Below are 72,089 nucleotides of genomic sequence, written 5' to 3'. Positions count from 1 at the left end.
ACATTAATCCAATAACTTATTATTTTTTCAATCTGACTGCTTCTCTTCATCTCCTCTGCCACTACTTCAATCCAAGGCACCATCATCATTCATCTGGACCAGAGCATATACTTTTGACCTGGTCTCTCCAAACTCATTCTTGCCACTGTCCAAATCATTCTCCATATTGCTATAGAATGAACTTTTAAAAATGCAAACTTAATTATATTTCCTTATTGCTTGAAGCTCTTCAGTTGCTCTCCTCTGTTCTTAGGATAATGTCTAAATTTATTAACCTGCCTTTATATATCTTCTTACTTCTCTAGCATTATCTCTTGAACATTGCTTTATTTATATCTCGTAGTCTGCCCTCTAGTCATATCTAATTTCTTCCAGTTTCTTAATGGGTCAACTCTCTTCCACCTCTGGAATTTACTCCTGCCATTGCCTTTGCTTCAAGTACTTTTCTCCTACTTTTTCCTTGAGTTAATCATTTCACAACTCCACAGAGTTTTCTCATAGGCTTTTCCTGAAAACTGGGCTAGGCTATTCTCCCTTAGGCCCACATTTTTAACATTTTTGCCCCATGAGAGCAGCCATTGTATTATTATCCTTTCTTACTAACTATATATCTTCCTAATATCATTAAAATTACATACAAGTAAAATTTTGCTGAAGATCATTCAAAAGTGGTTGTAGTACTATATTAACAGGGAACTGCCAGAATTTCAAGCCAGATTCAGGAGAAGAAGTGGAATGAGGAATATCATTGCCGACATCAGATCGATCTTGGCTGAAAGCAGAGAATACCAGAAATATGTTTACCTGTGTTTTATTGACTATGCAAAGAAATTCGACTGTGTTGATCATAAAAAATTATGGATAACACTGCAAAGAATGGGAGTTCCTAAATAATTATGTTGTGCTCATGAGGAACCTGTACATAGACCAAGAGGCAGTCGTTGGAACAGAATAAGGGGATACTGCATGGTTTAAAGTCTGGAAAGATGTGCATCAGGGTTATATCCTTTTACCATACTTATTCAGTCTGTATGCTGAGCAAGTAATCCAAGAAGGTGGATTACATGAAGAAGAATGCAGCATCAGGATTGGAGAAAGACTCATTAACAATCTCTGACATTCAGATGACACAACTTTGCTTGCTGAAAGTGAAGAGAACTTGAAGCACTTACGGATGAAGATCAAAGGCTACAGTCCTCAGTATAGATTACACCTCAACATAAAACAAAAATCTTCACAACTGGACCAATAAGCAACAACATGATAAACGGGGAAACAATTGAAGTTGTCAAAGATTTCATTTTACTTGGTTCAACAATCAACACCCATGGAAGCGTTAGTCAAGAAATCAAACGATATACTGCACAGGGCAAATATGCTGCAAAAGACCTCTTTCAAGTGTTAAAAAGCAATGATGTCACTTTGAGGACTAAGGTGTGTCTGACTGAAGCCATGATTTTCAATTGCCTCATATGAATGTGAAAGCTGGACAATGAATACAGAATATGGAAGAAGAATTGATGCCTTTGAATTATGGTGTTGGTGAAGAATACTGAACGGACTGCCAAAGAACAAACAAATTTGTCTTGGAAGAAGTACAGCCAGAATGTTCCTTTGAAGCAAAGATGATGGAGAAGGACATCATGCTTGGTAAAGTAGAGGGTCAGAGAAAAAGAAGACCTTCAATGAGATGGGTTGACATAGTGGCTGGGACAATGGACTCAAGCATAAAAATGATTGTGAGGATGGCACAGGAGTGGGTAGTGCTTCGTTCTGTTGTACACAGAGTTCCTTTGAGTTGGACCAACTTGATGACACCAGTAACAACTAAAATATATCTTCCAAACTTAATTGTAAGCTTCATGTGGGAAGGGTTCCTTTCTGCCTTGTGTACTGTATATTCCCTGAACTTTAGTATAGGGTTTGTGAATAGTAAGAATTTATATCTAAACCTCAGATTCCTCACTTGTAAATGAGAACTGTGTGAGTATTCAAATAACGTAATGTACAACACTATAGGGTCGCTATGAGTCTAAATCGGCTCCACGGCTCTGGGCTTATAACACTATAATACCGGTGTAAATGTCAGTATTCCCCCCATTTCACATAAAGAGAAATGGAGGCTCACAGAGGTAAAAAAAAAAAAAAAAAACTGTCACATATTTGCCAATCCCTTGCTATGTGATGTTGTTGGAGTCAGTTTAGTATTCTTGAGATTCAGTATCATCATCTATGCAGTATATATATATATATATATATATATATATAAAAAGGTAGGGATAATAAATTTTACCTTGGAATAGCTGACAGAGTTTGAGATGCAAAAAGTAAATGTTAGAACAGTGTGGGCAAACAACATTCCATATGCAAATAAAGCCCACTGCCTGCTTTGGTATGTCCATAAGCTAAGACTGATTTTTAAATTTCAAAATAGTTGAAACAAACACTGTTTCATGACATGTGAAAATTATATGAAATTTAAATTTCACTCTTCATAAACAAAGTTACTTTTTTTTCATAATTTTTATTGAGCTTTAAGTGAATGTTTACAACTCAAGTCAGTCTGTCACATATAAGCTTATATACATCTTATTCCATACTCCCACTTACACTTCCCCTAATGAGTCAGCCCTTCCAGTCTATCCTTTCGTGACAATTTTGCCAGTTTCTAACAATCTCTACCCTCCTATCTCTCCTCCAGACAGGAGATGCCAACACAGTCTCAAGTGTCCATCTGATACAAGTAGCTCACTCTTCATCAGCATCTCTCTCCAACCCATTGTCCAGTCCCTTCCATGTCTGATGAGTTGTCTTCGGGAATGGTTCCCGTCCTGGGCCAACAGAAGGTTTGGGGACCATGACTGCCAGTACTCCTCTAGTCTCAGTCAGACCATTGAGTCTGGTCTTTTTATGGGAATTTGGGGTCTGTATCCCACTGATCTCCTGCTCCCTCAGGGGTTCTCTGTTGTGCTCCCTGTCAGGGCAGTCATTGGTTGTGGCCGGGCACCATCTAGTTCTTCTGGTCTCAGGATGAGTTAAGACTCTGGTTCATGTGGCCCTTTCTGTCTCTTGGGCTCTTAGTTGTCGTGCGACCTTGGTGTTCTTGTTCTTCATTCTCCTTTTATCCAGGTGGGTTGAGACCAATTGATGCATCTAGATGGCTGCTTGTTAGCATTTAAGACCCCAGACACCACATTTCAAAGTGAGATGCAGAATGTTTTCGTAACAGTATTATTCTGCCAATTGACTTAGAAGTCCCCTTAAGCCATAATTCCCAAACCCCCGCCCTTGCTCCGCTGACCTTTGGAGCATTCATTTTATCCCGTAAACTCCTTTGCTTTTGGTCCAGTCCATCTGAGCTGACCTTTGGTGTATTGAGTATTGTCCTTCCCTTCTCCTAAAATAGTTCTTATCCACTAACTAACCAGGAAATAACACTCTCCCACCCTCCCTCCCCCCGAACCACAAAAGTATGTGTTCTTCTCAATTTATACTATTTCCCAAGATCTTATAATAGTGGTCTTATACAATATTTGTCCTTTTCCTCTGACTAATTTGACTCAGCATAATGCCTTCCAGGTTCCTCCATGTTATGAAATGTATCACAGATTCGTCACTGCTCTTTATCGTTGCGTAGTATTCCATTGTGTGAATATACCACAATTCATTTAACCATTCGTCCATTGATGGACACCTTGGTTGCTTCCAGCTTTTTGCTATTGTAAACAGAGCTGCAATAAACATGGGTGTGCATATATGTGTTCGTGTGAAGGCTCCTATTTCTCTAGGGTATATTCCAAGGAGTGGGATTTCTGGGTTGTATGGTAGTTCTATTTCTAACTCTTTAAGAAAATGCCAGATAGATTTCCAAAGTGGTTGTACTATTTCACAATCCCACCAGCAGTGTATAAGAGTTCCAATCTCTCCGCAGCCTCTCCAACATCTATTATTTTGTGTTTTTTGGATTAATGCCAGCCTTTTTGGAGTGAGATGGAATATCATCGTAGTTTTAATTTGCATTTCTCTAATGGCTAATGATCGAGAGCATTTTCTCATGTATCTGTTGGCTGCCTGAATATCTTCTTTAGTGAAGTGTGTGTTCATATCCTTTGCCCACTTCTTGATTGGGTTGTTTGTGTTTTTGTGGTTGAGTTTTAACAGAATCATAGAGATTTTAGAGATCAGGCGCTGGTCTGAGATGTCATAACTGAAAATTCTTTCCCAATCTGTAGGTGGTCTTTTTACTCTTTTGGTGAAGTCTTTAGATGAGCATAGGTGTTTGATTTTTAGTAGCTCCCAGTAACCTGGTTTCTCTTCGTCATTTTTGGTAGTGTTTTGTATTCTGTTTATGCCTTGAATTAGGGCTCCTAACGTTGTCCCTATTTTTTCTTCCATGATCTTTGTCGTTTTAGTCTTTATGTTTAGGTCTTTGACCCACTTGGAGTTAGTTTTTGTGCATGGCGTGAGGTATGGGTCCTGTTTCATTTTTTTGCAAATGGATATCCAGTTATGCCAGCACCATTTGTTAAAAAAGCTATCTTTTCCCCAATTAACTGACACTGGGCCTTTGTCAAGTATCAGCTGTTCATATGTGGATGGATTTATATCTGGGTTCCCAACTCTGTTCCATTGGTCTCTGTGGCTGTTGTTGTACCACTACCAGGCTGTTTTGACTACTGTGGCTGTATAATAGGTTCTAAAATCAGGTAGAGTGAGGCCTCCCACTTTCTTCTTCTTTTTCAGTAATGCTTTACTTATCCGAGGCTTCTTTCCCTTCCATATGAAGTTGGTGATTTGTTTCTCCATCACATTAAAAAATGACATTGGAATTTGGATCGGAAGTGCATTATATGTATAGATGGCTTTTGGTAGAATAGACATTTTTACTATGTTAAGTCTTCTTATCCATGAGCAAGGTATGTTTTTCCACTTAAGTAGGTCCTTTTAAGTTTCTTGTAGTAGTACTTTGTAGTTTTCTTTGTATAGGTCTTTTACATCTTTGGTAAGATTTATTCCTAAGTACTTTAGCTTCTTGGGGGCTACTGTGAATGGTATTGCTTTGGTTGTTTCCTCTTTGATGTTCTTTTTGTTGATGTAGAGGAATCCAAGTGATTTTTGTATGTTTATCTTATAACCTCAGACTCTGCCAAACTCTTCTATTAGATTCAGTAGTTTTCTGGAGGATTCCGTAGGGTTTTCTGTGTATAAGATCATGTCATCTGCAAATAGAGATAATTTTACTTCCTCCTTGCCAATCCGGATACCCTTTATTTCTTTATCTAGCCTAAGTGCTCTGGCTGGGACCTCTAGCACAATGTTGAATAACAGCAGTGATAAAGGGCATCCTTGTCTGATTCCCGTTCTCAAGGGAAATGCTTTCAGGCTCTCTCCATTTAGAGTGATGTTGGCTGTTGGCTTTGTATAGATGCCCTTTATTATGTTGAGGAATTTTCCTTCAATTCCTATTTTGCTGAGAGTTTTTATGATAAATGGGTGTTGGGCTTTGTCAAATGCCTTTTCTGCATCAATTGATAAGATCATGTGGTTCTTGTCTTTTGTTTCATTTATATGGTGGATTACATTAATGGCTTTTCTAATATTAAACCAACCTTGCACCTTGCATACCTGGTATAAATCCCACTTGGTCGTGGTGGATTATTTTTTTGATATGTTGTTGAATTCTGTTGGCTAGAATTTTGTTGAGGGTTTTTGCATCTATGTTCATGAGGGATATAGGTCTGTAATTTTCTTTTTTTGTGGTGTCTTTACCTGGTTTTAGTATCAGGGATATGGTGGCTTCATAGAATGAGTTGGGTAGTATTCCGTCATTTCCTATGCTTTGTAATACCTTTAGTATTAGTGGTGCTAACTCTTTTCTGAAAGTTTGATAGAACTCTGCAGTGAAGCCGTCCGGGCCAGGGCTTTTTTTTTGTTGGGAGTTTTTTGATTACAGTTTCAATCTCTTTTTTTGTTATGGGTCTATTTAGTTGTTCTACTTCTGATTGTGTTAGTTTAGGTAGGTAGTGTTTTTCTAGGAATTCATCCATTTCTTCGAGGTTTGCAAATTTGTTAGAACACAATTTTTCATAATAATCTGATATGATTCTTTTAATTTTAGGTGGGTCTGTTGTGATGTGGCCCATCTCGTTTCTTATTCGGGTTATTTGTTTCCTTTCCTGTATTTCTTTACTCAGTCTGGCCAATGGTTTATCAATTTTGTTAATTTTTTCAAAGAACCAGCTTTTGGCTTTGTTAATTCTTTCAATTGTTTTTCTGTTCTCTAATTCATTTACTTCAGCTCTAATTTTTATTATTTGTTTCCTTCTGGTGCCTGATGCATTCTTTTGTTGTTCACTTTCTATTTGTTCAAGTAGTAGGGACAGTTCTCTGCTTTTGGCTCTTCTTTTTGTATGTGTGCATTTATCGATATGAATTGACCTCTGAGCACTGTTTTTGCTGTGTCCCAGAGGTTTTGATAGGAAATGTTTGCATTCTCGTTGCATTCTATGAATTTCTTTATTGCCTCCTTAATGTATTCTATAATCCAGACTTTTTTCAGGAGGGTATTGTTCAGTTTCCAAGTATTTGATTTCTTTTCCCTAATTATTCTGTTATTGATTTCAACTTTTATGGCCATATGGTCTGAGAAGATGCTTTGCAATATTTTGATGTTTTGGATTCTGCAAAGGTTTGTTTTATGACCTACTATGTCGTCTATTCTGGAGAATGTTCCATGTGCGCTAGAAAAAAAAGTATACTTTGCAGCAGTTGGGTGGAGTGTTCTGTATAAGTCAATGAGGTCAAGTTGGTTGATTGTAGCAATTAGGTCTTCCATGTCTCTATTGAGCTTCTTACTGGATGTCCTGTCCTTCTCTGAAAGTGGTGTGTTGAAGTCTCCTACTATAATTGTGGAGGTGTCTATCTCACTTTTCAGTTCTGTTAAAGTTTGTTTTGTGTATCTTGTAGCCCTGTCATTGGGTGCATAAATATTTAATATTGTTATATCTTCCTGGTCAATTGTCCCTTTAATCCTTATGTAGTCTCCTTCTTTATCCTTTGTGGTGGGTTTAACTTTAAAGTCTATTTTGTTAGAAATTAATATTGCTACTCCTGCTCTTTTTTGCTTGTTGTTTGCTTGATATATTTTTTTCCATCCTTTGAGTTTTAGTTTGTTCGTGTCTCTAAGTCTAAGGTGTGTCTCTTGTAGGAAGCATGAAACGGATCGTGTTTCTTTATCCAGTCTGAGACTCTCTGTCTCTTTATTGGTGCATTTAGTCCATTTACATTCAGCGTAATTATAGATAAGTAGGTGCTTAGTGCTGTCATTTTGATGCCTTTTTATGTGTGTTCTTGACAATTTCATTTTTTCACTTACTTTTTTCTCTTGAGACGTTTTTCTTTGTAAATTGTGTGTTCCTCATTTTCATAGTATTTGAGTTTATGTTTGCTGAGTTGTTATGTTTCTCTTGGTTTTTGTTTTGAGTTAGGGAGTTGTTATACCTCTTTGTGGTTACCTTAATATTACCTCTATTTTTCTAAGTAAAAACCTAACTTGTATTTTCCTATATTGCCTTGTTTCTCTCTCCATTTGGCAGTTCTATGCCACCTGTATTTAGTCCCTCTTTTTGATTATTGTGATCTTTTACATAATGACTTCAATGATTCCGTTTTGAGCGTTTTTTCTTTTGAAATTAATCTTAATTTGTTTTTGCGATTTCCCTATTTGATTTGGTATCAGGATGTTCTGTTTTGTGACCTTGTGTTGCCCTGGCATCTGTTGTTATTGGTTTTCTGACCAAACAATTTCCTTTAGTATTTCTTGTAGCTTTGGTTTGGTTTTTGCAAATTCTCTAAGCTTGTGTTTATCTGTAAATATCTTAATTTCGCCTTCATATTTGAGAGAGAGTTTTGCTGGATATATGATCCTTGGCTGGCAGTTTTTCTCCTTCAGTGCTCTATATATGTCATCCCATTGCCTTCTTGACTGCATGGTTTCTGCTGAGTAGTCTGAACTTATTCATTCTCCTTTGTAGGAGACCTTTCTTTTATCCTTGGCTGCTTTTAAAATTTTCTGTTTATCTTTGGTTTTGGCCAGTATGATGATAATATGTCTTGGTGATTTTCCTTTTGGATCAATCTTAAATGGGGTTCGATGAGCATCCTGGATAGATATCCTTTCGTCTTTCATGATGTCAGGGAAGTTTGCTGCCAACAGATCTTCAACTATTCTCTCTGTGTTTTCTGTTATTCCTCCCTGTTCTGGGACTCCAATCACATGCAAGTTATTCTTCTTGATAGAGTCCCACATGATTCTTAGGGTTTATTCATTTTTTTTAATTCTTTTATCTGATTTTTTTCCAGCTATATTGGTGTCAATTCCCTGGTCCTCCAGATTTCCCACTCTGCATTCCAGTTGCTCGAGTCTGCTCCTCTGACTTCCTATTGCGTTGTCTAATTCTGTAATTTTATTGTTAATCTTTTGGATTTCTGAATGCTCTCTATGGATTCTTGCAACTTATTAATTTTTCCACTATGTTCTTGAATAACCTTTTTGAGTTCTTCAACTGCTTTATCAATTGTGTTCCTTGGCTTTTTGTGTAGATTGCCTTATTTCATTTCTGAGGTCATCCCTGATGTCTTGAAGCATTCTGTAAACCAGTTTTTTATATTTTGCATCTGGCAATTCCAGGATTGTATCTTCATTTGGGAAAGATTTGGTTCTTTAGTTTGGGGAGTTGTAGAAGCAATCATGGTCTGCTTCTTTATGTGGTTTGATATCGACTGCCGTCTCCGAGCCATCACTAAGATATTGTAGTCATTTATTCTGTATTTGCTCACTGAGTCTTATCGTTTTGTTTTCTTTCAATATACGTAGATGGGCTACTAGATTGCGCTGTCTTGATTGTTGTAGCCCTTGACTCACTTATGTCCTATTACTAGCTGGTTTGGGCTGTTACCAGATATATAAGCCCAAGAGTCCATTCACTATTTTTGAGTAGAATCTGATTTTGGGTCATCAAGTGTGTGATGCTGACTGTCACCTATCTACCTAGAGAAGTAGTGGTGATAGTTGTGTGCACCAGATTCTAGTAGCAGCAGGGGTTCACACTCTACGGGGGGCAGGCTTCCCCCATGTGCCAGTGAGGTAGGTTTGTCTGTATTCCTAAAGCACTTTGGTGGGTGGGTTCTGCAGCTGTACCTTAGGCCCCCAATGCAAGTACCTCTACAGATTGGTAGGTGTCACCCTCCTTAGACCCCTAAGGCAGGAGGCTAGGTGGTCTGGGGGGAGTTTCAGCCCTCAGTTCCCTGTTGTGGGTCAGTGAGGGCTCTGTTGAATACGCAGAGGTACCAGACCTGGGAAACTTGTCTTTCCAGCAATCTGCTAAAACAATTACAGTCAGATCCTTATCAGAAATGCCTTTGCATTATAATAGCCATCTTGTTCCCTCTAGGGATGAAAGCCCAAGACTGTGGATCACATATGCTTGGCCGGAGCTGGTTCTGTGTTTTCAATCCAATTGGGGAAGGGTTTTTGGTTCCTGGTTTTTTTTGTAGCTGCTTCTCTCAGGCCAGGAGAATGGGTTAAGAAAAGACCAAAAAAAAAAAAAAAAAAGAGAAAGAAAAATCACAGAGCAGTTTACTCTCTGGCTCAGGAAACTCCAATGTTAATGAAGTCGCCTGGGAAGGGGAGGGGAGGGTTCAGATAAATAGGAGAGAGTAGCACCCCAGAATATAGACAAAGTTACTTATCTTGCTTGGGATGACTGTTTTATCTCAGATTCCCGAGGGGTGCGTTGACTGTGTGCGCTGGCTGGGTAGAGATTGCCCCCGAGGGTCAGACCTGCGTCCCGTGCTTGTGCTGTCTCAGAAGCCACGGTTAGTTCCTCCGCTTCCGGTCCAAAGCCCAGCGCCAAGGTTCCCCGGCTGAGACACTGCACTCCCGGTTCCAAAACCAGTCGCTGCCTCCCGGTGACTTTTCCTGTCAGCCGCGTCGCTGCACTGCCTGCACGCACTGGCTGGGCTTCCCCTGAGGTCAGTTCAGGGGGTTAGTGCTGTGCCCCGTGTTTGCGCTGTATCAGGATGCCGTGCTCAGCTCCCCTGCGTCCAGTCCGAAGCCCAGCGCCAAGGCTTCCTGACTGGGATCCTGGCTCCAGGCTCTGAAAATAGTTGCTGCTTCTCCGTGGTTGTTCGTTCTCAGTCTCTGTCACTCAGGTCAACTCTTTAGATCTGTGTTTGATGGTCAGGGTTCGTAGATTGTCATGTATGTGATCGATTCACTTGTTTTTCCAAGTCTTTGTTGCAAGAGGGATCCGAGGTAGCTTCTACCTAGTCAGCCATCTTGGCCCCCCAAGTTCACAAAGTTACATTTTAACAGTCATATTCATTTATGTATTGCCTTTTGATTTTGTGCCAGCAGAGTTGAGTAGCTACAACACAGACCTTATGGCCCATAAAGCCAAAATATTTACCCTCTGGCTCTGGTCTAGAACAATGTCTGTCATCACTCAATAAATTATACTCATTAATTTTACTATTTTTTTAATAATAAAAATGATCACAAATGGCCTTTTGGTTAATATGAATTGTAGCTCATTTATCAGTAAAATATCTGGCTCATAAAAATTATGTCAATTTTTTTTAATTCTAAATAATACATTATATCTATATAGTCAAGTAATCAGATGATTTTGCTTTCAGCAAGATAAAACACTTCAAGTACAGAAAATTGCATAAAATCCTTTTTATGAGTACCCTGGAGATTAGAGTCAAAACTTTTGTTTTTATACTTATCTCACTCTCCACTTCTGTACAGTAAAGCTACTTAAAAGAATTCATAAATATCTGTCACTTGAAGATACTCCTCCAAATTCAAGAACCTGAAAAAAAGATAGCTAAGCACCAAAAAATTAACTTGAGTATCCAAGATTTCTGGAGAAGACTAGACTGAACTCAGATTGGTTTTGCCTGGTGAGCACTCTCTCAGACATTAAGTTTTTCAACCCAAGGAGCTTTAATTAATGCCCTTTTTGCTGAGGTATTCATGTGTTCTAGAACTTAGTTTGGTGAACAACTGTAAATTTAAAATGTTCAGTCATTTAAGATTCTGGTACAAAATCTGACCATATGGGACACCGATTTCCCCTTTTCTTATGCAGTGTATCTCTTCCTACTCAGGTATTGTTTTTTTTTTTGTAACCGCCAACCCTACTTTGTCATCTGTTTCCCCAACTTCATTATTCTTTTTGTATATTTGGAGCCCAAAGTCTATTTAAAATGCAAGGTTATGTATATAAACAAGCTCTACTGACTTTCTTTGCCTGGTTATGTTCTTAGACATTGTCCTATAATCTTCCTTGTATCAATGTTTTTAGGTTACTGATTGACCTTGTTTTGAGCATAATGTTGAACTCATTGTTGGGGACTAGTATTGAAAGGCAGCTGAGGTGAAGAGACAATTTTGACTCAGATCAAACAGACCAAGACTCAAAACTTAGCTTGCCTCTTAACTGGTTGCATGACCTTGGACAAGTCACTTGGACAAGTTTCTTATATCTGCTTCTCAGATTCCTCATTTGTAAATGAAAACTGTTGTGAAAACTGAAATAATATAGTAGAAAAAATACCTAGTATAGTTCCTGGCTCACAGTAGACCCTGAATCAGTATTAGTTTCCTTCCTCTCTTCTCATTCTCTTCTAATTGGCCTCTGGTGGGAAAAGCCCTCAGATACGTTCAGGAAAATACATGTCTGGGTATCAGGAATCCTGAAGCGGATTTAAGAAGTGAAACCATGGAGTACAGAGCTTATGCATCACAGAAAAGTTGAGCTGAGAGCCAAAATCCTTTCTTATAAATCATCATCATATCATCAACCAAGCAATTTTAATACATTATCTTATTTAATCCTCCAAACAACTATATGAAATAGGTAAAGAGTAGAAAGAGCTTTCCTAGATTAGAGTCACACACAGGAAGAAATGGAACTGACATGTTAAAGTGTGGAATTTGACATCAGATCCTGCTCCCTAAACTACTACACAAAACTTCCTTTTATGCGTCTCTGTGAGACAATGAAACACCAGGGCACCTGTAAATGGTGCTCTGTCAAAAAGATTCGGTCAATACATGTTGGACTAGAGCACACCTTGTATCTAAATTAGGGATTTAATACATTGATTAAGGAAATTCCAAAAATAATAATCACAATGATAAGACCTTTCTTCCAAATGGCACGTTGAGCTTTTAAAAGCTGCTTTTACTCGTTTTCCTTTGAGTCTAAGAATAACTCCATCAGGTGGAAGGTATGCGTAGGTGCAAAAAGAGCCCAGTAGGGGAAGGTAGAAGACCCTGTCTCAAGTTTGGAGTCTTCTATTTGCTGTCATTTATACTCAATAGGCCTCATTTCTCTCTTCTGCAAAATAAGGATAAAATCAACCTTAAAGCCTGGCAGAGTTGATATGTCATTTCATGGTTCTGTCTCCTTCCTCCTTTCTAGCCTCTCTCCCACCTCTCCTTTGCTCCAGCCACACCCAACAAAGTTCTCCAGACTAGTGTGGTTCATGAGCAGATGCCTCTGAAAATGATGTTTCCCCTGTGAGATGCCTTTCCAACCAGACTCCGACTTATTTTTCACTTATTGAGGCAAATATTTCCTGATCCAGAAGGTAGTTTTAGCACTAATCTTCACAAAGAACATTTGTATATCAGAAAGTATATAGAAAGCATTCAAAAATAGAACTTTTGGGGTCGGAGCCAAGATGGCGGACTAGGCAGACGCTACCTCGGATCCCTCTTACAACAAAGACACGGAAAAACAAGTGAATTGATCACATACATAACAATCTACGAACCCTGAACAACAAACACAGATTTAGAGATGGAGAACGAACTAATACGGGGAAGCAGCGATTGTTTCCAGAGCCTGGAGCCAGCATACCAGTCAGGTACGGCACAAGCACAGAGAGCGGCTCCACCCCCCTGAACTAACCCCGGGAGGGGGACCAGCCAGTTCCACGGGCGGCGTGGGACGCAGCCGGTAGGAGAAGTCCCTGGGAGGCAGCGACTGGTATTGGAGCGGGGAGAACAGCGTCCCAGCCGGGACACTCGGTCACGGCACAAGCACGGGGACCTGCTCCACCCATCTGAACTAACCCCGGGAGCAGGCCCAACTGGTTCTCGAGGGCGGCATGGCCACGCGGCTGGAGGGACGAGAAGTCCCCGGGAGGCAGCGACTGATTTTGGAGTCGAGAGTGCACCGTCCCAGTAGGGGAGCCTTGACGCTGGGCGTGGGGCTGGAAGCGGAGGATCTGACCGTGACTCCAGCGGGCCAGACCCCCCGGGGGCAATCTCCACACAGCCAGCACACATAGGCGACACGCCCCGCGGGAGTCTCAGATATAATAGTCATTCCAAGCAAGATACGCAACTCTGGCTATATTCTGAGGTGCTAGTCTCCTATCTCTCTGTTCCCTCCCCCACCCTCCCCAGGCGGCTTCATTAACATCTGAATAGCCTGAGCCAGAGGGAGAACTCTGATAGGGTTCTGACTGCATTTTTTTTTAGTGGATTTTCTGGAAAAACTAGTTTCCCAGTGATGGCTCGGAGACAACAATCCATATCAAACCACTTAAAGAAGCAGACCATGACAGCTTCTCCAACCCCCCAAACAAAAGAATCAAAATCTTTCCCAAATGAAGATACAATCTTGGAATTATCAGATACAGAATATAAAAAACTAATTTACAGAATGCTTAATGATATCACAAATGAAATTAGGATAACTGCAGAAAAAGCCAAGGAACACACAGATAAAACTGTTGAAGAACTCAAAAAGATTATTCAAGAACATACTGGAAAAATTAATAAGTTGCAAGAATCCATAGAGAGACAACATGTAGAAATCCAAAAGATTAACAATAAAATAACAGAATTAGACAACGCAATAGGAAGTCAGAGGAGCAGACTCGAGCAATTAGAATGCAGACTGGGACATCTGGAGGACCAGGGAATCGACACCAATATAGCTGAAAAAAAATAAGATAAAAGAATTTAAAAAAACGAAGAAACCCTAAGAATTACGGGGGACTCTATCAAGAAGGATAACCTGCGGGTGATTGGAGTCCCAGAACAGGGAGGGGGGACAGAAAACACAGAGAAAATAGTTGAAGAACTCCTGACACAAAACTTCCCTGACATCATGAAAGACGAAAGGATATCTATCCAAGATGCTCATCGAACCCCATTTAAGATTGATACAAAAAGAAAAACACCAAGACATATTATCATCAAACTCACCAAAACCAAAGATAAACAGAAAATTTTAAAAGCAGCCAGGGAGAAGAGAAAGGTTTCCTTCAAGGGAGAATCAGTAAGAATATGTTCTGACTACTCAGCAGAAACCATGCAGGCAAGAAGGGAATGGGACGACATATACAGAACACTGAAGGAGAAAAACTGCCAGCCAAGGATCATATATCCAGCAAAACTCTCTCTCAAATATGAAGGCGAAATTAAGATATTTACAGACAAACACAAGTTTAGAGAATTTGCAAAAACCAAACCAAAGCTACAAGAAATACTAAAGGATATTGTTTGGTCAGAGAACCAATAATATCAGATATCAGCACAATACAAGGTCACAAAACAGAACGTCCTGATATCAACTCAAATAGGGAAATCATAAAAACAAATTAAGATTAATTAAAAAAAAAATACACATAACAGGGAATCATGGAAGTCAATAGGTAAAAGATCACAATAATCAAAAAGAGGGACTAAATACAGGAGGCATTGAACTGCCACATGGAGAGTGATACAAGGCGATATAGAACAATACAAGTTAGCTTTTTACTTAGAAAAATAGGGGTAAATAATAAGGTAAGGTATAACAACTCTATAACAACATAAAAACCAAGAAAAACGTAACGACTCAACTAACATAAAGTCAAGCACTATGAAAATGAGGATCTCACAATTTACTAAGAAAAAGCCTCAGCACAAAAAAGTATATGGAAAAATGAAATTGTCAACAACACACATAAAAAGGCATCAAAATGACAGCACTAAAAACTTATTTATCTATAATTACGCTGAATGTAAATGGACTAAATGCACCAATAAAGAGACAAAGAGTCACGGACTGGATAAAGAAACACGATCCATCTATATGCTGCCTACAAGAGACACATCTTAGACTTAGAGACACAAACAAACTAAAACTCAAAGGATGGAAAAAAGTATATCAAGCAAACAATAAGCAAAAAAGAAGAGGAGTAGCAATATTAATTTCTGACAAAATAGACTTTAGACTTAAATCCACCACAAAGGATAAAGAAGGACACTATATAATGATAAAAGGGACAATTGATCAGGAAGACATAACCATATTAAATTTTTATGCACCCAATGACAGGGCTGCAAGATACATAAATCAAATTTTAACAGAATTGAAAAGCGAGATAGATACCTCCACAATTATAGTAGGAGACTTCAACACACCACTTTCGGAGAAGGACAGGACATCCAGTAAGAAGCTCAACAGAGACACGGAAGATCTAATTACAACAATCAACAAACTTGACCTCATTGACTTATACAGAACTCTCCACCCAACTGCTGCAAAGTATACTGTTTTTTCTAGCGCACATGGAACATTCTCTAGAATAGACCACGTATTAGGTCATAAAACAAACCTTTGCAGAGTCCAAAACATCGAAATATTACAAAGCATCTTCTCAGACCACAAGGCAATAACACTAGAGATCAATAACAGAAAAACTAGGGAAAAGAAATCAAATACTTGGAAAATGAACAACACCCTTCTGAAAAAAGACTGGGTTATAGAAGACATTAAGGAGGGAATAAGGAAATTCATAGAAAACAACGAGAATGAAAATATTTCCTATCAAAACCTCTGGGACACAGCAAAAGCAGTGCTCAGAGGCCAATTTATATCAATAAATGCACACATACAAAAAGAAGAAAGAGCCAAAATTAGAGAACTGTCCCTACAACTTGAACAAATAGAAAGTGAGCAACAAAAGAATCCATCAGGCACCAGAAGAAAACAAATAATAAAAATTAGAGCTGAACTAAAGGAATTAGAGAACAGAAAAACAATTGAAAGAATTAACAAAGCCAAAAGCTGGTTCTTTGAAAAAATTAACAAAACTGATAAACCATTGGCTAGACTGACTAAAGAAATACAGGAAAGGAAACAAATAACCCAAATAAGAAATGAGAAGGACCACATCACAACAGAACCAAATGAAATTAAAAGAATCATTTCAGATTATTATGAAAAATTGTACTCTAACAAATTTGAAAACCTAGAAGAAATGGATGAATTCCTGGAAAAACACTACCTACCTAAACTAACACAATCAGAAGTAGAACAACTAAATAGACCCATAACAAAAAAAGAGATTGAAACGGTAATCAAAAAACTTCCAACAAAAAAAAGCCCAGGCCCGGACGGCTTCACTGCAGAGTTCTACCAAACTTTCAGAGAAGAGTTAACACCACTACTACTGAAGGTATTTCAAAGCATAGAACAAGACGGAATACTACCCAACTCATTCTATGAAGCCACCATCTCCCTGATACCAAAACCAGGTAAAGACATCACAAAAAAAGAAAATTATAGACCTATATCCCTCATGAACATAGATGCAAAAATCCTCAACAAAATTCTAGCCAATAGAATCCAACAACACATCAAAAAAATAATTCACCCTGATCAAGTGGGATTTATACCAGGTATGCAAGGCTGGTTTAATATCAGAAAAACCATTAATGTAATCCATCACATAAATAAAACAAAAGACAAAAACCACATGACCTTATCAATTGATGCAGAAAAGGCATTTGACAAAGTCCAACATCCATTTATGATAAAAACTCTTACCAAAATAGGAATTGAAGGAAAATTCCTCAATATAATAAAGGGCATCTATGCAAAGCCAATATCACTCTAAATGGAGAGAACCTGAAAGCATTTCCCTTGAGAACCGGAACCAGACAAGGATGCCCTTTATCACCGCTCTTATTCAACATCGTGTTGGAAGTCTTAGCCAGGGCAATTAGGCTAGACAAAGAAATAAAAAGTATCCGGATTGGCAAGGAAGAAGTAAAGTTATCACTATTTGCAGATGACATGATTATATACACAGAAAACCCTAAGGAATCCTCCAGAAAACTACTGAAACTAATAGAAGAGTTTGGCAGAGTCTCAGGTTATAAAATAAACATACAAAAGTCACTTGGATTCCTCTACATCAACAAAAAGAACACCGAAGAGGAAATCACCAAATCAATACCATTCACAGTAGCCCCCAAGAAGATAAGATACTTAGGAATAAATCTTACCAAGGATGTAAAAGACCTATACAAAGAAAACTACAAAGCTCTACTACAAGAAATTCAAAAGGACATACTTAAGTGGAAAAACATACCCTGCTCATGGATAGGAAGACTTAACATAGTAAAAATGTCTATTCTACCAAAAGCCATCTATACATTTAACGCACTGCCGATCCAAATTCCAATGTCATATTTTAAGGGGATAGAGAAACAAATCACCAATTTCATATGGAAGGGAAAGAAGCCCCGGATAAGCAAAGCACTACTGAAAAAGAAGAAGAAAGTGGGATGCCTCACCTTACCTGACTTCAGAACCTATTATACAGCCACAGTAGTCAAAACAGCCTGGTATTGGTACAACAACAGACACATAGACCAATGGAACAGAATTGAGAACCCAGACATAGACCCATCCACGTATGAGCAGCTGATATTTGACAAAGGACCAATGTCAATTAACTGGGGAAAAGATAGCCTTTTTAACAAATGATGCTGGCATAACTGGATATCCCTTTGCAAAAAAATGAAACAGGACCCATACCTCACACCATGCACAAAAACTAACTCCAAGTGGATCAAAGACCTAAACATAAAGACTAAAACGATAAACATCATGGAAGAAAAAATTGGGACAACCCTAGGAGCCCTAATACAAGGTATAAACAGAATACAAAACATTACCAAAAATGATGAAGAGAAACCAGATAACTGGGAGCTCCTAAAAATCAAACACCTATGCTCATCTAAAGACTTTTCCAAAAGAGTAAAAAGACCACCTACAGACTGGGAAAGAATTTTCAGCTATGACATCTCCGACTAGCGCCTGATCTCTAAAATCTACATGATTCTGTCAAAACTCAACCACAAAAAGACAAACAACCCAATCAAGAAGTGGGCAAAGGATATGAACACACATTTCACTAAAGAAGATATTCAGGCAGCCAACAGATACATGAGAAAATGTTCTCGATCATTAGCCATTAGAGAAATGCAAATTCAAACTTCGATGAGATTCCATCTCACACCAGCAAGGCTGGCATTAATCCAAAAAACACAAAATAATAAATGTTGGAGAGGCTGCGGAGAGATTGGAACTCTCATACACTGCTGGTGGGAATGTAAAATGGTACAACCACTTTGGAAATCTATCTGGCGTTATCTTAAACAGTTCGAAATAGAACTACCATACAACCCAGAAATCCCACTCCTAGGAATATACCCTAGAGATACAAGAGCCTTCATACAAACAGATACATGCACACCCATGTTTACTGCAGCTCTGTTTACAATAGCAAAAAATTGGAAGCAACCAAGGTGTCCATCAACGGATGAATGGGTAAATAAATTGTGGTATATTCACACAATGGAATACTACGCATCGATAAAGAACAGTGACGAATCTCTGAAACATTTCATAACATGGAGGAACCTGGAAGGCATTATGCTGAGCGAAATGAGTCAGAGGCAAAAGGACAAATATTGTATAAGACCACTATTATAAGATCTTGAGAAATAGTAAACCTGAGAAGAACACATACTTTTGTGGTTACGAGGGGGGGAAGGAGGGAGGGTGGGAGAGGGTTTTTTATTGATTAATCAGTAGATAAGAACTGCTTTGGGTGAAGGGAAAGACAACACTCAATACATGGAAGGTCAGCTCAATTGGACTGGACCAAAAGCAAAGAAGTTTCCGGGATAAAATGAATGCTTCAAAGGTCAGCGGAGCAAGTGCGGGGGTCTGGGGAACATGGTTTGCGGGGACTTCTAAGTCAATTGGCAAAATAATTCTATTATGAAAACATTCTGCATCCCACTTTGAAATGTGGCGTCTGGGGTCTTAAATGCTAACAAGCGGCCATCTAAGATGCATCAATTGGTCTCAACCCACCTGGAGCAAAGGAAAATGAAGAACACCAAGGCCACACGACAACTAAGAGCCCAAGAGACAGAAAGGGCCACATGATCCAGAGACCTACATCATCCTGAGACCAGAAGAACTAGTTGGTGCCCGGCCACAATCGATGACTGCCCTGACAGGGTGCACAGCAGAGGACCCCTGAGGGAGCAGGAGATCAGTGGGATACAGACCCCAAATTCTCATAAAAAGACCAAACTTAATGGTCTGACTGAGACTGGAGGAATCCTGGCGGCCATGCTCCGCGACCTTCTGTTGACACAGGACAGGAACCATCCCCGAAGACAACTCATCAGAAATGAAAGGGACTGATCAGCGGGTGGGAGAGAGACGCTGATGAAGAGTGAGCTAATTATATCAGGTGTACACTTGAGATTGTGTTGGCAACTCTTGTCTGGAGGGGGGATGGGAGGATAGAGAGAGAGGGAAGCAGTCAAAATTGTCAAGAAAGGAGAGAGTGAAAGGGCTGACTCAAGAGGGGGAGAGCAAGTGGGAGTAGGGAGTGAGATGTATGTAAACTTATATGTGACAGACTGATTGGATTTGTAAACGTTCACTTGAAGCTTAATAAAAGTTATTAAAAAAAAAAAATAGACCTTTTGCTATAATGCAGCACTCTTGGGCTACATCATATGACCAGAATAAGCACTTAATGAGTTGCTCCCAGGGCCCATTTGAAGACAAGTAATTTGCCTGAAATCAGCCACATGATTAGTGGCTAAAACTGGAGTAGGACTCTATTTTATAGCAAACCAGAGGAAGTAATTTTATAATCTTTGGGGGAAGGCATTTGTAAAAGGAAGAGAATAATGCAGGTTTTTCTCATAGAGCCACTAGTCATCAAAATCATTTTCTCCTTTAAGCCAAGAATCCAAGCCTTTTTAGTTTTCGTCATTGGTGACAGCAGGATAATAATCTCATCCATGCATGTGCCTGAACTTCCCAAGGAAATGGAACAGTCAATTAAGTATTTAGAACAGCTCATGTTAAAACACTCAATATGAATGGACACAATTTAAGAAAACAAATATAAAAATTAAATATACTCATCATGTCAAGTAGAGAGATGAGAAAGAAAAAGGAGGAAAACATATGCAGGTTGATTTATTTAGCACACAGTTAACAACTTAGGTTAAATAAAAAGGAAAGAGGGTACTTAAGACGTTAATTATAGCACATGTATTAGGGACTGTCCAGTTTCTCCAAAGACTAGTAAAAAATGCCAAAGCTGTCAGGCTTACAGCAGCTCAGGGAATCTCTAGACAGGTTGATGGACTTCATGAAGGATTTTATAATTGCTCTGTTTGTTCCCAAGGTTTAATGACTCACCTGCAAAAGAAATTTCTCTCTACTAGAAGAAAAAAAAAATCTCTTCATGAGCTGGGAAGCAAGAGTCCAAGAATGCTTTATATTTAGGGTGACTTATACGAGAAATGCTGTGAGTGTTAATGCATTTTGATTATTTTTCTAACACAAAGAACCTTGGTGGCTCCATGGTTAAAGTGTTCAGCTGCTAACAAAGGCCAGCAATTCCAACCTACCAGCTGCTCTGTGGGAGAAAGATGTGGCAGTTGGCTTCAGTAAAGATTTACAGCCTTGGAAACACTATGGGGCAATTCTACTCTGTCCTATAGGGTCACTATGAGTTGGAATCATCTTGATGGCAGTGGGTTTTGGGTTTGGTGTTCCTTTTCAGATTTAGATATACAATCTAAAAATCTGCTCTTCTGATCCACTCCAGATATTTTGGTTGTTGGTGTCGACAATTTGATTCACAAATAGTAACGTTTTTAGAGTGCTTCTATACAGGATAGTGTCTGGCTCCAAAACCCAGAATCTTTACAGTTTAACAATTCAAAATTTGATCATCATGTGTTATTCCCTATTTCTTAATTGCTCTCAGAGTCCTTTTCAGATTTAGATATATGACCAAAAAATTTGCTCTTCTGATCCATACCAACATGTTCTTTCAGAGGTTTTGATTGTTGTTGTTGACAGTTTGATTCACTAATATACATCCATCAGGTAGAGGAGGTTCCGTAAGGACTTTAAGTGAACAGAAAATAATTTGCTCCTTTTCTCACATTCATCCTCAGACCATTCAGAAAAATTTTACTCTTAGCAGCTTTGGGTTTTAAAATACGAACATTGTAATAAGTTATATCTGAATCTTGCATTGGCTGGAAAACAAAGCTATTGTGTCTTACAATGGACAATAACTGAGAACGGAAAGGTCACATTTATTGGACGTTTTTAATATGTGATTTTTTTTTTCTTTTTATTTAAGGATTCTTGTTACTCCATCAGCTGCTCCTTTGAAACTCTATGGGGCAGTTTCACTCTGTCCTATAGTGTCGCTGTGATTTGGAATCAAATCCGTGGCAATGTTTTTTGTTTCTTTTTTTAAATGGGTTTGTTACTCCACATATTAGTGGGAGGAGATCACATATTAGTTGTTTTCCTGTTTTTCATAAGGCCTGGTAGATTCTCTGTAACAATGTACTGAACTGAGTGATCTGGTAACAAAAGTAAAGGCAATAGTTTGAAAAGAACCTACTTGAAGGTGACTATTGGAAACCCTGGTGGCACAGTGATTAAGAGCTATGGTTGCTAACGAAAAGGTTGACAGCTCCAATCTACCAGGACCTCCTTGGAAACCCTATGGGGCAGTTCTGCTCTGCCCTATAGGGTCTCTATGAGTCCACTTCGACAGCAATGGGTTTTTTTTTTTTTTTTATAGCATTCATCAGTGAGTATTCTTTTTAAAATATACCGACAAATTGTCATTTTTGAATAGACAGTGTCCTTGCTGCTTTGTGTGACCTGCGGAGAGGGAATACGAAAACTTTTGGCTCCAGACTCCTATAAACTACTGTTAGAACAGAATTACAAGATTAGCTTTATACTTCTTTTCTTTACTACCATTTTATAAGACCATTTATTATCTTGTTAATAATAAATGTGTGTTTGATGTATTCATAATTTATTTTCTCAAGGAAAATAACCTCAGAGGAAACTGTAAATAAATATTGGAATTTTGCAGAGCCTGATGAATTTAGCCGAATCCATTAGCTCTCATGGCAGTAAAAGTACATTATTCAGACAATGGAAATTTGGACAAATTAGTGTGGTATTCATCTAGTTATTAAAAATAGAAGCATATAATAAAATTAAAAACACATGATTCAAAAGAAAAAGACAGAAAAATCGAATACATAGTTACTCTATTAGCTAAATGGAAGCCCTGGTGGCGTAGTGGTTAAGAGCTACAGCTGCTAACCAAAAGGTCAGCAGTTCAAATCCACCAGGCACGCCCTGGAAACCCTAAGGGCAGTTCTACTCTGTCCTATAGGGTTGCTATGAGTTGGAATTGACTTGATGTCAGTGGGTTTTGCTTTGTTGGTTTTCATTAGCTTAATAAGGAGCCCTGGAGGCACAGTGGTTAAAGTGCTTAGCTGCTGCTAACCAGGTCGGTGGTTTGAACCCAAAAGCCACTCCATGGGAGAAAGATGTGGCAGTTTGCTTCTGTAAAGATTTATAGCCTTGGAAACTGTATGGGACAGTTTTACTTTGTCCTTTGAGTCAGAATTAACTCGATGGCAACAGGCTTGGTTTTTGGTTTTCTTCTCTAAATGTAAAAGATGATTCGTTGTTGTTAGGTGCTGTCAAGTCAGTTCCGACTCATAGCAACCCTATGCACAACAAAATAAAAAAACTGCCCAGTCCTGAGCCATCCTCACAATCGTTACGCTTGAGCTCATTGTTGCAGCCACTGTGTCAATCCACCTCATTGAGGGTCTTCCTCTTTTCTGCTGACCCTGTACTCTGCCAAGCATGATGTCCTTCTCCAGGGACTGATCCCTCCTGACAACGAGTCCAAAGTATCTAAGACGCAGTCTCGCCATCCTTGCTTCTAAGGAGCATTCTGGTTGTACTTCTAAGACAGATTTTTTTCTTTCTTTTGGCAGTCCATGGTATATTCAATATTCTTCACCAACACCACCATTCAAAGGTGTCAATTCTTCTTCAGTCTTCCTTACTCATTGTCCAGCTTTCACATGCATATTATGCGACTGAAAATACCATGGCTTGGGTCAGGCTCACCTTAGTCTTCAAGGTGACATCTTTTCTCTTCAACACTTTAAAGAGGTCCTTTGCAGCAGGTTTACCCAATGCAATGCATCTTTTGATTTCTTGACTACTGCTTCCATGGCTGTTGATTGTGGATCCAAGTAAAATGAAATCCTTGACAACTTCAATCTTTTCTCCATTTATCGTGATGTTGCTCACTGGTCCAGTTGTGAGGATTTTTGTTTTCTTTATGTTGAGGTGCAGTCCATACTGAAGGCTGTGGTATTTGATCTTCATTAGTAAGTGCTTCAAGTCCTCTTCACTTTAAGCAAGCAAGGCTGTGTCATCTGTATAACATAGGTTGTTAATGAGTCTTTCTCTAATCCTGATGCCCTGTTTGTCTTCAGACAGTCCAGCTTCTCGTACTATTTGCTCAGCATACAGGTTGAATAGGTAAAGTGAAAGAATACAACCCTGATGCACACCTTTCCTGACTTTAAACCAATCAGTATCCCCTTGTTCTGTCCGAACAACTGCCTCTTCATCTATGTAAAGGTTCCTCATGAGCACAATTAAGTGTTCTGGAACTCCCATTCTTTGCAATGTTATCCATAATTTGTTACAATCCACACAGTCGAATGCCTTTGCATAGTCAATAAAACACAGGTAAACATCCTTCTGGTATTCTCTGCTTTCAGCCAGGATCCATCTGACATCAGCAATAGCAGCCCTGGTTCCATGTCCTCTTCTGAAACCAGCCTGAATTTCTGGCAGTTCCCTGTTGATGTACTGCTACAGCTGTTTTTGAATGATCATCAGCAGAATTTTGCTTGCATGTGATATTAATGATATTGTTCTATAATTTCTGCATTTGGTTGGATCACCTTTCTTGGGAATAGGCATAAATATGGATCTCTTCCAGTCAGTTGGCCAGGAAGCTGTCTTCCATATTTCTGGGCATAGACGAGTGAGCACCTCCAGTGCTGCATGTTTGTTGAAACATCTCAATTGATATTTCATCAATTCCTATAGCCTTGTTTTTCGCCAATGCCTTCAGAGCAGCTTGGACTTCTTCCTTCAGTACCATTGGTTCCTGGTCATACGCCACCTCTTGAAATGGTTGAACATCGACTAATTCTTTTTAGTATAATGACCCTGTGTATTCCTTCTATCTTCTTTTGATGTTTCCTGAGTCATTCAATATTTTCCCCATAGAATCCTTCACTATTGCAACTCGAGGCTTGAATTTTTTTCTTCAGTTCTTTCAGCTTGAGAAATGCCAAGCGTGTTCTTCTCTTTTGGTTTTCCATCTCTAGCTCTTTGCACGTCATTATAATACTTTATCTTCTCGAGCCACCCTTTGAAACCTTCTGTTCAGCTCTTCTACTTCATCAATTCTTCCTTTTGCTTTAGCTGCTCGAAGTTTGAGAGCAAGTTTCAGAGTCTGCTCTGACATCCATCTTGGTCTTTTCTTTCTTTCCTGTCTTTTCAATGACCTCTTACTTTCTTCATGGATGATGTCCATGATATCATTCCACAACTCGTCTGGTCTTCAGTCACTAGTGTTCAGTGTGTCAAACCTATTCTTCAGATGGTCTCTAAATTCAGGTGGCATGTACTCAAGGTCATATTTTGATTTAATTATAATAATTCCATCATGTTAAATACAGTTTTGGATATACATACGCAAATGAACGAAGATATTACTTATAGGGCTTGGAATACACACACACACGAAGGCAGTCATGATATTAATATTACCATCGTTTTTTTTAGATTTGCATTGGTGGTGGCTTTTGCTGTTCCTTCATTTTGGTTGACGCACCTACCATAGTGGAGTCAGTACCACTCTCTGCCTAGCCAATTAGTGCTGTTTTTCCTCCTGTGCTTGCAAGTGCAATTTTCCAGTAAAATGCATAGCATGTCTGGGTAAACACCTATGTGAAATCAGCCACTAATTACATGTGTACATGGGCACGTTAGGGACATGGGTCTTCACAATAACTTTCCATGACCAATAGCCCTCAGTCTGGAGTACCCTAGACCTTCATGATGGCTCCTTTGCGAAATCCACCTTTGTCTTTCCCTTGGCACCAAGGGAAACAATGCTGCTTGTTAGACTGGGGTCGTCAAGACCACAACTTAAGATTCCGTAAAGACTCCACTGTTCTTACATACTTTTTCAAGATAAATACACATTTCATATTTTAAAATCTAAAAGTATATTAATTAATCATAACTGAATTAAATGCAAAAGTATAAACAATAATGAGTGTAAAAAGGGTGAAGGAATACAGACTGGGTTTATTTTACATTATTTGCAATAATTTCATAATCTAGAAATCAGGAGAGACGATGAGATTTTTAAAGATGCTCTAAAAATCTATGGTCCCATACTTTCTTTTTGCAGTGTTTGATACAAGTTCTGACTTTAAAAATTTCATACATATCGCAAATCTCATATTTATTGCAAAGAGCAACAAGATCTTTAATACATATTATCTGATAATTCCATGAATTTGTGAACGCCAGTAACCTTTGTTAGAACAGCTTTGGCTAGCTCTTCTTAAAAGAAAATCTCTTTTAATTAAAATTTCTGCAGTAGACTTTTCCTCTGAACATATAAGATTTTATGATCTTAGATCTCATTCAAGGAATTTTCCTGAACTTTTTTTGAACTCATATCCTACCAGCCTGATGATCATATTGATTCTTCTCAATTTATTACAATCAACTGCCTCCACTGAAGCTACGGGAAAGTTTAGTACTTAGCACACACAACTAACGTAGGCTTGAATAAACATAATCCAATATATAATATTTACAATCAAATAAGACCTTCACCAATAGAAGCTCCTAAGTGCAGAAAACCGTTGGTAGAAAAATACAAGAGAAGTAGATCGTTTAGGATGCTAAAAATTAACATGACAAATTTTATCTTTAAAAGCAAAAAACCCCAAAATACAACTTGGAAATCATAAAAGTTTACTGTCTCTGGTATTCTTACTGCCAAGTCTTTGAATGTCCTGTCCTCTGACATTACAAGTACAACATTGTTTAAAATGTCTTGAAACTAAGTATTAAAGGATTTGGCATTTATCAATTATTAAAAAGGACCTATTACCATAATGGCCATGCTGAGAAAAATTCTATGATTTGTGTGATAGCATACAAAAATATCTTTTTAATTGTCACTCAATGGCACTCAATAACTACATTAATTTGTATGTGCACATGCTATATAGCCCTCTGCTTTGTCTAGTTTCAGAAAGGGCAAATAAGTGGGTATTTAATACACACTTGTTGAACATAATTTATTTATGATAGACAAAAGTTTAGAAGTGTTAGCTAATGGCAGGTAATTAAAGTGAATTTCTTTTTTTTTTTAAGTTTTACTATGTCCTGTAGGGTCGCTATGAGTCAGAATCGACTCGATGGCAATGGGTTTAAGTAGACAGGAAGGGCATAGGGTAAACGGGCAGGAGAACTACATGGAGTCCAAATGGGAGACTCCAGACATGTTCTCTACTGGGACAGAGCTAATGTCTTACATACGTTCCTGGAGAAAGATCAAGATAAGAACTAGTGAGTGTGTTTCGTATTATGTTAGCAAACATAAGGCAGAGGACTATTCAAGAAAACATCCTACTTCTTTACTCCTTATTGCCTGCCATCCGTATGGATACCAAAAAAACACAAGAGGCTCAATTCAGAACATTTATCTACATAGTGCTTTATGCTAACATTTATAGTCCTCAGTACTATTTTTGTGGATCCTCTATTTTCCTCAACGTGTAAGCTGAAAAACTCTAATCAGATGCTTCCAGCAAAAGTTTCCACAGCAGGAGCCTGGACACTTTGCCACAGTATTTCTTCCTTGAAATGACCCTGATTTTTAAGCACCTAATTGAAAATTGTATTATAAACAAAATTTGAAAGTTTGAAGAAAAAAGCGTACTTTGGGGAACATTTTTGAAGTGTTTGTCTAAAGGATAGTATTTGCCTCCCAAAACCAGAATCGTTACAGTTTAACAATTCAGTGTTTGATCTTCATGTGTTGTTACACATTTCTGAATTGTTCTCAGATAATTTTATATGTGATTAGCATTTTGATTTCAATCTTGCTGTAGGAATGTAAGAATGTATTAGAAGTACTATTCAAATCAATGGTCGCTACAGTCTTTGAGACCAAATATTATTTGATCTAATTCTCTATCCTCATGAAGATGATGAAACTGGAGATTCTAATATTCAGAGGGGTAAATGGCTATATTATCTATTACCTTAAATAAGTATAACTTATGGCATATGCTGGAAAATACTTCCAAATTTCATGTATTTTATTTTTGTAATGAATTCATCTACTCTTACTGCATAATTTCAGAAAGGCAGGCTGTGCTTTAGTCTTACAAGCTGTGAAAATCTTACTCCTCTTTCAAGGCTCCAAGTCAAAATCAATCTTCCTGGACTCTATTTTCATAGGATTTAGTTTCTACCTTCTGTAAGAACATTTTCTGTCTTGTCTTATTCATATGTAACAATTTGTTAATTTTGTTTTTAATTTCGATTGAAAAGTTGGTCTTGGGACTATTATGCTATATACTGTGTCCTGAGTTTAAAAGAATGGACGGAAGGTCAGTGTTGGACTCAAATCTCGCTTTCGATCCCAGAGTTACCCCACATCTTAGTTATCCAGTGCTGGTATAACAGAAATACTACAAGTAGGTGTCTTTAATAAACAGAAGCTTATTTTCTCACAGTTTAGGAGGCTAGAAGTCTGAATTCAGGGTGCCAGCTCTAGGGGAAGACTTTCTCTCACTGGCAGCTCTGGAGGAAGGTCTTTGTCACTTTTCAGCTTCTGTTTGGTTCCTTGGTGATCTTCATGTAGCATGACATTTATTTTCCCCCATCTCTGCTTCCTTCTCTGTGTCTAATCTGCTCTTTTTATATCTTGAAGATGATTGGCTTAAAACACACCCTGTACTGATATGGCCACATTAACATAATAAATAAAACCCTATTCCCAAACTGAATGGGGCATCAGGATTGTTGGAAGATTCATTAACAACCTACATTTGCAGATGACACAACCCTGCTTGCTGAAATCAAAGAGGACTTGAAACGCTTACTGATGAAGATCAAAGACCACAGCCTTCAGTATGGACTGCACCTCAGCATAAATTAAACAAAAATCCTCACAAATGGACCAGTAAGCCACATCATGATAAACGGAGAAAAGATTGAGGATGTCAAGGATTTCATTTTACTTGGATCCACAATCAACACCCGTGGAAGCAGCTGTCAAGAAATCAAAAGACACACTGCATTGGGCAATTCTGCTGCAAAAAACCTCTTTAAAGTGTTGAAAAGCAAAAATGTTACCTTGAAGACTAAGGTGCACCTGACCTGCTATTGATGGTATTTTCAATAGCATCATATGCATGTGAAAGCTGGACAATAAGTAAGGAAGGCAGAAGAATTGATGCTTTTGAAAGGGGGTTATTGGCGAAGAATATTCAATATACCATGGACTGCCAAAAAGACAAACAAAACTGTCTTGGAAAAAGTACAACCAGAATGTTCCTTAGAAGCAAGGATAGTGAGACTACATCTTACATGCTTTGGATATGTTATCAGGAGAGATCAGTCCCTGGAGAAGGACATCATGCTTAGTAAAGTACAGGGTCAACTAAAAAGAGGAAGACACTCAACAAGATGGATTGACACAGTGGCTGCAACAATGGGCTCAAGCATAACAACGAATGTGGGCATGGTGCAGGAACGGGCAGGGTTTTTTCCTGTTGTACATAGGGTCACTATGAGTCGGAACCTAACAACAACAACGACATTTCCAGATGGGATTACATCCACAAGTATAGGGGTTAGGAGTTACAACACATATTTTGAGGAGACACAATTCAATCCATAACATCCCACAACTTTTAAACTCAAGTTTTAAAACAAAAAAACAAAAATAACAATACTCCTTCCAGGTAGTTTGCTGTGCAACTTTAGCACCTGTTGCCACCAAGAGGATTCTGACTCAGTAGAACTGCCCGATTGGGTTTCCAAAGAGTGGCTAATGGATTTGAACTGCCAACCTTTTGGTTAAAAGCCATAGCACTTAACCACTATACCAGCAGGGTTTCCACCTTAGCACTAACACACTGCCCACTGTAAACAGACATTAAAGAGAAAGTAGCTAGTAAACCTTACCTATGAAACACACAGTGTGATAATCGGATTCTCTATATCTTCCCCTAAGACATAGGGGAATCATATCTATTAACATTCTATTTCTGCTACATTCCAGCTGTATAGACTCAAGAGGGAGGCAGATCTATAAACCGGGGTGATCTAGTTAAAATCTCCCCATAAGGTAAAATTCTGAGATTCTCTGGGCTGATGTAGAACTTAAATTGACTGACATATCCAAAATGCTCCTGGCCAGGTTAGGATCCATTATGGGATACCAGTAGACAAACTCCCTAAAATTATATTTTGAGCCTATAATCTAGCCCAAGCCAACAACCGTTTTTACTACTATCCTCAATTTTTCACCTTTATGTTCCTTACAGTGCAGTGAAACAACACATTTTGGTGCCCCAAAAGCACATCTGGTGTGTTCATATGTCTGGAATTTTGTCCACTCTCTTTCCTCCATTGGGAGTGTCATTTACCTCAGTGGTTTCCTAACTCATTCCTCTCCAGCCACAGATAAATAATGCTTCCAATTGATCATCCAAGCTGGGGGAAAAGAAAAAAAAAAAAAAGACTCCCTTCTCTGAAGCCTCATTTATCTATACTTCTTGGATAATACTGGATCACTTTTCACTATAATATAGAGTTGGGTGTGTACGCCTCATTTCCCTTCATGGATAGTAGTCTCCTCAAGGGAAGGCCTATGTCTGGCTCACTTTTCTCTCCTCCACAGCATCTAACAGAGTGCTTTGCAGGTGCTAGATGCTCAATAAATCCGTATTAAATAAATGTTTTGAGAAAAGAAACGTTCACTGTGGACCACTGTGGATCAGACTGGTCTCCTTAGGATGTTGGAATCAATCTGACTATGTCACAATTGCTATAAAAAATCAATGGCCAGGCTAGAACATATTCCACCATACACCCCTTGCAAAGACTTGCAAAGATCAAGATTAGTAACAACAGCTGTTGCCCAACGTCCATTTGTTTTCTATTTTGCGTACCCAGTGGGATGGCCAGCTATTAGCTTCATCCTTTTTTTTTTAAGTAGGACTTTATATTGCCAGTTTAATTTCAGTAGTGACAACCAGGCTAATTGTTGCTAATAAAAGGTATCAGTACCTATGGGATACTGGGTACAAGATATTATAAAGTTTAATCATTATAAATTTAAGACATATTTATTCCTCAAAGGATACACTACCCAAATATCCCATGTATGTTTAAAGCTATTTTTGGAAGCACTGTACAATTTTAAGGAAACATTTTTAAAAATTATTCTATCTTTTTTTCAGGACAGTTGCCTGAGAAGGATCGTTTCTGCTTATTACAGTAGCCTTTATACAAGAACAAGTAGCACTAATTGTACCTGCACTGATAAAGAGGGTAACAACAGTGCCCACAAAAGCTTAGCATATGTCTCTAGACTAAGAATTTAGAGTGTTTTTCTGACAAGTGTTCTTTTAAGCATCTCTATAAAAATCACTACAACAGATGTTGCAAAGTAAACTTCGACAACAGAATTGCAATGTGGAGCCTACAATTTGAAAGTGTTTTGATGGAAGGAGTGGAAAAACAGAAGAAAATTCCTATTCAAAGACTGATGGGATCTTGTTGGAAACCATGGTTTATGTATAATTGAAAAAAAATCACTCTACATAAAATTGCAAGTGTGTATTGTACAAAAACGCCCAATTATCCCAGGCATTGGATTTTTTTCAAGCATCTATATGGATCTCACCACAAGTACATCAAATTAGGCAATGCAAACACGGCAAGCCACAGAAAGCTGAACAGCAATGAAGTTGAAACTGTTCATTAACAACAGAGTGCTGAATCTAATTTCTTGTTTACCAATTATGTCATTCAAAGCCTCCACAAGCTTCACTGCCACACTGCTGAGAAAGGCCTATCATTGACTTAAATAACTTATTTACCTGAACTTGTTTTTATGCCATTAAAAATCCGATAGATGAAATGGAGTCTGGGGAGTGATACTTCTTTAATTAAAGAAAAAACAAAACCCTGACATGGTAATAAAAGAGAATCTTTAAAATCAGCTTTTCACTTTGTTTTAATCTGGGCATCTCAAAGAGTTGCTTCATAAGTCCTTTCCCTTTACTCTTCAATGATAACTCCTTCCTGGTCTCTGGGAAATCACTACAGAATACTAAACAAGTCTACTGAGGCAATCTGATTAAAATATTGGTTGTTACAACACAGATATTAAATAATAGATAGTATTATAAACCAAAAACAAAACTGACTGCCTTCAAGTCCGTTTCTGCTCATAGTGACTCTGTAGAACAGAGTAGAACTGCCCCATAGGGTTTCCAAGGATTTGAACTGCAACCTTTTGGTTAGCAGCCTGAGCTCTTAACTACGGTGCCACCAGTGCCCCAAAGAGATCATAGCATATTTTTTCAAAATTAAAAAAAAAAAAAAATAGTAAGTTTTCAAGGAAAGTTTATATTATGGGGAGAAGATTCAGTTTTAAAAAGATATAATTACAGATAAATGTAATATATGCAATATTTTTCCTTAATGCTGTTAAAAGTTATGTCACTTCATTGGCTTACAAATATAGATAGGTATTACATGTATTTTACCATATATTTACAAAATTAGCAAAGCAGTTGCTGTATTTAAAATACATTTTACTTAGATAATAAGCTTAATTTTACTACTTTACTTTTTATTACAAAGATATGTATGCACACTAAAGTAAATTTGGAAAATACAGAGAAATAAAAGAAAAAAGAGTATTACATGCAGTTTTCCCACAACTTCCATTTTTATATTTACCTCAGTTTCCTTAGTCAATACACAGTTGTAAACATATTTTATATATAATATTGTCTACATTTCAATTTAAAAATTTATTTCACTTTATATTTTTATAATTCTGTAGGAAATAGATAATCTAAGACAATGGACTTTAAATAACTGAGCAGCTTTTTGTACCTAACAGTCAAAAAAAGTTGAAAGATTAAAAACAGAATTATCCAGAATTAACTGCCAATAACCATTCAGCTTCCTTTATACTTTTTTTTTCTTTGCCAGTCAAATATGATCAAACACCTCTAATAAATGTTGGGGAATCACAACACTCATCTAATCTCACATCTGACTTTGATTTAACATTCTCACTATTGTTTTCCCTTTCTTTAATTTCCCATATCCATTTTTCTCTTGATTTTTATTTCACCTTGTTTTGCTGTATATATTTTTACAATCTGCCTTGTACTTTTTCTGGAATAAGGTAGGGAATACATGTATACATAGGATTGTCCTTTTGTGTTCATTTTTCTTTGGTGTTAAATATGGGAGACCTTGATGCAGGCAATAAAAATATTCAATGACTGTGCTTGCCCAGCCCCTGTTAGCCTGTTAATTTGATTTCAAAATGTATTTCTAACCCAAGTAGTAAGAGATGATTTTATGCCTACTTTTATAAACATGAAGTCCTAAGGGACTATTTTATTTTGGCAAGTCAGGGGTTACTGTGTGTTACTTCATTTGCTTTAGGAATCCAGTCTAATGCAATACCAGTAGGATAGTGACTTAGATAGTTCTTTTAAAATAAATGGATGAGCCTTCCAAGATGGGTTCCATTTCCCACCCCTTAAGGCTTTTTTTTTTTTTTTTTTTTAAGGCTTGGTATCTTTCAATGTCAGAAATCTATCTAGCAACTTCTGTACTAAATTCTATAAACAAACAAACAAAAAAAATTATAAGGCAGGGTCAAATTATCTTTAGGTTCTCTATCCTTTTTTTCTTAACACTTAAATAACCTATGTGCTCGTGGAGATCACCAGTGAAGATTAAGTATAATGTGCTAACAAATTTAGATAATTTTAGATTAAAATTTTATTTTCCAAAAAGAAATAACCTCAAAGGTTTTCAGGGAAAAAACATTCTTCCACTTCACAGAGAATGCTTTTATGATTTTTTTCCTCCTCAGATGTCTGTATTTCTATTCTAAATGGGACTATACTAGAAGTCAAATGTGAGAACGTATCTTATCAGTCTCTCCCCTAATATACACTCCAATATAAAAGGATCTGTATCACGTATAACTTGTTATGTTTCAAGAAACAGAACACCCTCAAAATAACTGATTTAAACAAGAGTTATTAGCAAACATTAAGGAACAACTCAGGAATAGGGGGAACTTCAAGTTTTGTTTGTTTCAAAGGTTCAATGATGCTAACCAAGACTTATTTTTCCATCCGTATTTTCACTTTCTCTCCAAGCTCTCAGGTTCATTTTAATCCTGACTTCTTCTCATGTCTACAGGATGGTTAGAAGCTCCCTCATACAAATCCAGAGAAAGAAAATTCTCTCCTCCTCCACCACTGGATTCTCAAAGATAAATAAAAATCTTACTGTGTATACTTCATTCATGTCTTTCTTTGGAAAAAAAAAAATCACTATGATCGAGATAATGCCATGCCTTGATTAGTATCAGTCAACTAGATCAGTAAGTAAAATAAATCACAGGATCAATCCCATGGAAACTTCAGGATTGCCACAGTTGGTAAAAGCTGGGATGAATGCTGGAAAGGTGACCACGATATTCACTATTGGTCCCCATTGTTTATTAAAATCCCAGCTATGCCTAAGTGCAGTCAGCATTTGTTCTAGTAAATTTCCACCTCTAGGAAGAGGAAGGGGCCCGGGGCCGTGGCGTCTCAGAGCTCGAGGTCGTTGGAGATGCGGGTGACGAGGGTGCGGAAGGCCAGGGCGGTGCCCGCCACACGGCGGAAGAGAACTCCCCGCAAGCCCGGCCGGGGCAGCTGGCAGACCTCCACTTCGAAGTGGGACAGGGGCTCGGGCCCGCCCGCACCCCCGTGCAGGCAGGCCAGCATTTTTTTTAGGTCCAAGCTCTGCATCATTTCAAATGTAATTCAGAATGATTTACAGTTTTAAAAGAGTGGTAAATAAGAAAAAAAAAAAAAAGGGAGTCTCATATGAATACGGCAATTTAAGTCAGGATAGTTTTCAACTTCCTGGAAATCACAGAAATGTAATCGAGAGAAAAAAAAACGAAAACAAAAAACAAAGAAAAACCCTACAGACACTATTTTCAGAAAAATTCTACAACCAGATAAAATATATGAAATTCTAAAAATTCACATCAGTGTTACTAAACCTAAGATCAGACTAAAGCTCCACAAAAACAAATACAAAGAGGACTGGTAAGAATAATGAAAGATTCCATCGCATTGTATCTCAGAAAATAGCTGCAAAATGTAATTCCTGAAGGTGAAGGGTTCACCTTGAAATGCATAAGCCATATTCTTTAAATAGTAGAAAATTCCAATATTGATAAGCTGTTTCAGAGTATGTAATATGAAAGATAACTTTCCAATTATTTTTATGACGGAAGTTTAACATTGATATTGTATCTTAAAAATACTATATTAAAGTATACAAACTACTCTGATCCATGAGTTTTATTGTAGAAATCCTAATTAACATATTAGCAAACACTGCCATATTCAATGGGGATATACTGGAGGCATTCGCATTAAAGTCAGAAGTAATATTTAGTGTCTGCATTATTATTTTTATATTTCCTGTAGGCATTTCCCTAGACAATTAGAAAATAGATATAAATTAGAGATGTATAAAATGACAAGGAGGAAGTAAATACAAATTAAGTTTTATATCTAGAAAACCCAATATCAACTGAAAAATAATTTCAAACAATGATAAACTTAAGTGACATCATTAAGTACAAAATTAATAGTTTCAGTCAAAAAAATCATATACTTGTATACATGTGTATATGTATATATACATATATATGTACTATATCATAAATAAAATAAAAGCAATGATGCTAACCTATAAAAACACAGAAAAAATACTTAGGGATACAATTAAAAAGAATTGTGAAAAATCTAAATTAACAAAACTTTAAAACAGTACTGAAGGACACAAAAGAACTCTTGAACACAAGGAAAGACGTATCACGTTCTTGAAAAGAAAGATTAACATAACAAAGAAGTAACTTGACAAATTTTATGTAATACTAATACAAACAACAAAAGGTTGGTTTTGTTTTTATATAACTAGATGTGCTGATTTTAAGATCTTAAAAGAAAAAAGTCAGGAAAATGCTGAAAAAGAAAGGCAATGAGAAGAGACAGTTTTTAAGAGAGCCTAAAACCTATTATAAAATCTCAATAATTAAATTGTCAAATAGATGGGAACTGAAAGCTCAAAAACTGCCAAATTTTCAGAGACACAATAAAAAGCAGTAATATATTATAAAGGTAGCCTCTTAATTCAGTGAGTGTAATAATAATAAAACTATTTAATAAATAATGTTACTATAATTGAGTAGCCATTTGGATAATAACTAAGTAAAGTCCATATCCACACCATGTGTAATGACAGCTTCTAAATGGATCATAGACTTAAATATGTAAAAGTTATCTCATTAAAGTATTGAACATTTGGGGACATTTCCTTTATAACCTTGGAGGGGTGAAGGACATTTTATTTTCAATATGGCTCAAAATTCAAGTAGATTTGAATATACAAATATGAAAACTTTGGCATAGCAAAACAAAAACACCTACACCCACTCCTTACTTACCGACACAGTTAGGTTACAAAGAGCAGGTGGTTCTCGGAAACTGGAGATACATGAGAGTCACGATGCACGCGGTACAGCAGGCCCTCCTCCCCACCTACGCCTTCCCTACCACCACCAAGCCCGCCCTGATTTTCAAGTTCATAATTAAAAAAATAAGAAAGAAAGGAGAAAAAAGTCAGGAAAACTCTGAAAAAGAAAAGGCTAGGTGTGTCCAACAGGTCATAGTTGACTGACTCCTGTTCTAATCTATTAAATCTTGTACAAATTGACTTTTTAATGAAACAATGACCTAATAGAAAAATATGCAAAGGACATGACTTTTGTGGCACCCAACCTCCAAAATGGCCCCCAAGGGTCCCCACATCTTAGTATTCACAGGCTTTTGTAGTCTTCTCCCACACTGTGCCAACTGTGAGTCTAGGTGACCAATAACATAAGGCAGAAGTGATGGTATGGCACTTTCAAGATTAGTTTAAACGAAGATATCCAAATCAGCTTCATCTTAGAACTATTTGTTTTAATTTTGTACCTTCCTCTCTTCTCACATTCTGGCCCTTGCTACAAAGTAACCATTGTCTTTTCTGAGAGAGAAAGACAGAGTGAGAGACCTCCAAGTCATTGGGATGGATTTGAGACGTGGCCCAGGAAACCGAATGGGGAGCAGACAGACATAGACATGTATATCTGTATATCCGTATGGTGTTGAGTTGCTTCCGCCTCTTGGCAACCCAGTGTATGCAGAGTAGAACTGTTCCACAGGGTTTTTAAGACTGTGATCTTTTGTAAGCAGATTGCCAGGTCTGTTTTCTGAGGTGCCTTGGGTTTGAACTGCCAACCTTTCAGCTAGTAGTCGTGCACTTAACCATCTGTGCCACCCAGGGACTCCTCTATCTGTATGGTACTGTGAATAATTCAGATAAAAAGAATGCTTGTTTTCTGAGTTCCATATCGTTGATCAAGTCCATACTGTGTGTTAGAGGACCTGAAATTTTACAATTTACAAATCTCAGGCCTCAAGTGGTGTTTCCCATTTTACAGTTTCAGCAAATCGAAATATTCAGCCCCTTCATTTGAGGATTGCCTCAAAATTACCCAGATTACTCTTTCCCCAAGATTTGTCACTCCTATTTGCAACAATGAAAGAGCCCTGGTGGTGCAATGGTTAAGCACAAGGCTACTAACCCATCAGTGATACAAACTCACCAGCCGCTCCTCAGGAGAAAGATATTTGACAGTCTGCTTCCATAAAGATTATAGCCTAGGAAGCCCTCTGGGGCAGTTCTACTCTGTTCTATGTTGTTGTTAAGTGTCCTCGAGTCACGTCTGATTCACAACCACCATTTGCACAACAGAATGAGATACTGCCCAGCCCTGCTCCATCCTTATAATCCTTGCTATGCTTGAACCCATTGTTGCAGCCAGTGTGTCAATCCATCTCATGGAGAGTCTTCTTCTCTTTCAGTGACCTCTACTTTATCAAGCATAATGTCCTTCTCCAGGGGCTGGTCCCTCCTGATAACATGTTCTATACGGTCCCATAAGTCATAATGGACGGGTTTGCTCCTATCAGCAACAATTAGTATGAGGAAGGCAACATTAAAATCCCTATGCCCTGAAAGCTTTTTACAAAACAGAGATTTTCCTAACAAACTATATAATTTGAGTCCAAAACACGCCTTTTTTTTTTTAACCTCCTCCATATTGCTTGTTTATATATTCTAATTTGTAGTAGAGAGAGGAGACATGTACCATAGTAGCATAAATGAGTTTTACCTTGAGCAAAAATCTTGTGACATAATATTTGGTGAAGAACCTTTACCTTTGCCCCTCAATTTCCTTATTTGTTAGATGTGGATAACAGTATTTTCACAGAACTGTTTTAAGATTAAATAAAATAATGCATGTAAAGTGCCTAATTCTTAGCAGGAACTCAAAAAGTATAATTATTACATAGTGACTCAAGTACAAGTGGAAAGTCATATATCAAAGGAAATGTGCAGATCAATAATAGGCCTTTCACAGATATGAGGGTTAGGAGCTTGAAAAATTACTAACATAGGAGAATTGACAGTGGAGATATTTAAGTCTAATGGAGAATATAGAGTTTGAGGATCATGATGATGAGAAAACCCATAAAAACTCTTATCACTATTTTTATACTAAAATAAAACAATAATGACAGCTTGTTAAATACAATGCTATAAATCACACTTTTATATACCCTAAGTTATTAATGGAGTTAATTCCCATTTATCATCCCTCAATTGCTAGCAACTTTTCTTAATCTTCTCTCTCTGTAATTCCAAAGAGATTATTAAACATCTATTTTCCAAAGCTGCAAAGAATGTATGTATATTGAGAGACTTTTATCCCCCTACATTGGTTCTCTATCTAAATATTCACTACGTTTCTGATTTTATGACCGAGGTTCCTTGAATCCTGTCTCCTAGGCCCTATTATAACCCAAGAAAAAATGTAATTTGGATAATTGAGATGAAATATGTATATATATAGGAATAACAATAACTTCAATGGATATTTAACTAACCTGTTTGGCATAATCAATACATTTTCCTCAAGTTTGCCATAGTACATGCCTTTGAAACCTCTTGCAATGTAACTAATTTCCCTCAACTCATAACAAAGGTGGAAATATAGTTCTAAGACTGTATATTTTTCCTCTTCTCTCTTTGTCCCTCTAAAGGTACAATACTCTTGCTCTCTGTTCTACCTTTTATATTCATAGCCACATTTGTAATCTGACCCAGTATGAGTGACCGACACGTCGTAGGAATTCTAAAATTCAAAAAATTCTCTCAAGTGTCATGAAGGACTATAGAATCAAACATATGTATATTTATGTAGTGAATATATCTATATTCTATATATAAACACATTTTGCATATACACCAAAATTCCTCCTAAGAATAATTCTCAATGTAGGAAGTACTGTTAAATTGTCAAGGTTTTTTGAAGGTTATTTCCATATATTTGCTTAATAATGCAATTAAATTCAGTTGGTAACAATTCTAAAGATGATATTTAGAATTGGAAAGAGGAAAGGAAGCTAAAGGTGATAGAAGAGGGTATAAAGCTTCTTGGAATGTAGCTAATAATGCCCATTGGGTAAAAGGGCATTTCAAAGTCTCATGTTCTTTTAGACTGAAGCTTGTGGGGATTTTGAAAGAGACCAGAATAAATATGTTAGAATGCCATTTCTCAAATATCAGGGGCCAATGCAACTCTCCTCAATGGGAAGAAAAGAAACATGTAAGTCAATTTATCCTGCAAATGTGCTGTTTTTCAAATTGCAGCGGGATCCATTAGGAATGTTTACATTGCCTGGGAGGAATGATCTTGGATTTACCAGATAACCATGTAAGATGAGGCTGTTAAGTAATTAATGTGTTAGATGAGGTTTGGCCTACCATGTCTGAAGTCGTATGTTGTCAGAAGATTCTATGCTATTACTTGATAATACTGTTTTTTCCAACACAAAGATATAACTTACCTCCCAAAATAATCTGTTTATAATTCCCGGTAGAAAATGTAACTGAGTAAAGCTATTATTTAGGTTGCTTTTTAAAGCATTAATAAGCAGCTGTTAATTAATTTCTCATCCCAGGTAATCCACGGAGTCTTCAAAATGATAACGTTATTTAATTCCACTTCACAGAGTCATGTAAGATCTTAATTTTAGCATTGCTAAAAGTGCAAAATGCTAATTGGTACCTTGAGAACCTTTGTTACTCTTCAGTTACATTAAAAAAAAAAAAAATACTAAGGCAATGTGGCAAGTGGAAAGAGTACAAGCCTGGACTTGATGTTGACTCGGTTACTTGCTAGTCATGTAACTTTGGGCAACCCGTAAGTACCCGATTGTTATACCTCGAGGAAAAGGTTGGTTGTTAGGAGGATTAAGTGGCATTACTATGTAAACTGCTAGATGTTCTTACCAGAATTTTCTGATAAACATAAAGATATACAAAAAACAATCGCATATTCAATGAATATTAGAAATAGTATATTGATCTCTCTGGGACTTAATGGCATAATATGAAAAATTTGTTATCAGAATTAAAAGTGCTAGTACCTGAGTGGCACTTAAAACAGTGAATGGAACATAGTGTACTGTGTTCCCTGTATTGATTATCGTCATCATCATCATAACCATCTATTGGGAAAATGGAACAAACTGGAAAAGAAGTACAATTAACAAGAATCTATAATCAGTGACCACAGATTAATAAGATAATTTTTTCTTTTGCAAATCTCTAGAAATAATGCAATTAGATCACTATCATTCTTAAAAGTACAGTTTACATTTTTGGAATATATTGCTCAAAATACTTTTGTAATACACAACCTGGAAAAATGCCTTCATGGTCTATGAACAAGAAAATTATTTTTATTATTTTATAATCACACCTCAGTTAAAAAAAAAATTTTTTTTTGCAATACCCATCTTTATCACCTGCTTTATTTATCAAAGTTTATTCCAGATGAGTTGTTATTGTTTTCAAAGTCAGATTCAGCAACTAAGGATACCAATTTTCTACTATATAGGGGTTTAAAGAAACCCTTTATTAAAGAAAGTGTTTTTCTGGCTTAGAGTAAGTCATTTATCTTGAAATGGATTCAAATTCTGGTTCTGCCACCCCTTAGCTTTGTACCTTAAACAAGTTACTCACACTCTAAAGTTTGATTTCTTCATCTGAAAATGGGAATAATAATAGTACAAATGCCATACAGTGAGATTAAATAAAAACCAAAAACCAAATCTGTTGCTGTCCAGTTGATTCCAACTCATAGTGACCCTAAGGACAGAGCAGAGCTGCCATATAGGGTTTCCACGGAGCGCCTGGTGGATTCGAACTGCCGGCCTTTTGGTTAGCAGTCACAGCTCTTAACCACTATGCCACCAGGGTTTCTGGAGATTAAATAAGGTAATATCAAAAACCCAAAGCCCAGTGCCGTCGAGTGGATTCTGGCTCATAGCGACCCTATAGGACAGAGTAGAAATGCCCCACAGAGTTTCCAAGGAGCACCTGGCGGATTCCGACCCTTTGGTTAGCAGCCGTAGCACTTAACCACCAGCGTTTCCAAATAAGATAATACGTAAAGAAACTACACAAGAACTTGTTCATAGTAAGCACCTGTATTTGCTATTATTATTTGTAGAAATTCTTACCACTTATGTTTTATTTTGGTTTCTTCTTGGCATCAGGCATCTTTCAAATTAAGACATGTTTAAACACATGTTTTACAAATGAGCATAGAAAAACCGTTATTTACTTATTTGTTATTTGAACCCATTTGTTGCATAAATCTTCATGAAAGAAATAATCTACAGCTAAGAATGTAATTACATTATATAATCAAAGTTGGACTTTTAATACCTAAAATAGTATTTAATATTTATATATACAAATGTTCACTAATATTGCAGCAGGCAGGTTTTATTAAAACATACATTAATTAAAAATCTTATTACTTGCTTACTGTTAAGTCTACTTATTTGTTTGCTTTTAGATGTTTGAACATTTAGTGTTCATTTATAAATGGAAAAATGTGTGAAGTTTGCAAGTAAACCTAATCAGGGCTTCTTCTATAAGATGGTTTACATCCAAATGAGGAATTAAGACATACAATAATTCTTTAAGCAAGCTTGCAAATATCCTTCATAATTAAAGAATGTACGTTACCTTAATTCATGATTTTGTTCACTGTTATTGTTGTAGAAGCTATACATCATTTAATCTCCATTAAAAAAAATACAAACCTGTTGCTCTTTACCCATGTGTATCAGAGTACAACTTTACTCCATATGGTTTTCAATGGCTGAATTTTTTGGAAAAGACCACCAGGCCTTTCTTCCGAGGTGCCCCTGAGTATCCTGATCCTCCAACCTTTCAGTCAGCAACTGAAGGTGTTAACCTTTGCATCACCCAGGAACTCCCTAATTTCCCTCTATCCACTGCTGTTGCATTAATCCTGATTCACGGTGTCCCTATGTGTTACAGAGGAGATCTGAGCTCCACAATTTCTTAGCCATAATCCTACAGAAGCAGATAGCCAGGCCTTTCTTCTGAGATGGGTTCAAGCTGACAGTCTTTCAGTTAGCAGCCAAGCACAAACCATTATCATCACCCAATGTCCATAACTACACATTTATTCTATTATACCATGATTACGTCCAAAGTATTTTTTAATCAGTCTTTGATAGAATTCATGGAAGAAGAGCCATTAAATATCTAAGAACAAAGAGACAAAATATTGTGGAGGAAAAGCCTCTAAGAACAAGGGAATACATAAATGGTGGTTAGGACAATTACCTAGTTATCTCCTTTTTAAAATGTAAACAAGCCCAAAAACTATATCTAATTTATCTTACTATCCATGGAGCCTGGCAAATAACAAACCAGGCCACAACTGGAAGCCAGAAAGTCTGACAAACATGGCTAAAATCTGTATAAATTGAGATGGGTAGAGACTGGAGGGCTGATGGGCCCCAAATGAGGGTACCTCTTATCTATTAAGATACTGATCCTTCCGAAGTAGGGGATGGGTCCGTAGAACTGACATATAATTGCTCAAGAAATGTGTCTCCTTAAATTTATATGTGAGAATGAAGGGTCATGAAATAATCACGCTAGGGGAGCTTTGCATTTAATTTCAGAAGTTGTGCAGAACTGTTCTATAAGACTTTTTTCCCAGCAAATGATCTCTGACCAACTGAATTAATTATTCCACTGTGTATTATATTCAAAATTAAATTTTAATGATAACCATTTTCAAAAATATAGTGGAGGAGGAAATGAGAAGATAAAATGTTCTCTGATGCTTTAATTAAGAAATTTTTGAGCACCAAATTTAATATTTATATTTAAACACAATTTTTATACATACTTATTTACACCATTTTTATATAGATATTTGGGATTTATAAAATAATACTATATGATGTACTTTTGGAGATTAGATTTCCTATAGTCACCATAAAAATAATGACAGAAATATGAATAGGATTATGACTATGCTTATATTGTGGAAGCTATTAACTTAAAGAAGGCTTAATTACAGGCTTTGGTGCTATCTAATGTAACTTTATAATAAAATGTCCCATTTTGACATATATATATATGTATATGTATATATATATATAGCCTTGGCTTTAAGGAAGACGGAAGCTTTGGATAGTTACTGTGCTACTGATAATTAACGAAGTAAAAGGTATAAAGCTTTATTAAATTTTGTACTATTTCTTAATCTATTTTCAGAGATTGTTTTATACACAGGAACTATTAATGCCCATTAATCAGCATGACTGAAACATATTTCAGAATTGTAACTACCTTTTAGAGTTTTTATCATATCCAAACCTTAAGAATCTGAGTAGGAATGGTTTTGACAGAGCAAGTTCTAATCTGAAAGGAGTGGGTACATGGCTGTGCCCTACATCCCATAACCTCTCCTTTAGCATCATATATGAGATAAAGAGTATCAATTTTACCAAAATCAGTGAATTTTCTGGAAAAAATACCTTTGAACAGTAGTCCAACAACAACAAAAAAGAATCCACTTAGAAATAAAAATATTTCTCTGATAAATATTCAACGTGCATTTTTGATAAATTATTGGATTATTAAGTTTGTTTTGAAAATATTTGGCTGTGTAGACATAGCCATTATTTATACATCATGCTTTCAGTTTCTCTTTTGGAGAGCTACTGACTTCTCAATTCTTTGGACTTTCTATAAGCATTTCATCAAGTGGTTCTCCAGAAAACATAAGAGCATTATGCTAGCTTGTTGGCGTCTATATTAATTTATTTTGAGATCACTTCTTTTTATTTTACTGTGTTTTCCCAAGAGTATTATATATTTATCTCATAGAGTAATCTCAGATAGACTACATAAATTATGGAATGTTTTTGTCATAAAAAAATAAGGGATACATTTTGGAATTTTAAGAATATGAGTTATGGCAAGTAAATGAAAACTATGGGAATATAAATCGATGTATTTCTAACTCCTACCAATTTTTTTTTTTTACCCATGTACTTCATAGACAGATGTAAGAATGCCTATAAAAATGAAAAAAAAATGAATAACCCAGAAATAATGAATTCTGACTTTAATAGACATCTCTTAAGTAGCTACACATTGATTTCAAAATATCACTTCTAATTTTTTTTAATTTTTTGTTATTTATTCAAAGACTGCATTTCTGCCATTGTCTCCATTCTCTTCCTCTGGAAGTTGTTTTGAGTAGATGTTAGATTTCCTCAATCTATTCTATAACCTGATGTAACTGTTCTTTGTATTTATTATCTCTTTATCTCTCAGTGCTATTTCCCAGATTAATTTCTCAGTGCTATCCTCCAATTCACTAATTCTTTCCACAACTGTCTTGTCAAGTATTTATCCATCTGTTGCATTTCTAAAATTTCAATGACTATATTTATAATCTCAACTTGTAGAAATACTTTCTTCTCCCATATCTATTTTTGATCTTTCTTAGATTTTGAATGAACATATATGTTATAAAAACCCAAAACAATTTTTTTCCTGTAGAAAACTTATAATTTGTTGTTCAGCTTTCTTGTCATTAGATTTCTCCTCAGCTGGAATTTGGGTTTATAGATTCAAGTTAATTTGAGTGGAAGTTTTTTGTTGTTGTTGTTTTTCCTCTTTCTTTGTGGTCACCACTCCCGGTCAAGTGATATTATGATTGATGCCACATAAACCCTAATCTGAAGTTATAACACCCTTATGGTACTTTTGCCCCAGGAAGTTATTGGGGAGTTCGATCTTGGAAAAATTAATGCTCCAAGCCAAAAGATAAATTCGTTCAGTAACTAAATTCGTTAGGCCTGCAGCTTATGGAAAAATATAGTTACAGGTGGAAACTGGTAAGACTTCTCTTTTTTTTCCTTTTTAAACTATTTCGACTTGTAACAGGGCTCCACATCAGTCCCTGTCTTCACATATTGAGTCAGGTTTCGCTTCCCATCTTGAAAGGCACATTTTCAGACATATCCACTGCATAGGTGATGAACTTCCAAATGCCATATTCCATTAGTATGACTTTTTCATTTTCTTTTTTTGTATTTCATTGATTGTTGCTATGTATTTAGAATAGAGAAGATTCTTCAGAGGGCCAAAACAAAACCATTTTAAACAAAAGTATCAATTATTTTTTATAACAATTGTAGAATATTCTAATAAAAAACATAATAATACATGTGTATGGCCTTAAGGCTTTATAATAAAAATTCACATAAATTTTGGAAAAGAAAACATCTTATTGTAGATCAGTTGTCAACTTATGATGGTATTAAAACTATCATGTTTAAATTCTAATATTCAGAAAGTATAATGGTTTGCATTAAACAAATTAGTTAAAATTAGAAATGCTCTGAAGAACATAATAAAGGAGATTTCTATGAGTCATAACAAATACATAATCATTCAGATTGGATGAGCTGACTTCCTGTATATATCTAACAGAGTAAATCATAGTGTACTTTATAAATATTTGGTATCTGTTTTAAAAATCTTACAAACTATTCTCAAATCTACTGTGACATAACATATTAATAGGTAAAAAGCAGAAAAGATAAATTGAGAATGAAAATAAGTTTAGATAAGGATTATAAAGGATTTTTTTTTTGAACACTGAAATTTAAGCTAGCTATTAAGCCCTTGAACTCTGGGATCCGCAGATCTGGCTATGAATTCATGCTTGGACATTCACTAGCTGTGCAACGTTGACTCACAAATGTAGCTATTTTGAACTTCAGTTTCTTTCACTGTAATATGAGTATATGGGGGAACTGGTGGTTCAGGGGTAGAATTCCTAGCCAATGCACCTTATACACAGCCACCACCCATCTGTCAGTGGAGGCTTGCACATTGCTATGATGCTGAACTGCTTTCAGTGGAGCTTCCAGACTAAGGCAGACTAGTAAGAAAAGCCTGGGGATCTACTTCCAAAAGTCTGCCAGTGAAAAACCTATGGATCACAACTGTCCAATTCACAACTGTCATGCATTGAACAGTGTCCCAAAAAATATGTGTCAACTTGGTCAGGCCATAATTCCCAGTATTGTGTGGTTGCGCTCCATTTTGTGATTTGATGTAATTTTCCTGTGTATTGTAAATCTTAATCTCTGCCTATGATTAATGAGGCAAGTATAGATTATGTTAAAGAGGATTAGGGTGGGATGTAACACCTTTACTCAGGTCACAGCCCGGTAAAGGGAGTTTCCCTGGGGTGTGGCCTATATCACCTTTTATCTTACAAGAGATAAAAGAGAAAAGCCAGCAGAGAGACAGGGGGACCTGATACCATCAAGAAAGCAGTACCAGGTTCCTGAGAGGAGAAACTCCTAGCTCAAGGGAAGATTGATGACAAAGACTTTCCTCCAGAGCCGAGAGAGAGAAAGACTTCCCCTGGAGCTGATGCCCTGAATTTGGAATTCTAGCCTACTCGACTGTGAGAGAATAAATGTCTGTTTGTTAAAGCCACTTGTGGTATTTCTTTTATAGCAGCACTATTTAACTAAGATAACAACCAGTCATGGGGATGTCACAGGGCCAGACAGCATTTCATTCTGTTGTCCATGGAATTGTCATGAGTTGGGGACACAGTCTATAGCAGCTAACAACAACAAATATGAGTATACCAGTTATATCTATCTCATAAGACTATTGTGAGGGCTAAATGGTATCAAAGGCGCTTTGGTGATGCAGTGGTTAAGCACTCTTCTGGTAATCAAAAAGTTGGCAGTTTGAATCCACTGGTTGCTCTACAGGAAAAAGATGTGGCAGTCTGCTTCTGTAAAGATTACAGCTTTGGAAACCCTGTGGAGCAGTTCTACTCTCTCCTATAGTTAGGGTTCAAAAATATCATTTTGAAAAATGGAGCAAATAGCAACACCCTTATTATGGTGTAAACTTCTATTAGCATTTATATTTCTGAATTTAATTATGTATATACACTTGTACCACTTGTGCTATAAACCATGTTTCTAAAGGACAGGACATTTTTGAATCTTCAGTGCTTAGCATAGTGTCTCGTTTAGACAAATGAATGAACTGGAAAGTACAAGCACATTCCTTAGGCAAATTCCAAATAGAAGACAATATCTATTCACTAAAATGTTATACATTTCCTGTGCAGTCAAATTAACTGCAGAGCATTTTTTAGTGTCACAATGAAAGGTATTTTGAACACATCAAACAATCAAAAGAGCAAGGCTTTCCTGAAATAGGATGTTAGGGTTAAAATACCTCTGAACTGTACAGCATCTCAAAGGAATTGAGATAAACCTCTGGGCAACTCTGAGTTATTCAAAGCTCTGAAAGATTTTGTACCAGTGATGATAATTCCACCCAAAAGGTAAGGAAAATCTTTTTCCCTCACTGTTTTCTTTTCCTTTTTCAGAAACCCACTGCTGTCGAGTCGATTTTGACTCATAGCGACCCTATAGGACAGAGTAGAACTGTCCCATAGAGTTTCCAAGGACCGCCTGGCAGATTCGAACTGCTGACCTTTTGGTTAGCACCCATAGCACTTAACCGCTACGCCACCAGGGTTTCCTCCTTTTTCCAGGCAGGTGAAAATGTGTGTGAAGTCATCCTTTCTTCTCGCCTTCTTCCTCCTTTCAACTTCGTTCTATACAGTACTCTCTTGAACTGTTCAGGCTCAAGTTCCAAATCCTATTTCTGCTTATTTGTTATACTCTTCATTGAAAAATCACAGCTCGAATTGAGCCTCTGAAAAGCATGACATAGGCAATTTTCATGGTAAGAAAATCACTAGCGAATATGGCTCCCCTCACTTCTCAAGCACAGCAGTTGTTGATGTTAATGGGGCTAGTCATTTGCTTATCATGGGTAGAATAGATTATATATTGATTGGTTTGACTCAGGACTTCGGTATTCCAATTAAGATTGCTGAAAAGAACTACATAATTAAAGCCCAAGTTCAAACAAGCAGTGATGCAGTGGCATACAGCTACCTATGCTCTGCTCCAATTCACAACCAATACTACACTATGGCTAATGTTTCAAGTGCATCCTCTATAAGGCTAGGCAGAGGAATGAAAATGAACCTTAGATTATAAAAATCATGTTTTACTACTGTAATTTTCTTTCTTTAGAATCATTCATTTATCAGCCATTACCCTATACTGCAAATCTCATTTCTATTTCTAAAAGCAACTGTATTTTATCAAGTGTATTCCTCCCAAAACAATACCTAACTGGTTGCAAACATTCAGCACAAAACTGTCTTAGACCTGAAAGTCTCCTTCTGTAGCTCCACTTGCATTTTCCACTGTTAAACAAAATCACAGGGTCATAATCTAGTCACAGATAGTCACAGATAAAGGGTGGGCAGTGAGCCATTATATTTCACTTCATTTTAATTTTCCCACATAGATCAGGTTTAAGCAGAATATGTGTTCTCTGCTAAAAAATACTTTTAAAAGTATTTTAATTCATAAAAAAAACACATTTTTAAGAGTCAAAAAATGAGCAAATAAACAAACAGAACACTTAACACATAGGTCAGAACATACACCTTAAATGAAACTATGACAATGCTGCCATTGTGTTCTTTAGCAGCCTATCTACAAAAAAAAAAAAAAAAAAAAAAGGCTCTGTCTAAACCCTTGAATCTTCCAAATCTGCCATAAAATCCTGGAGAGGCTGAGCTTTTCAGCCAAGTCTAATTTAACTATGAATATATAAAGATGGCAGAAGACCGCCTACTCAGGTAAAGTAAAGACCTGAGGCAATTGTCAGAGTAATTCAAGCAGAAAAACTTCCTACTGAGGAAGAGATAATGTTAGCTTGAACTCTTCAGACTGGCCATCTATAATAATTAAATTCATTAACTGACTCCCTCACTTCACTTTGCCTATGAAGACTGCCTTGATGCTGAGGCATCTCAAATATTTGTTTGTGAGTTTACAAAATACTCTATTGATTACTTGTAAAATAAGTTCAGGGGTTTAATGAGCCATGGTTTCCAGAGAATTAGATAAGGGAGTCCCTGGAGGCGGTAGTGAAGATGGGGCACTGAAGTACAAACTGTGCCAAAAGCTGTTTTTAACGTCTAAGCTCTATCTTCCTACCAAATGATCCTGCTGTTGGTGAAACATGTACATGCTTACAGGACACCCCTGCATACACACACACACCATTATACCATTTATCAAGCACCAGAGACCCATATTCGAAAATTTAATAATATAAATGATCACAAAAGTAACAATGTGGGAACCACATTTAAAAACTGCCAAAGGAGGTAGAAATATAAAAAAAGAAATAAACAGCACATCAGAGAATAAATGCCCAAAGAAACACAGGAAACAAAAGGAAAGAAAGTCAGATATAAATTTTAAAAATTATCCAAAAAAAGTGTATTAAAAAAAAACAAGTTATATATATATATATGTATATATATATGCCCAACCCAGTGCCGTCGATTCGATTCCAACTCATAGCGACCCTACAGGACAGAGTAGAACTGCCCCACAGAGTTTCCAAGGAGCGCCTGGCAGATTCAAACTGCCGACCCTTTGGTTAGCAGCCGTAGCACTTAACCACTATGCCACCAGGGTTTCATGTATACATATATATACACATACATATATGTACCTCAAAGAAGAAGGAAACCCTGGTGGTACAGTGGTTAAGTGATACAGCTGCTAACCAAAAGGTCAGCTGTTCAAATCCACCAGGCACTCCTTGGAAACTCTATGGGGCAGTTCTACCCTGTCTTGTAGGGTCGCTATGAGTCGGAATTGGTTCGATGGCAATGGGTTTTTTTTTTTTTTTGGTTCAAAGAAAGTGTAAAGCAACCGAAGGAGATAAAAATAATGATCTGATAGCACTCTGAAAATAAATAAAAACAAAAAGATATGTAAAGCGATGACAAGGATATAAGTCTTATATTTAAATATGTCTTTTAAATATGACTGACTTACCCATAGAGCTTTTGTGGATAGACCTGAAGGAACCAGGCAAAGTAAATGAAGTAACATAAGATAAAAACTACTATAGAGGGGGCGGAGCCAAGATGGCGGACTAGGCAGACGTTACCTCGGATCCCTCTTACAACAAAGACACGGAAAAACAACTGAATCGATCACATACATAACAATCTACGAACCCTGAACAACAAACACAGATTTAGAGACGGAGAACGAACTAATACGGGGAAGCAGCGATTGTTTCCAGAGCCTGGAGCCAGCGTACCAGTCAGGTACGGCACAAGCACAGAGACCTGCTCCACCCCCCTGAACTAACCCCGGGAGGGGGACCAGCCGGTTCCACGGGCGGCGTGGGACGCAGCCGGTAGGAGAAGTCCCCGGGAGGCAGTGACTGATCTTGGAGCAGAAAGAGCAGCATCCGAGCCGGGGAACTGTCCCGCGGGGATTTGGACTGCACGCAGGTACGCCATAAACACGGAGAGTTGCTCCACCCCCTGAACTAACCCCGGGAAGGGGACCAGCCGGGTCGCGCGGGCGGCATGGGACGCAGCCGGTAGGAGAAGTCCCCGGGAGGTAGCGACTGGTATTGGAGTGGGGAGAACAGCGTTCCAGCCAGGACACTCGGTCGCGGCACAAGCACAGGGAGCTACTCCACCCATCTGAACTAACCCCGGGAGGGGGCCCACCTAGTTCACGGGGGCGGCACGGCCACGCGGCTGGAGAGACGAGAAGTCCCCGGGAGGCAGCGACTGATTTTGGAGTTGAGAGTGCACCGTCCCAGTAGGGGAGCCTTGACGCTGGGCGTGGGGCTGGAAGCGGAGGATCTGACCGTGACTCCAGCGGGCCAGACCCCCTGGGGGCAATCTCCACACAGCCAGCACACATAGGCGACGCGCCCGCGGGAATCTCAGATATAACACTCATTCCAAGCAAGACAAGCAACTCTGGCTATATTCTGAGGTGCTACTCTCTTATCTCTCTGTTCCCTCCCCCACCCTTCCCAGGCGGCTTCATTAACATCTGAATAGCCTGAGCCAAAGGGAGAACTCTGATAGGGATCTGACTGCAGTTTTTTTTTAGCGGATTTTCTGGAAAAACTAGTTTCCCAGTGATGGCTCGGAGACAACAATCCATATCAAACCACTTAAAGAAGCAGACCGGGACAGCTTCTCCAACCCCCCAAACAAAAGAATCAAAATCTTTCCCAAATGAAGATACAATTTTGGAATTATCAGATACAGAATATAAAAAACTAATTTACAGAATGCTTAATGATATCACAAATGAAATTAGGATATCTGCAGAAAAAGCCAAGGAACACACTGATAAAACTGTTGAAGAACTCAAAAAGATTATTCAAGAACATACTGGAAAAATTAATAAGTTGCAAGAATCCATAGAGAGACAACATGTAGAAATCCAAAAGATTAACAATAAAATAACAGAATTAGACAACGTAATAGGAAGTCAGAGGAGCAGACTCGAGCAATTAGAATGCAGACTGGGACATCTGGAGGACCAGGGAATCAACACCAACATAGCTGAAAAAAAATCAGATAAAAGAATTAAAAAAAATGAAGAAACCCTAAGAATTATGTGGGACTCTATCAAGAAGGATAACCTGCGGGTGATTGGAGTCCCAGAACAGGGAGGAGGGACAGAAAACACAGAGAAAATAGTTGAAGAACTCCTGACACAAAACTTCCCTGACATCATGAAAGACGAAAGGATATCTATCCAAGATGCTCATCGAACCCCATTTAAGATTGATCCAAAAAGAAAAACACCAAGACATATTATCATCAAACTCACCAAAACCAAAGATAAACAGAAAATTTTAAAAGCAGCCAGGGAGAAAAGAAAGGTTTCCTTCAAGGGAGAATCAATAAGAATATGTTCTGACTACTCAGCAGAAACCATGCAGGCAAGAAGGGAATGGGACGACATATACAGAACACTGAAGGAGAAAAACTGCCAGCCAAGGATCATATATCCAGCAAAACTCTCTCTGAAATATGAAGGCGAAATTAAGATATTTACAGACAAACACAAGTTTAGAGAATTTGCAAAAACCAAACCAAAGCTACAAGAAATACTAAAGGATATTGTTTGGTCAGAGAACCAATAATATCAGATATCAGCACAACACAAGGTCACAAAACAGAACGTCCTGATACAAACTCAAATAGGGAAATCACAAAAACAAACAAATTAAGATTAATTAAAAAAAAAAATACACATAACAGGGAATCATGGAAGTCAATAGGTAAAAGATCACAATAATCAAAAAGAGGGACTAAATACAGGAGGCATTGAACTGCCATATGGAGAGTGATACAAGGCGATATAGAACAATACAAGTTAGGTTTTTACTTAGAAAAATAGGGGTATATAATGAAGTAACCACAAAAAGGTATAACAACTCTATAACTCAAGACAAAAACCAAGAAAAACGTAACGACTCAACTAACATAAAGTCAAACACTATGAAAATGAGGATCTCACAATTTACTAAGAAAAACGCCTCAGCACAAAAAAGTATGTGGAAAAATGAAATTGTCAACAACACACATAAAAAGGCATCAAAATGACAGCACTAAAAACTTATTTATCTATAATTACCCTGAATGTAAATGGACTAAATGCACCAATAAAGAGACAGAGAGTCACAGACTGGATAAAGAAACACGATCCATCTATATGCTGCCTACAAGAGACACACCTTAGACTTAGAGACTCAAACAAACTAAAACTCAAAGGATGGAAAAAAGTATATCAAGCAAACAATAAGCAAAAAAGAAGAGGAGTAGCAATATTAATTTCTGACAAAATAGACTTTCGACTTAAATCCACCACAAAGGATAAAGAAGGACACTATATAATGATAAAAGGGACAATTGATCAGGAAGACATAACCATATTAAATATTTACGCACCCAATGACAGGGCTGCAAGATACATAAATCAAATTTTAACAGAACTGAAAAGCGAGATAGATACCGCCACAATTATAGTAGGAGACTTCAACACACCACTTTCGGAGAAGGACAGGACATCCAGTAAGAAGCTCAACAGAGACACGGAAGATCTAATTACAACAATCAACCAACTTGACCTCATTGACTTATACAGAACTCTCCACCCAACTGCTGCAAAATATACTTTTTTTTCCAGCGCACATGGAACATTCTCTAGAATAGACCACATATTAGGTCATAAAACAAACCTTTGCAGAGTCCAAAACATCGAAATATTACAAAGCATCTTCTCAGATCACAAGGCAATAAAACTAGAGATCAATAACAGAAAAACGAGGGAAAAGAAATCAAATACTTGGAAAATGAACAATACCCTCCTGAAAAAAGACTGGGTTATAGAAGACATCAAGGAGGGAATAAGGAAATTCATAGAAAGCAACGAGAATGAAAATACTTCCTATCAAAACCTCTGGGACACAGCAAAAGCAGTGCTCAGAGGCCAATTTATATCAATAAATGCACACATACAAAAAGAAGAAAGAGCCAAAATCAGAGAACTGTCCCTACAACTTGAACAAATAGAAAGTGAGCAACAAAAGAATCCATCAGGCACCAGAAGAAAACAAATAATAAAAATTAGAGCTGAACTAAATGAATTAGAGAACAGAAAAACAATTGAAAGAATTAACAAAGCCAAAAGCTGGTTCTTTGAAAAAATTAACAAAATTGATAAACCATTGGCTAGACTGACTAAAGAAATACAGGAAAGGAAACAAATAACCCGAATAAGAAATGAGAAGGACCACATCACAACAGAACCAAATGAAATTAAAAGAATCATTTCAGATTATTATGAAAAATTGTACTCTAACAAATTTGAAAACCTAGAAGAAATGGATGAATTCCTGGAAAAACACTACCTACCTAAACTAACACATTCAGAAGTAGAACAACTAAATAGACCCATAACAAAAAAAGAGATTGAAACGGTAATCAAAAAACTCCCAACAAAAAAAAGTCCTGGCCCGGACGGCTTCACTGCAGAGTTCTACCAAATTTTCAGAGAAGAGTTAACACCACTACTACTAAAGGTATTCCAAAGCATAGAAAATGACGGAATACTACCCAACTCATTCTATGAAGCCACCATCTCCCTGATACCAAAACCAGGTAAAGACATTACAAAAAAAGAAAATTATAGACCTATATCCCTCATGAACATTGATGCAAAAATCCTCAACAAAATTCTAGCCAATAGAATCCAACAACACATCAAAAAAATAATTCACCCTGATCAAGTGGGATTTATACCAGGTATGCAAGGCTGGTTTAATATCAGAAAAACCATTAATGTAATCCATCACATAAATAAAACAAAAGACAAAAACCACATGATCTTATCAATTGATGCAGAAAAGGCATTTGACAAAGTCCAACACCCATTCATGATAAAAACTCTTACCAAAATAGGAATTGAAGGAAAATTCCTCAACATAATAAAGGGCATCTATGCAAAGCCAACAGCCAATGTCACTCTAAGTGGAGAGAACCTGAAAGCATTTCCCTTGAGAACGGGAACCAGACAAGGATGCCCTTTATCACCGCTCTTATTCAACATCGTGTTGGAAGTCTTAGCCAGGGCAATCAGGCTAGACAAAGAAATAAAAGGTATCCGGATTGGCAAGGAAGAAGTAAAGTTATCACTATTTGCAGATGACATGATTATATACACAGAAAACCCTAAGGAATCCTCCAGAAAACTACTGAAACTAATAGAAGAGTTTGGCAGAGTCTCAGGTTATAAAATAAACATACAAAAATCACTTGGATTCCTCTACATCAACAAAAAGAACACCGAAGAGGAAATAACCAAATCAATACCATTCACAATAGCCCCCAAGAAGATAAGATACTTAGGAATAAATCTTACCAAGGATGTAAAAGACCTATACAAAGAAAACTACAAAGCTCTACTACAAGAAATTCAAAAGGACATACTTAAGTGGAAAAACATACCTTGCTCATGGATAGGAAGACTTAACATAGTAAAAATGTCTATTCTACCAAAAGCCATCTATACATTTAACGCACTTCCGATCCAAATTCCAATGTCATATTTTAAGGGGATAGAGAAACAAATCACCAATTTCATATGGAACGGAAAGAAGCCCCGGATAAGCAAAGCACTACTGAAAAAGAAGAAGAAAGTGGGAGGCCTCACCCTACCTGACTTCAGAAACTATTATACAGCCACAGTAGTCAAAACAGCCTGGTATTGGTACAACAACAGGCACATAGACCAATGGAACAGAATTGAGAACCCAGACATAGATCCATCCACGTATGAGCAGCTGATATTTGACAAAGGACCAGTGTCAATTAACTGGGGAAAAGATAGCCTTTTTAACAAATGGTGCTGGCATAACTGGATATCCCTTTGCAAAAAAATGAAACAGGACCCATATCTCACACCATGCACAAAAACTAACTCCAAGTGGATCAAAGACCTAAACATAAAGACTAAAACGATAAAGATCATGGAAGAAAAAATTGGGACAACCCTAGGAGCCCTAATACAAGGTATAAACAGAATACAAAACATTACCAAAAATGATGAAGAGAAACCCGATAACTGGGAGCTCCTAAAAATCAAACACCTATGCTCATCTAAAGACTTCACCAAAAGAGTAAAAAGACCACCTACAGATTGGGAAAGAATTTTCAGCTATGACATCTCCGACCAGCGCCTGATCTCTAAAATCTACATGATTCTGTCAAAACTCAACCACAAAAAGACAAACAACCCAATCAAGAAGTGGGCAAAGGATATGAACACACATTTCTCTAAAGAAGATATTCAGGCAGCCAACAGATACATGAGAAAATGCTCTCGATCATTAGCCATTAGAGAAATGCAAATTAAAACTACGATGAGATTCCATCTCACACCAGCAAGGCTGGCATTAATCCAAAAAACACAAAATAATAAATGTTGGAGAGGCTGCGGAGAGATTGGAACTCTCATACACTGCTGGTGGGAATGTAAAATGGTACAACCGCTTTGGAAATCTATCTGGCGTTATCTTAAACAGTTAGAAATAGAACTACCATACAACCCAGAAATCCCACTCCTAGGAATATACCCTAGAGATACAAGAGCCTTCATACAAACAGATATATGCACACCCATGTTTATTGCAGCTCTGTTTACAATAGCAAAAAGTTGGAAGCAACCAAGGTGTCCATCAACGGATGAATGGGTAAATAAATTGTGGTATATTCACACAATGGAATACTACGCATCGATAAAGAACAGTGGCGAATCTCTGAAACATTTCATAACATGGAGGAACCTGGAAGGCATTATGCTGAGCGAAATTAGTCAGAGGCAAAAGGACAAATATTGTATAAGACCACTATTATAAGATCTTGATAAATAGTAAACCTGAGAAGAACACATACTTTTGTGGTTAGGAGGGGGGGAGGGAGGGAGGGTGGGAGAGGGTTTTTTTATTGATTAATCAGTAGATAAGAACTGCTTTAGGTGAAGGGAAAGACAACACTCAATACATGGAAGGTCAGCTCAACTGGACTGGACCAAAAGCAAAGAAGTTTCCGGGATAAAATGAATGCTTCAAAGGTCAGCGGAGCAAGCGCGGGGGTCTGGGGAACATGGTTTGCGGGGACTTCTAAGTCAATTGGCAAAATAATTCTATTATGAAATCATTCTGCATCCCACTTTGAAATGTGGCGTCTGGGGTCTTAAATGCTAACAAGCAGCCATCTAAGATGCAGCAATTGGTCTCAACCCACCTGGAGCAAAGGAAAATGAAGAACACCAAGCCCACATGACAACTAAGAGCCCAAGAGACAGAAAGGGCCACATGAACCAGAGACCTACATCATCCTGAGACCAGAAGAACTAGTTGGTGCCCGGCCACAATCGATGACTGCCCTGACAGGGAGCTCAGCAGAGGACCCCTGAGGGAGCAGGAGATCAGTGGGATGCAGACCCCAAATTCTCATAACAAGACCAAACTTAATGGTCTGACTGAGACTGGAGGAATCCCGGCGGCCATGCTCCCCAGACCTTCAGTTGACACAGGACAGGAACCATCCCCGAAGACAACTCATCAGAAATGAAAGGGACTGGTCAGCGGGTGGGAGAGAGATGCTGATGAAGAGTGAGCTAATTATATCAGGTGGACACTTGAGATTGTGTTGGCAACTCTTGCCTGGAGGGGGGATGGGAGGATAGAGAGAGAGGGAAGCCGGCAAAATTGTCAAGAAAGGAGAGACTGAAAGGGCTGACTCAAGACGGGGAGAGTAAGTGGGAGTAGGGAGTGAGGTGTATGTAAACTTATATGTGACAGACTGATTGGATTTGTAAACGTTCACTTGAAGCTTAATAAAAGTTATTAAAAAAAAAAAAAGAATAATCAGTGAATCAACCATTAAAAAAAAAAAAAACTACTATAGAGAAGTTGAATGATATAGAAGGCAAAGGAGATCCAATGTACAAAACTGATGTTGCTTAAAAAAAAACAGAATAAAACATTGTTTTTTTCTTTTTTAATCTAGAACATGGAAAAGAACAATAACACAATGATTTGAATCTGCAAATCCTCAAGAAGGTACTGAGCTTTAAGGTTAACGAAAAATACCTAGGGTATGAGAGCAGAAATATCAAGTCATGTATAAAGGAAAATAAGATCGCTGAAATGGGAAATACTAGAAGACATTAGAAAAACATCTACTTAGCTCTAAGGAAATGAAGTCTGCTCTAAATTTCCATGAAGTATGTGATTTCCATAAAACAAACTACCCTGGAAATGTCATGGCCATAACTGCAGCATAGAACTTTACTAAACCCACTTTCATTGCTCTAAATGGATTGGCTATCATTGTTGTAGCTCAGACTGGCTTCAGAAAAACCTCTTATTACTGCCTGCCATTGTGGCGCACTGATTAAGAGCTGAGGCTGCTAACCAAAAGGTTCGCAGTTCGAATTCGCCAGCTGCTCCTTGGAAACACTGTAGGGCACTTCTATTCTGTCCTATAGGATCCCTATGAGTCAGAACTGACTCGAAAGGAATTTTTTTTTTTTTTTTACTGTCTGCATTAATCATCAACCACATCTAGAGAGAGATGATGGGTCTATTTGCTTGAGGCTGGCGCCAACTCAGAAGCTGGCCAACAGGTACAACAAGTAGCCACTGAATACTGTAAAATCTATCCTTTGAAGTCGACTTTCATCTATGATGGTGATCCCAAGGGATCACAAGTACGTGATTTGGGGATAGGAGTGGAACTCTGTATTGCCACATCTAGAAAACTGATTCATTCTTAGTGTGTAAGAAAATTAATCTGAGAAGAACATATAGAATGCTGGATGCGCTCTGAACCCATACAAGATCATGTATTAGATAAGACCTGATAGGAAATTCTAATAGGAGTATAACTTAGACAAAAGAAATAAGAAAGCTTGCTGAAGACTTTTTGAAAGATTATATATAAACAGCAGTAGAATAGAATTGAGTACAAACCACACCGTTTTTTCAGTTTGTGGATGTATATCATAACCTAGAAAAGGGTGTCAAACTTACTTATTTAATAGAAGAGATCTTGAATGAGGAGAATGAAACCACTGTTTTCCTTGAAATCAAAAGATGAGACGTGCTTACTAGAAAAAATGAGGAGGGATGGTGGACTGCTATGGGTCTGACATGAGTGACAAGGGTCAACAGGAACATGATTGGATTTGAAATTGGTTCAAACATGGAAACACTTCTATTCTGATTGCTACCTATGTGGCCTCAGAAGGTTAGATGTGGAAGATGTAAAATTTGTCAACAATTATACTTCTTAACTTCTACAGGATTATTATATTTATCAAGTTGAAAGAACTGCTCACAGTACAAGCACAGGCACAGCTAATTACGTAAAGCAAGTGAGTGACCTTATTTCATGAAGCCAATCAAGTTTTTAATCCTGAGTTGTTTCATTTGGCCAAAGACACAAGTTCAGGTTATTCCAAGAAAAGAGAGGATGACTGTAATGACAGATATTGCATATCCCTTTAAAGACAGAGAAAATTATGTAAGAGGTTGGTTACTCTAATCTGTTTAAGAGAGATTTTGGGATGAAAAACTCAGAACAATGTCTACAGTGTTGCAAATTATATAAATGGGTGCTTTGGAAGTCATTTTGTGTCTGTTGGTATAAAGACCAGTTTTTAATTCAACAGAGGTTGCCAGAATGGTTATGGTGTCACTCAACAATATGGCAGTAATGTTCCAACCATGTACATGGCATGAACCAATAACCATATGTATATCCTGGCATTGGATACCAATTATAGGTGCATATATTCTTAATGAGACTTTAGAACTACATGTGCATGTCTGTTTTTCATAATTGCTCTTTATACTTTGCATTGTCACTCAAAATCGCTATTTAAGAAACATGGAGAATGCAAAACTGACTGCAGGGCTGCAGGATTATAGTTCACTTTTTTTGCTATTTAAAGTGGCTATTCTCTATATTCCTGAAACATTTCTCAGGATTTGTTTTGTTATTGTACTAGAAAATACAGGTAGTCTTTTGATAACAGTAAAAGTATGATGTTTTGAAATATAACTCAAGGCAGTGCCTGGTATTTCAATTAAAAAAAATTCTACATGACTAACATGCACCTTCTACATTTGTTTGCCAACCGACACCTCCCCTGTAAGGTACTTTCATAAGCATGCTACACTCATTTTTTTGAAGTAACATGAAAAAAAAAAATTGGCATAGCGGCGCTTACAAAAATACCTCATGAAGGAGGGGCCTGGTTGGCAAACAGGCATAGAAGGTGTGCATTATTTGTGTAAAGATACAGTAAATTAAATAAATATTGTACTTTATTTTATATACATAATGTCATTAATACTTTGCTTACATCTGCTTTCTAAATATAAATATAAAAATGAAGTTAACTGTTTAAAATAAAATAAAAATCTAGCCAAAGAAGAGATTACTCAAAATGAAACACTCAGATTTAAATAAAACTGGTGGTAAGCAGCTGATCCATTTCAATTAAAAAAAAATAAACAGTTGGAAATAACTGTTACAGAAAAAGAAAGTAATAATTTCAATCCCTGTTAATACAAATAACAATACAAACATTAACAATCAGGGTTTGAGGTCAGAGGAGGATATAATAAGCATCCTATTTTAAACACTTTACAAAGCAGGGATTTAAAATACCTCATCTTAAATTGAAACAGGTAGCACAAAGGAGCATAACAAATCTAAATTCTCTAATTTTTTCACAATTATTTTCATAATAAAGTAGGGCTCTTTCAGGAAGTAATATATGTTATAATAAAGTAAAATTAAACATAAAACTCTTCTTAATCCAGCATGTAAAAACTTCATTAAACCAAACCAAAAACCAAACCCAGTGCCGTGGAGTCAATTCCAACTCATAGCGTCCCTATAGGACAGAGTAGAACTGCCCCATAGAGTTTCCAAGGAGCGCCTGGCAGATTCAAACTGCCGACCCTTTGGTTAGCAGCCATAGCATTTAACCACAATGCCACCAGGGTTTCCACGTCATTAAAAGCTTTTATCTATTCATCAATCTCTATCATTCCACCTATACACATTTATTGGGAGATTGTTAAAAAAGCGTTCACAAAATATTAACGGTGGTTATTGAGAGGTGGATTTGGGTTATTTTCTTTTTTATTTAAATTATTATACTCCTCTATAATATCTAAAAATTTTATAATAAGAATCTACCAAAAACATTGGTTTTTCTGAGGAAAGGAACCATGTGATAAAGGGACATGGCTATGAGGAGATGGTTTACAGTCTGAAACTTGGTAACTTGAAAAGATTTAATTTTGTGAACATCTTAATAATCCAAAAAGTAAAATAAGTTAAAATTATTTTAGTGTTTTTTTTTATCCCCCCTCAAAAAAAAAAAAAAAAAACTCATTAGTATTTAAAACCTGTTGAAATTTGAGGTCCAACTACTCCAAAGGCTACATGGTTATTTTCATATGTGGATATATCAACATAAAGCCCTTTACAGAACTAATTATAAAATAAATTTTCATGACTGATAAGCAGGAACATTGTTTTTTCATGAACAGTGTTATTTTTACAGGGATTTTTTTTTTTTTTTTTTTTAATATTATGTAGTTATCCACCTCCGTTTAGTGTGAAGACACAGATTTTCCTTTGAGTAGTCAGGGACACCACTGTCCAGTTCAAAATAAGATGTTTTTGCAATGTGAACTGGCTGTAAATTGTTTAAAGGCCTGTACAAAAGCCTTATTCTGAGAGGAGAGAATACAAAGGAGTGTACCTGGTAAATGGATATTTGGTGCAAGTAAGGCAAAGTTAGAAGGTGATGACAGAGTGAACCACCTGGATATATAACAGACAATAAACAGATATCAAAAGGGAAACACCCCTGTAAGATCTGACCCGTGCTCAGTATGAAAGATGACATACATTTCTACTAAACTCATTGGCGTTCCTCATAAAATAACTGTGGCTTGAATTGTACCAATACAACTATAACTGAGGAAACCAAAGCAGGATGACTCCAGTTTGAATCTAAGAATTTTAAGAAAACAATCTATAAACAAAACATCTTACATAACTCAGAATAGCCTTATATAATACACTTAACATAAATTTTCAAACACTTTCTTATATTTACAAGCCCATCAGCAGATTTATAAAATCTAAGAGAGCCACAAATCATACTAATAAATCCTGAAGTAAAAATACTTTTGATTTACAGATCTTTGCTGTGCACCTTATGGATAAAACTGATAGATTTATAAATCAATGTTTTTGGACCCATGCCATTGTGACTGGGTTTACAAGTCCTACCTCTCTCATTTTAGCTCAGGTTTCTGATTTATGAATCCTAACCGGCTCCTTCATCTACTGCTAGTTCAGTCTTTTGAAGTTCAGATTTTGTAATGAGTTCCTGAAGAGGTTATGCAATTTACTTTTCCTTGTCTCACTTTTTCTGAAGTAAAAAAAAAAGGAAAACCTTATTCCCTTTGCCCAGCTGCCAAGTCAAAGTAGCCCTGTTCAGCAAGATTTTCATTTATAGGCACTAATAGATTCTTTTTTCCATAGAACCCACAGGATAAGAGGATCAACTTCCCATTACTAGAACTACACTTCTGCAAAGTCAAGCCAGAGTCAGTATCTATGCATACTATTCATTATCGGCCACTTTGACTTAGTCATGAACCAATGTTCCTGGATGGGGTTAAGATGAAAATGTACTGCTGGCAGTTTCAACCAAGCACCATTAAGAAGCCAGCACAATTTCTAAAAATGATTAACTCTTGACTCTAGTTCAAGTTCTAATTCAGCAACATTTCCCTTCCTCAGCAACTACTGCTCCACTAGGCTTCAATAATTAAAATTATGTTTAAATCCTGAAATAGCAGTGTTCTGAAGGTAGGAAAAAAATGATCTCTTAGCACTAAAGCTAGACATTGCCTTAGAATAAAAATATAATTTCATGAGAAATTATCTAAGAACAAATTTTGGCAATATAACTTACTATTGTAACATAGCAGTGAATTGAAATAATTTAAACTCATTAGATAATCACTGGAATTTTCAATGATTTATACTGAATAAGAATTAGAGAAAAACATTTTCAAAAAATCGTAAAATCACCCCCATTATTCAAGACAGCTTTAAGTAGTCTGCATTTTGGAAACATAATTTCCTTTAAAAAAATAATTTAGTCTACATAATTTGTCCTTTTCTAACAAGAAATGATCTTTCTTTCTAGATAATTCTAAAGGGATTTAGCTATTTAGTTCTAGAAGGCTGACAACCTTTTAGCGTGTTCTCTGAAATGGCTTGTAAAATTGAGACAAAAATCTCCAGGAGAAAGAATCGTCTTTGATTTCTAAGGATTAACTTCTTTGGAAAAATGAAAAAACCAGCTGAAAAAGCTATAGACTCACTCTTAATGGAAATTAAACATGTCAGTGATATTTTCTTCATTATCGCAACATATAACAATAGATTTGTCATGTTAGCATTATTTTAACAACAAATCCCAGGATACCTGGAACTATGATTAAAAGGAAAGACAGTAGACACTGGTAACTTTAAGTGAAAGCAGTAAGTTAAATTCATAAAAATAAATACTATTGATGGGGTAAGCATAAACCTTATTTTTCTTAATTAATGTAGAAGGTTATTCATGCACCTCAATTTCAGAAATATTCAGCAAAATACTTCAGAGGGCACTTTAAGTTCCAACAAAATGGAAGTAAAATTCTGCAGAAATTTATAGAAGAAATGAAAACACTGCATCGCAACAGTCCAACTTGCAGCTGATCATGGACATGGTGCAGGACTGGGTAATATTTCTTTCTATAGGGTTTTCATTGGCTGATTTTTGGAAATAGATCAGCAGGACTTTCTTCCTAGTCTGTATTAATCTAGAAGCTCCTCTGAAGTCTGTTCAACCTTGTAACGACATGAAATCCACCACCAACAGATAGTTAGAGGCTGGCTGTGCGTGCAATGCTTTCACTGCAAATGGACCCAGGCCTCCCACATGGAAGGCGATGATTCTGTCGCTGAACCAGAGTTACAATCTCATTTGATTAACTTAGAGCAGTTTGCAAAAATGTTTTTATTCTCACTCAGTGAATAAAAATGCGTATCATTGTAAACATTCTAGAGAATGTGATGAAAGCTTAGATGATGATTCCAACACCACAAATCATTTTGTATCTGATAGATCCCACGTTGTAAGTGAGCACTTGGCCTAAAAAAGGCACATAGCTCTGGATGTCGTATACTACAGTACTTTGTTTAAAATAGATTGTGACATCACTTTAAAGTCATAGTCATTAAGTACCTTTAACTCACATGAAATCATAACTAGTAATGAAGAAAAAACTGAAATATGTCACATTTAGTTTAGGTCATACTTTTTCTTTTGCTCAACTGCTTTAGGGTGGGGATGGTGTTAGAGACACATGTGGGAACATGAGATAATAAATACTTTGGTCCTAATGACTTTCAATGGGCTGTAATAGAATAGTCTGTTGTCTAAAACTTTGGTTAACTCTCCCAGAGTAGAATCCCTACCATTGTTTAATACTCTCTTTCTCACTTCAAAGTCAGCTGGTTCATACAGTTTACTTTCCCTAGATTTGGATTCTTAAATCTGCTACTGTGTGATCTTGCTTCACTTTAATATCTTTAAGCTTATGTTCCCCTTTGATCGAATGGCAATAATAACACCCACCAAATAAAACACATGATTCAGTACCTGGAACATACTTAGAGCTCAATAAATAACAGCTCTTATTATCAATAAAAGTTGGTTATAAACATCCAGAAAATCTGCCTTTGAAAAAAAAGAATGTCACAAGCACAAAGATATGAGGCTAGCTTGCTAATGTATTCAAGCCCTCTTGGTCTTTAGTTATTCATTATATCAAATGGAAAACCGAGGCAGTCTAGTTATTTTGGCAAAGAAATACTATTCTCTTCATGTACAAATAATATTGACATCTCTACTGAAGCAAATCCTGATGAAGAGAAACTGGTTGTTGCACAGAAGACGGCAATAGCGAGAAAGGTGCAAAAATCCCATTAGGATTTGGAGGCAGAAACAAACTTAATATAAACTAACGAGAATGGCTTGACGTATCATTTCCTTTCCCCCCATTAATGTTTCTGCGCGTTGTGTGATTGCTGTCATTTGTTCTGTGGTCACTTAAACAAGAACAAAGCTCATTCACATGTAGTACAGCTACTGGCTTTAGACAGTCTTGTTTTTGTGCTTCGAAAATGAAAATATCTGAAAATGCAGTAAAAGCAGTCTGCAATACTGAAGTTAAATTACAATGCTATTCTTAAGATTACCATAATAGAGCAAACATTAGCTCATAAAAAAGATACACGGCCATAGCATAAAACTTATCAAATATCATGATGGTTCTCCTTCTGATAGCTGCATAAGCCAAACTTAACGGGACATTATGGCATTTTAGTGATTCTAATAGCAACAAAAGCTCATTGTAAAGAAGAAAGACTCTAAAAAGACTAAGGTAATCTGTTTTCTCCATCTTGCTGGGTAATTATTAGAATAATAAACTCCAACTAGAGGCCACATATAGTCGAATGAAATAGTTCCTCTGAAGAAGGCGGAAAGGAATAAGCAATTCTTGCCAGCTGAAGGAGGGCATATTATTAAACCAATATAATTATTGCAACTGATCAGTGCTGTACGATGATGAGTACAGTTTCCACAGTGCAGACCTAAGCATCTAGTATGTAGTGAATGTCCATTAATTAGTCAAGCTATAAACCAGTAAACCAATCGCGCTCAATTCAAGTCCTACTCATGGCAACCCCATGTGTGCAGAATAGAACTGAACTCCATAGGGTTTTCATGGCTGTGACCTTTTGGAAGCAGATTACCAGACCATTTTTCCAAAGCACCTCTGGGTGGGTTCCAATCACCGGCCTTTTAGTTAGTAGCCAAGTGCTTAACTGTTTGTGCCACCCAGGTGCTCCAAGTCAAATGATAAGTGAATTGTATTAATACAAATTCTCTGTGAATTGAAACCATGGTGATTTCAAGGGCATCAATATCAATAAATCCAATAATTCAATCAGATGCTCTGGGTATCCCTAATTATAGAAAGATAGGCAGAAGGAAAAAGACATCCTCTTGTCTAACCCATCCTTTTGTAGCTAAAGACATAGAGGTTCAAGGCTATGTAAGCACCTAAGGACAACAAAGACCTGAATGTCAAAAGCAAGCCTTACATTTCCTATCTTCCAGCCTAGTGTTTTGACTGCCGAATCTGATATTTACACAAAAATTATGACATTGGATCTTTGTGGCCCATTCTCTCATCTTAATTTCTGTGCCAGCATCAATAAAAATACTATCCTGAGAAACAATGAGAATTATATACCATAGCAACAGAAAAACAACAACCCACTGTGAGGGACTTCAGCCACCGTCTTCATTTCCTCATCATGAAACTCAGGTAGACAACAAAAAACCTTTCCTAGTTTAGAGATGAGGAGATAGATTGAAATTTAAAAATTTACAATAATTTGGATCTTTGCTCCTATTTTCCTCCTCTGAAATATTTCGGCTGGGATCCATGTTGGATTTAGAAGCACCCGACTCAGGGAAATCAGCCAATTTAATTTCTCTTTAGATTTTTTTTCCTTTTTTCCTTACCTCCACAGACCTGTTAACTTCTGCAATTTTGTTCACAAAAGGAAACATCTGAAAAATGTATATAAAATCTAAAAGTGGTAGCTAATAGCTGCAATAGGAATAAATATATCAATTAACTCAAGAACTAGTACTATTATGGTGTTATATTTAAGATCTTATCTTCAGTATTATTGAAACTTGAATTTCTAAGCCTACCTAAAAACAGGATTTGTTTTTTATTCACCCACTTATTTATATTAAAATATAATCTATACTAACAAAGTGCTAACACTTCCAACTGTAAGCCGAAATCAATATTTAAGAATTTCATATTCACCTGAAGTCATATTTCTATGACTTCATAGTTATACTCCAGGGACTAATTCTGCTGTCTGCAAAGCTAAGATAACGAGTAAAACAAAACCAGGAACTCTTTCAGTGGGCTCATGGTGGGTAAGAATGATGTTCTGCATTTAAATTTTCAAGCCAAAGGTTTTTTTTTTTTTTTGGTGCCTGGACACACTCAAGTTTTCGGAATAGGGGCTTTTTCTTCTGTTTTTTTTTTTTTAACCCTCTATCATCTCTTGGGTTTGGTTTGGTGGGTTTATCATCTCTTGGTTAGCAGAACAGTTTCTATGAGAATATTGCGCTTCTATAGCATGGCTAGCAAAATAAAGACTTAATAAATTCACACGTGCAAAGGAGCCCTGGTGGAGCCACAGTTAAGTGCTCAGCTGCTAACTGAAAAGTTGGTGGTTCAAACCCATCAGCTGCTCTGTGGGAGAAAAGACCTGGCAATCTACTCCCATAGAGATTACAGCCTAAGAAACCCTTCGGGGCAGTTCTACTCTGTCAAATAGGGTCACTGTGAGTTGGAACTGACTGGACAGCACACAACATGTGCAAGTATCATACAGTGTATTCCAGGAAAAGCGTGCTGTCCTGAAAAGAGGATCTAATGAATGAGTCTAGGAATCTGAGTTCTCATCCTCCTTCTATCCTCTCATGGTGAACATCAAAGTTCTTATCTGTAAAATCAGATAGGAAAGACAACATGATCTCTGAGGTCCATTTCAGCTCCGAAATTCTGATGCTCCATTTAATAAAACCAAAACCAAACTCATTGTCATCAAGTGGATTCCGACTCTTAGTGATCCTGTAGGACAGAGTAGAACTTCCCCATAAGGTTTTCAAGACTGAAAATCTGTATGGAAGTAGACTGCCATACCTTTCTTCCGTGGAGTGGCTGATGGGTTCAAACCACCAACCTTTCAATTAGCAGTCCAGCACTTTTGCCATTGCATCAACAAGCAGTCTTGTGCAGTGGGGAAAAAAGCCTGGGGTTTAGGAAATCTAGATTATAGATTATATTCTTGGTATTCTCCCAAGCCAGTTTTGTCGCCTTGAATGAGTTTCTTAACCTCTCTAATTTTTAGTTTTCTGATCCATGAAACAGGGATACCATCATCTCCTGCCTACTTCAAAACTCATTCTGAGGAGCAAGAGTTTGAAAATAAGATAATATACTAAATATTTTTAAAATGTTAAGATGCTATCATAATGAACTAGAGAGATATATATGTTTATTGTGCCAGGATTTAATAACATCAGAATTGATTCTAGCAGTTATGTTTTAAGAAAAAAAAAAAAATATGATGGAAACACAGAAACACAACAGAAATTTCTATTTGCAATTCACCTTTCTATGTATTTAGAACTTTAATACTTCCCTAGCCTATAATTCTATTAAGTTGAAAGATTTCAAAGATTTTTAAGTGTTACTCTCTAATTAAAGTTTTTAAGTTTGGAACTGAATACGTTTGAAACCCGTTGGAAGAAAAAAAAAAAAAACACTGGTTTCAAGTCGTGGTAATGTGAAAAAGTATATTTAATAGTTTATTTCCAAACTAACTGGAATGTTTAGATGTTGACAAATAATTGTTTTAAAATATGGCCTTGTAACTGTTTGTTCTGTGTCACCTTGCAAATAATCTTGATTACACCAATCTTATTTTCTTATTGTAAGTTTCAAATTCCACTGAGGTTACATCATGAACTTTGATGGATGAGCTAGACTGCTGTGTCTGTCTGGGCAGGTGTGAGATAAATTGCTGGGCAGGCTATGATCTTTGGGCAAATTATTCTCCTTGACTACAATATATATCGACGAGCTGTGTCAGTGTTCATATACACACTTGTCAGTTGCATTACCCAGGTGATGAAAATACAAGTTAAGGGACCATCAAAATGAAGAGGGAGAAATTCACTGTGTCATAGGAAATTAGTAAAAGAGCCATCACCTTAAGCTGGAAACCTTATGAGGTAAAACCTTTGGTAGGTTTTGACACAGAAAAAATTCAAAGCACTTAGTCTCATATAAGTAATTATATTTTTCCATCTCAATCCAAAATTAGTTTTACTTAACACAAATGAAAGAGAGCATTACAATCATTTAGGATGTTTTCAGCAGGAAGGAGTAGGTAGAAGGCTTTTACTTTCAACTAGATAGGTTTTGACCACTCGTTCAAATTAAGAACTCTTTTTTTTTTAATTTTTATTGTGCTCTAAGTGAAAGTTTACAAATCAGGTCAGTCCCTCATACAAAAAAATACGGAACGCTTCATGAATTTGCGTGTCATCCTTGCGCAGGGGCCATGCTAATCTTCTCTGTATGGTTCTAATTTTAGTATATGTGCTGCCAAAGCGAGCACAAAAACTGTCTTTTTATTGTTTTAATATAAAAAATAAGGTGATTCATGAGCTCTATAAAAGGGATCTTTAGAATACGTAAATACTCTATTCAAAGTTCCTTTCAGCAGATGTACAAACTATGTGTTTAGTAGTCAAGTACTACTAAACATGTCACAGATACAGCAGGAGATTTAAATAAATAAATGAGTGAATGAGTAAACAGACAAAAATATGCCTGCCTTCATGAAGCTTGTCTTTTATAAAGTAACACTTGTATGTTTTTGCTCCCTAGTAAAAGCATGACTTAATCTTGGTTTCAAGAGATAGACTAATAGCTATGCCACACACACACACACGCTATATAGATACAGATATATCTACATCTAAGAAAACAGCTCATTTAGGAAGAGTCCAGATGATTCTCGACAATTTTGTGTTTTGTCAAACCAGCTCCCGACCAATATCCTATACTTCATAAGGCCTAAAAAATACTCATACTCTTCCTTCAGTCCAAGCTGCACTGAAGGCATTGGCAAAAAATAAGGCTCCAGGAACTGTCGGAACACCAGTTGAGATGTTTCAAAAAACAGATGCAGCACAGGAGGTGCTCACTCATCTATGACAAGAAATTTGGAAGACAGCTATCTGGTCAACCCACTGGAAGAGATGCATGTTTGTACCCATTCCAATGTGCTCGAGCATGACAACAATTGTGAGGATGGCGCAGTACCAGGACCACGCAGGCTGTCACTATGAGATGGAACAGACTCGATGGCACCTACCAACAACAATAACCCATTCCAAAGAAAGCAGATTCAACAGAACATAGAAATTATTGAACAATAACATTAATATCACCCACAAGTAAAATTTTGCTGAAGATCATTCATTCAATAGTGGTTACAGCAGTACATCAACAGGGAACTGACAGAAAGTCAAGCCGGATTCAGACAAGGATGGGGAATGACAGATATCATTGCTGATGTCAGATGGATCGTGAAAGCAGAGAATACCAGAAAGATGTATACCTGTGTTTTATTGATTATTCAAAGGTATTCAACCGAGTGGATCATAACCATTTATGGATAACACCGTGAAGAATGGGACTTCCAGAACACATAATTGTCCTACTGGGGAATCCGTGCTTGGACCAAGAGGCAGTCATTCAGACAGAACAAGGGGCTACTGCATAGTTTAAAGTCAGGAAAGATGTGCATCAGAGTTGTATTCTTTCATCATAATTATTCAATCTGTTTTATATTTTACCTATCAATTAACACCAGCTAAACACAATCTCTACTTGGACAGAAGAAAGTTAGCCAGGCAATCTAAAAAATCACCCTTAATGACCAGTAAACAAATTTAAAATTAGATTATTTTCCCCCAAGCCAGATATTTTTTCTACAGAGTAATTAGCTACATTTGCGGAACTTTTGTGAAAATCTCAAGAGACTGTATTGTGGGTTGTATAACCCAGAGCAACCACTGTATTTGGATTACATAATCCGTAGTAACTGCAGCAAATGTGAAATGCATACATGGAAAATATCTCTGAGGTTATGATGACATGATACAATGTTAATTTCATCCAATCCAGTAGTCCAACTAAAGAGAGTAATTTCAGAATCTAGAAAGCTTGAATGCTTATCTTCAGTCACTTTCCTCCAAGGAATATCAACTTTAGTCTTTAGGAAATGAACAAAGATATTAGAGTGAGTTCTTTGGCAGAGATTGTAACCTGGCAACACCGGTAAAGAAATTAAATCCAGTATAATGAGTATTCCTTTCTGACTTCCTTGTCAGTTTCTCTTCTAATCCAAGCCTCATTTAGTAAACACTTGATAAAACTTCATTCTGCTTAGAGAAAATCTTGACATTTCGTTTTAATATCTTCATTCTGAAAACTAGATAAAAATTATAATAACAATAGAAAAGTAGGAATTATATAATTTTACAAAAATGGAAGGCTATTTTCCCTTTTAATTCCTTTGATATTTACCTTATATTTAGAGATCTATATTTACTTTTAGTACACACTTTAGAGCAATTAAGCTTTTCACTTAGATCACTTTTCAGGGCCCCATTATTGTCATTTATTTACTTGAATAATTAAACAAATACTGCAAGCATAAAGACAACCTTCTTAATAAGTACTCAGGCTTCCAGAATTCCAGCAGAACTTAGAACAAAGAGTTAAGTAAGAGAGGGGCTGAACCCCACAAGAAAATAATAATGATAATGACATTCTAACACTTTTTTCCTGAAGTCACTTTGAAATACTAGTTTGGGTGACTTTGACCAAATTACTTAACCTCACTGATGCCTTAACTTTCCTATATGTAAGAAGGGAAAACAATCTCATTTTCAAAGTTAGTGGGAGGGGTAAATGATACATGACGGTGCCTGGTCCAGTGTCTGGCACATAGTAGGTGCTCAGTTATGGTGACCATTATTATGATATGTCAGGAAGATGCACAATATTGAATCTATTTATTTGATGTAAAGCAAGCTCTCAGGCATGACACGATAAAGCATCTGCTTTTAGAAGAACAATTTTAAGTGAGCAAGTTCAGTGACGCTTAACGAATTTGGCTACCATTGCTCCAAGACCATTAAGCTTTCAGCTTCCTTCCTATGGAAAATCATGGGGAAGGAGTTTAAATTTCTTTCTAGGAATAGTCATTTAGCAGTTCTCCGAAGAGATTACTATGTTAAAAAAAAAATTTCATCCTAAGTATGCTGTTATACTGACTGGCAAAAATTGGACGCCACACTAAATACTTTCAGCTGATGAAGTTATAACTGAATATTTTTTTAATGAGATATTAGACAAACTTCCTGACAGTGAATTCTCATGGGGCATATCTGCTCATCTTATTCAGGACTATTTACTCTGAAAATTTTCAAGTATAATGAATTATTCCTTAGCTAAACAGAATATTATATTTATCAGAGAAAGTTCATTCCTTTTAACTGAGAGGTGATTTTATATGGAATTAGATATCAAAGAACTATG

At 37.0% G+C, this 72,089-nt stretch overlaps 1 non-coding gene and 1 pseudogene across 1 annotated transcript; one reads left to right on the top strand and one right to left on the bottom strand.

Moving 5' to 3' along the window:
- The first annotated feature begins 36,218 nt into the window (after positions 1–36,218).
- LOC111752319 (probable ATP-dependent RNA helicase DDX5) lies at positions 36,219–59,524 on the top strand (annotated as a pseudogene).
- A 9,462-nt stretch (positions 59,525–68,986) lies between these two features.
- Positions 68,987–69,093, bottom strand: LOC111752330 (U6 spliceosomal RNA). The gene has a single exon (XR_002787293.1). It is a non-coding gene; the product is annotated as a U6 spliceosomal RNA (small nuclear RNA).
- Between the last annotated feature and the right edge of the window lie 2,996 nt (positions 69,094–72,089).

The sequence above is a fragment of the Loxodonta africana genome, chromosome 23 (genome assembly GCF_030014295.1).
Source record: "Loxodonta africana isolate mLoxAfr1 chromosome 23, mLoxAfr1.hap2, whole genome shotgun sequence".
Classification (NCBI taxonomy): Eukaryota; Metazoa; Chordata; class Mammalia; order Proboscidea; family Elephantidae; genus Loxodonta; species Loxodonta africana.
The sequence above is the reverse complement of the archived record's forward strand: the minus strand, read 5'-3'. Positions and strand labels throughout refer to the sequence as shown.